At 38.6% G+C, this 72,089-nt stretch overlaps 2 pseudogenes; one reads left to right on the top strand and one right to left on the bottom strand.

Moving 5' to 3' along the window:
- Window positions 1-3,252: 3,252 nt before the first annotated feature.
- LOC149163250 (protein POLLENLESS 3-LIKE 2 pseudogene) lies at window positions 3,253-5,116 on the bottom strand (annotated as a pseudogene).
- A 14,078-nt stretch (window positions 5,117-19,194) lies between these two features.
- Window positions 19,195-52,791, top strand: LOC149163251 (pentatricopeptide repeat-containing protein At1g73710-like; annotated as a pseudogene).
- Window positions 52,792-72,089: the final 19,298 nt, after the last annotated feature.

Genomic DNA, 72,089 nt, shown 5'->3' on the forward strand with positions numbered 1-72,089 from the left:
GAAGAGAAACTTGCTGTCCTTGGTCCACATCTGCCAACAAGGTCATTCCATTCATATGTTTGATGGCAAGCTTGCGGTGAAAAAAACATCTAACCACTCATTTGTCATGAGGGGAATAGAAGAAGAAAGGCTTCTCAAGCTGCAAGGTACCTCTGCTCGTGCACAACATTTCTCATACAATTCTCCTTATGAAGAAGGTACACTTCCATCAAGTTTATTATGGCATGCTAGATTTGGACATTTGAACTATGACAACCTCCGCTTGTTGAAGAAAAATGGTGTTGTTGGTTTGCCTACAATTCCTAGGAAACTTAAGCAATGTGATGCTTGCATTCTAGGAAAGCATAACAAACAATGTTTTCATGATTCACATTCAAGAGCACATAGAAAACTTGAACTCATTCATTCAGATTTATGTGGTCCAATGCCTATTCCTTCTGCAAATGGAAATAAATATATGATGACATTTATTGATGACTACACCAGAATGTGTTGGGTTTATTTATTGAAGAACAAATCTGATGCTTTTCAAACATTCAAGAACTTTCGTACATGGATTGAAAATGATGCACAATCTCATATTGGCTCTATTCACACTGATAATGGAAAAGAATACACTTCAAATGAATTTGAAAACTATCTTTGCCAACATGGGATCAAACATCAAACAACTGTGCCTTATAATCTGTAACAGAACGGTGTAGCTGAAAGAATGAATAGGACAATCTTAAATATGGTGCGCTCCATGATGTTTTTCAAAAATGTAAAGTTGATGTTTTGGGCTGATGCAGTTCTATGTGCTGTATATATAAAGAATAGATGTCCATCTAATGCTATTAGAAACAAGACTCCATATGAAATGTGGTATGGGCACGTTCCTTCGGTAAAGCATCTCAGGGTCTTTGGTTCCACCTGTTATGCCTTGATACCAAAGGTACATAGAAACAAACTTGGTGCAAGAAGTCATAAGTGTATGTTCCTGGGGTATTCAAACACCTCCAAAGCATATCGTCTCTATGCTGAAGTCAATAAAAAGTTTGTTGTATCTAGAGATGCAATCTTTCTTGAATTATCCTTTAAGTGATGTGATTGATAGAACTGGGAGACTCAATCTTGATTCGGTCCCAACTCATCTGAGAAAGGTCCCCCAAAGTGGCTGATAAAGACACTTGAAAGTGTTCATCCTAATGAGGTTGGAAAGACAAGAATTAGAAATTAAAACCGGCAAAGTGGAGGTGATGTAGATGACTTTGATTCACCTGTTGATATGGATGTTTCTTATGATTGTGAATTGAATTTGTCTACAAATTTCGAACCAACTTCCTTCAAAGAAGCTGATTCTCATGATGAATGGAAAGAAGCGATGCAAAAGGAGTATGATGCCCTGATAAAGAATGGCACTTGGAAGCTGGTTGATCCTCCATTAGGAACCAAACCAATTGGCTGCAAGTGGGTCTACAAGAACAAGTATAAAGCTGATGGCTCACTTGACAAGCACAAAGCCAGGCTTGTGGCAAAAGGTTTTGCACATAAGGGGTCGATTATGAGGAGACTTTTTCCCCCACAACAAAATGGGCTACCATCCAGACACTCTTTTCCCTAGCAGCTCAGAACGATTGGAAAGTCCATCAAATGGATGTAAAAACTACTTTCTTGAATGGAGATCTAAAAGAGAATGTTTTTATGTCCCATCCTAAAGGATTTGTTGTGAAAGGACATGAACATAAAGTATGCAAACTTGTGAAATCCTTGTATGGCCTCAAACAAGCACCGCGAGCCTAGTATGAAAAACTAACTGAGCATCTTTTGAAACTCAATTTCAAACATTATGATCTTGATGATGCAACTTTATTTGTCAAGAAAGTTAGCAAAACAATTGTATATCTTGTGGTATATGTAGATGATCTTTTGATGACAGGGAACAATGAAAGCTACATTGCATCCATAAAGAAGGAATTGAGGAAAGGTTTTGAAATGACTGATTTGGGCTATGTTCATTACTATCTTGGTATTGAAGTAACTCAACATCCGAAGTCCATATTTCTTTCTCAAAAGAAGTACATTGGAGATTTGTTGAACAGGTTTGGCATGACAGAATGCAATCCTCTTACTACTCTAATGGAACAAAACTTAAAGCTCACATCCATTGAAGGAAAAGAATTTGAGGATGCAACAAAGTATAGACAACTTGTAGGGAGTCCTAACTACCTAACTACTACCAGACCAAACATTTCGTTTGCTATTGGAATCCTCTCCAGGTTTATGCAAAAGCGTTGTGAGGGACATTGGTCTGACGCAAAAAGAGTTCTAAGGTACTTGAAGGGAACTCAAGACTTTGGAATCAAGTTTACACAGGTGGACGACTTCAGCTTGATTGGATACTCTGATTCAGACTTCGATGGAGACAAAGAAACTGGGGTATCTACTTCTGGATATGCTATGAGTCTTGGATCAGGAGTTGTCTCTTGGAGATCATGTAAACAATCAGTTCTAGTAGATTCCACAACAGAAGCAGAATATGTGGTAGCAGCTGAGGCAACAAAAGAAATTGTGTGGCTCAGGAAAATTCTTGAATATTTGCAGGTAAAACAAGTACAATCGACTCCACTCATGATTGACAATACCTCGGAAATAAATTTGGTTAAGAACCCAAAATTCCATGATCGAACGAAGCACATCAATACTAAATATCATTTGATTCAACATCATGTTGAGGCCAAAACAATCCATCTCTGTCATTGTTCCAGTAATGAGCAAATTGTAGACATCTTCACCAAAGCGCTTGGAAGAGAAAAGCTTGAATGATTCAGAACGATGCTTGGACTCACCAACATCCCTTCAAATTAAGGGGGGTAATGTTGACACCTAATCATCAGGATTGGGTGAATAAGTGTAACTGATGTAGATAAATAATAAGAAATATGAATAGTCACCGGGAGATGAAGTGAATAGTCTCTCCCTCATGTATATAATAAAGACCAACCTGAATGAATATGAATAAGTTGTTTTTGAGGAGTTACTGCCTGGTCTGACAAGGAGGAATTCAAAGTAAGAAACCTAAATGCTTCACACCGACATTTTCCTTCAAGCAAAGTTTCTAGAGCCTCTGCCGCAAGACTTCTACTTTTTCATGTTGAGTTTGAGGATTTTGAGGAAACACAAATGCCATATCCTGAGAGGATGCTAGTACAATGCTGATAATATTTGTATTAATATTTTCGTCCCCAAAACCATCTTCCTCTGTCTTGTCTTCTATTGAAGCATTGTCAAACAATGAGGATTGGAACCTTGTATCAGAGATAAACAAGAACTCCTGCTATGAGATTGCAAATCCAGTGTTGCATGGAATTTTGTCATCTCGCAATCCCCAAAATCAGAATTAAGCATCTCATGTTCACTTCGGTTAGGTGCAACATGCCTCCATGAGCATTGCATGGATTGATCCGTAAATGAATTTTCCTTGAAGAAATCATAGTTCATTGCTTTAGCTTCAACTTCTATAAGAATCTCATGGGCTCTTTCATAGGACCTCAAGTGAGAGTCAACTCCCCGTGGACTAGTTGAAGATGCAGGCGCTACAGTTTGTAGAATTAATTTTGCTTCGACAACCCTTCCTTGATGCATAAAAAATATAGCAAAAATGCACGATTTGTTGTTGTCTGGATCAATTAATAAATATTTCCCACATTCATATAATGACATAAATTTCAGCCATGACCAATATTTTGTAAAGAAAATAAGAAATACATTAGAGATTATGGCATTGTTGTTTTAGTTTTTATACCTGTAGACTGCTTCCACAACTACATAGTTAGATTGTGGCATATAAGACCAACCCAAGTTTCTGAGCAATCTCATGACCTCATGTTCTAGAGTCACTCAGAATTTCTTTCCCTAAGACCTAGTTGTTTTAGTTCTCTTTCCATTGAATGCCAAGCCCTAATGAATCTGATTGAGCTCGTGTTTCAGTAGTTTAATTTGGTCCTCTAGTCTACCACACCTCTGCAATAACATTATTGTGGAAATTATATACACAAGTCAAAATGAAAGGACTATAGAGAATGCAAAATCCATTTGAAGTGAATGCCATGATGGCAATATGTTTACAATTACTTAATCTTTTTGTGGGGGTCTGCTTCTCGTGTAACACCCTTATCTAACCCTAGTCACTTTTGCTTCATATCTAGTATCTACGTCTTACAAGCACCCCTTCTCCTAATTTAATTTTGAGTCCTTACTAAATCAATGTCAGTGACCTAATTTCCTACACAACAATGCCTCCTCTCACATTCAATAACAAAAAATTACCTAGAAAACACAACCCACAAGAGAGAGTGCATCTCTTATATCCTTTATGAGAAAACCTATTCACAGTTTGTAGACACCTTGCTTGGATTTGACAATATTGTACTCTAAGGGTTTATAATCTATTGGATAGTTTTACCTCAGAAAAGGCCAAAAACCCATACAATAAGGACATTTCCTATATTTTAGAATGACAGTAAGTGGAAACTGGACCTAAGAAAGGTGTCAAATCCTTATTAGTATGAATGACATTCTAGTTTCCTGTGAAATTTTAGGGTACAAATTTGTTTACACTTGATATGCATCGACAAAACATTTGCCGCAGTCTGTCATATGGGAAACTTGATCTTGACAATTTATGTTTGAAAATAATATAAGTGGTAAATGGACCCAACAAAGTCGTCAAACCCCTTTCGAGTATGAATGGAATTCTAGTTTCCTTGGGAAATTTCAAAGTACAATTTTGTTTACACTTGCTATGCATCTGATAAAACATTTACCATGATCTGTCATGGGAAAATTGATCTTGACAATTTCATTCTAAAATAATTTAGCCCATGCAATTTACCTTGTATAAATCCAACAATATATTGTCTAGAATTTCTTGAGCATGAACAAAACATCAATTCCTTAATGATATGATGGCTTCACTGGCTTCTTCGACTCTGTTTTTCTACTTCACGACAATGGCCATGTCTTTTAGAGCATTGCCGACTTTATCACTAACATTGATTGCAACCCAAAATAATGTATTTCCCTTTCTAGATCCTTGTTCATCAATTGCAATACACATAACAACACGAATGCACATTTCAATTCTCTTTGAGATAATATCAATGCTAACCAACCAGGCCAAATCCCAACAATTTCAAATAATATTTTTGAAAATAAAGAAAACTTCTTTAATCATAAAAGTTATTTTCTCAGGTTATCAACTAGATCCTAATCACTTGTATGTTTAAAAAAATAATCTTCAAAAAGAAATATTAAAGCCAAGAGTTTCCAAACAACTTAAAATCTTGGCCATATTCAAGTAGAAGGCCCAAAACCTAGCAGGGAAAACAAAGAAATTTCTTTTCTAAAGTTCCTTTCAAAAAAAAAGGGAGCAAACTTCTAGGAAATTCCATCGTTATCACCGTGATACTATTCGATGACAAGGCATGCTATTATTATTTTGCACCATATTACTATTTCTCCCCTCGTTATGGTTGACCTCCTCAATATCAAGGATGTTCATGCTACATTTTAACGTTTCTCCTAAATTTACATAAACATTATTTTATTTGATAATTATTTTAGAGAATTCATTTGTTCGTACATGAATGACCGTCAAGTTTGATATTTATTTAAATTTTATTAAAAGTAAAAAGTTAGAGATAACTTAAAGGGCTTTTAGTAATATTATTTTCTTCTTTTTGGAAATGCAAAGAATACTTTTCTCATGCACAATTATTTATTAAGGAATTTTAGTATTATTTTTATTCTCTTTTGGATAAGGTAAAGTTTAAGTTTCTTATTTATATTTATTTATTTATTAGGAAATAAAAAATTTATATAGTAGAAGAAGGATATTATATTTTATGTAATATTATATATAGATATAAATTAGTTTTATGTATTAGTTTGAGTAGTTGAGTGTTGTAAATTACAAGTAAAAAATTATGGAGTCAAGGTTACAGATTGAATTCATTTGTGAATTATTGAAATTTTTTTGTTGTCTTAAGTAGATTAAATTTATGTTACATATTTATTATTATTTAAAATGAATAGAGTTCATGGGACAAGCGAAGTCAAAGTAAATATTATTTACAATGTAATATCTATGCTTTAACATAGTGTAAATGTAAATATCAAAATCATTATGGTTTTTTAAAAATACTTGAATTATGACATTGTGTAAAGCTATTATATTATTAAGGGCAGGGTAAAATAAAAGAATATTAATGAATTGATTGTCTTCTTTTATGTTCCAATAGTTTCAAGGCTTATAAGTTTTAGCTCAACATCTTTTAAATATATGGTGACTACCATTCATACTAAAAGCAATAACAAAGACTCATTTTTACTCAAATTAAACTATCTATGCTTATAATCCAAATAAGTATTCATGGTTTTGGACTTCATATAAATACATACAACAAATACTTATTCATGGTTTTGGACTTCATAGAAATACATGCGACTTCAATTAAGAGAATAAAGTAAGGAGTGTCACATTTAATTTTAAAATTATGGATTATGAAGTGTGGTTGGATTTCCATAATTTGATTCTCACAAGTCTCATGAGAGATATTGTGGCACCAAACTTCATATGCATAAATAATTTCTCTCAATATTTTTTGATTTGAACTAAGGTGTCCAAGGTAGATAGGTGATGTGTCATGTTCAATAATCAACCCTTATTGCCTCATAGAAAAGTATTGAATGACTTATATAGAAGATGAAAGCCCTTACAAATTAGTTGTTTATTGATTTGAATGTGGGTATAAACTTTTTAAATGTGGCAATTTTTGCAACAAAATCATACATAACATGATGGAAAATATCCATTGATAGGTTAACCTTCGGTATAGTCCAAACTTGATAAACATGACAATATATATCTAATTTCAAGGATTGGTATTCTCATGATAAGTATAAGCTTCATTGAATAGTGAAGGAATATCATTAGGCATGGAAGTACTAATAATTATTTTAGTCTTAGGGGTATGGAGAGTCATGGGAGTAACTATTAGAGGATTAGAGGCCCTAGCTTGGGTTGAAAATCACATTAATTTTTTATAATGAAAAATATTTTTCTCATCATCGAAAATCAATGTAGTGTAGCATGTGTTTGAATGTTATTCTTGTGCATTCCAACATGAGAACATTTGTTAAGACGTTTTCCCAATTGCATTGATTTGTAAACTGCCATTATTATTCCACTAGGGCAGTTCATCACAATAGATCGTGTAATATTCCATCATTCCATCACAATATATATTTATTTTTCATCATTCTCCCATAATCTAAGGCATTTGCAAAAAATAAATATATTATTCATTTTATTGAATTTGTTTTTTACAGGGATCAGAAAACCCATTAAACATGGTTGAAAAATGGACATTATGCATAGAAGTTTCTTGTTATCCCAATCTAGGACAAGCCATGATTACTTATGTGTTATACAATATTGCGATGAAAAAAGTCCTCCAAAGGAAAAGGAATGTACCTGGAAGGACAACAAACAATGAAGCATATTATATTGCACTGATAGAAGGCTTAGGAATAACTAGGGAGTATGGATCCAATGGAATTGTAGTTTTCACCAATTCTGAACTTATGTGCAACTAGATGAAAGGCGTGTACCAAGTCAAAAAGGAGAAGTTAAAGCAATTGCATGGAGAAGCAAAAAATATTTCTTGTCAATTTAAATCATTTAGCATAAGTCATTGTGCCAATGTTAATATGATGTCTAGTGATCTATTGTATGGGGCAATGCCAATTCGAGATTTATGTGTGAAAGATGAATTGGTGTCAAGAAGCTCTCCATCAAAATTTATTTATGGACATTATAAGATATCTTTGATATGTGTGTGGTTTTTAGATATAAATGTGGTGTTTTTAATGACCACGTGTTTCTTTCAATACTATACTAAGTGTGCCCCCACTATGTAAGCACAACTTGGTGAACTTGACATGTTTTAGAAAATTTTGTGTTTAGTTCTCAAAATGTGCACTTTAGCATTTGTATTTTTAGTCTCGAGTATAATTGAAATGAAGAATTTACACCAAATAATTTTGAAGAAACCCTTGGATAGTTACATTTATTTGTCTTATTAATTATTTTGATTTTTTTCATCTTTTTAAATAGTCATTTGAAAGATTTTTAAATGCATGAGATAACTTGGGGTTTTTATAAAGATTATATATATATATATATATATATATATATGGATCGAGGGCCTGAATCATTACATGAGCAATTACCACTTGATTCTTTGAGGAGTAAACAAGATAGAGCATCAACTGAGTCTCATGCATCAGCTAGAGGGTGACTTTCTATGCATGCCGATGAGATCGGTCATGGATCAAGGAGAGTATCAGATGAATCAAGGGAGGGCCATCGCTCGTTACATCATCATCATGGTATATATATGTTTATGTGCAAGTTCTTCAATGACATTCATAGAGTCATATGTACATACATATTGAATTGATTTTTTTTCAATTTAGCTTTATTAATTTATAATAAATTCCATTTTTTTAGGAGAAACTCTCATTAAGTCAAAAAGAGTATCAGATCAATCAATGGAGGGCCATTTTTCCATCATTGTGGTATGGTATATATATATATGTTTATGTACATTTACTTAAAATATAAATAGGTCGAATCATATGTGCATACACATATTGAATAGATTTTTGTCAATTTAAGTTAATTAATTTATTATAATTTCTATTTTTTTTAGAAGCATCTCTCACTAGGTTGTTGCGTGAGGGTGGGCAACGAGCTCAATAAACTCATGTACTTGGGCGTGATATATAGATATAATTTCTATTTTTTTTAGAAGCATCTCTCACTAGGTCGTTGAGTGAGGGTGGTCAACAAGCTCAATAAACTCATGTACTTGGGCGTGATATATATATATATATATATATATATATATATATATATATATATATATATATATATATATATATATATATATATATATATATATATATATATATATATATATATATATATATATAGATATCTATATATATATATATATATATATATATATATATATATATCTCTCTCTCTATATGTAAATGAATTGTATCTACATATTGTTTTCGGGAAAACTAGTGTCCATTCAGAGCTGCTAGTCCCACTAAGACGGGTAGCTATCATAGAAACAAATAATTCAAAGTAACTTGTGTTTTACTTTATGAGAGATATATGAGAGAGAAGCAGAGAGTACCAACCTCAGTCTTTCACTTGGCTCCTTGCTTGTTTCCTCTCCCCTTTGATAGAGCTTTGCCACTCACTTCTCACTTGTCCCACTTCAAAGAACACCTGTAGAGTCAAAGCAGCAAAATACCATCAAAGCATAGATATCTATAACCATAAACAATGTAGAATCAGATGTACATTAACTATACAAATGCATACATAAACACAAGATTCAGAAATATACAAGTATATGGAGGAAAACTCAAATAGATTTATTGATAGAAGTAGTAGAAGAGAGGATTACAACCTAGCTGTCTGATCCAGCATCATCCTCCCAGCATGAAAGCCCTCTTCACCTCATAAAAAGCAAGATCACCCAACAATACAATGTCTCAAAGAGAAACCAACAACACTTCCTTACAAATTACAAAATTCCAGCCTCTTGGATCTCTAGGATGAGGGATCCATATATAGATGTTTGTAGGGGAGTGAGTCAGCTTTTGGAATTTTGATTAGTGTCATTTCACTGATAATTCTTGGTTCCACTTGGAGATTTCATGATCTCTTACTCATCCCTGGGTGAATTTAGAGAGGCAAGTGTCACATGAGCAGTTTCTAGAAGATTCTCTGAGTTTCCACCTAGAAAACTGCCTCTGCCATTTGTCTACTCTCGCTCATCGCACCCTATAGAAGGGATTTTCAGTATGCATCGCACCCTTTGTGTGCTGCAGGTGAGATGCATCGCACCCTCAACATGGAGCAGTCTGTATGGTCCAGTTTTGACCAGTTCTGAGCAGTTTTTTCAGGGAGAACTTCTAGGAAATGATGTAATCAATTGACCTTGATCCTTTAGGGTATGAAACAACACTTTTAGGGGTTTGAGAGCCCTTGGTTTATTGACATATGTGATTGGGGTTGCAGTGCCCAAATATGTCTATAACAGTTGCCCCCTAAAGCATGAGGTCGTAAATCTTCTGATGTCGGGTGAAATGCTTTATCATGAGGATCCGAGGTTTTTCGAACTGGAAGGTGATCTGTAATAAGATACAATACAATACATTATCTTCATAATAGATTCATGATCTAGCTGAGGTGGGCATTCCCATGCTCAGCTTTATAAATTCATTTTCATGTACATAGGACAGACAACCGTCTGTGTGGCAGATTGATGATTCCAGTAGAGCCATCATCCCTTAGCTTGGATGATTATCTATGCAGCTATGGTGTACATTTGATGTCTTTATTTTCTTGAATATATCACAGCTCGGATGGATGAAACTAGATCTGGGGTCTTCAAACTCGTTCAATCTTCGCCTGAAGTACAAGTCGATCCATGTGAAAAGATGTTCTGATGTCGAACATGGAAAGACATCACCTGATTACCAGCCAATGATGTAAGCTGTTAACAGGCGTGAGAGGAATCACCGATAATGATAATGACCCTCAAGGTACTGCAGTACAATTCACGTGGTGTGAATACATGAGTCGATGTCAAACACCACGCAAAATCTTTCGGTCGAAGGCCATTAATGTAAACCTGTTGCCGGAAGTGAGAAACTTGCCATTGAGCCATGAAAGATTCAAAGTACTGAAAGGGTTGTTCCTAAGTCAACTTCTTAGATAATGAGCTGATGTCGACAAGAAGTGACCCGTCATAGGAGGACCTTAATGAATCCCACATCTACAACACAGAATGGAGCAAATGATTTCGTGGAGGTGAAAACGGTCTAATGATACAAGGTTCAAGGTGGCGTTCATGAAAGAATGGAGCGTGAAGGTATTGCAACGGATGAGGCATTAGCTGGGTTGGTGAATTCTCTGATCGACTTCTCTTGAACATATCGGCGACACTGGAATGGATTGGTAGCGTTAACCCCAAGATGGATGGTACGGAGGGCCAATGGTGATATGACCGGTGAACGGAATAACCCAACCCGACTCAATCATGGTGATGGAGTGAAAGTGTCATGTTCAAGAGTGACCTGCTACCAATGAAGTTCTTCAAGTTATCTTCCCTTTTTCCCTAGTCATTTCTGACCAGTACCTCTTTATTTTTGTCAAGCTTGAGGAGGATAACATATGCTTGTTCTATAATTTGTCCTTCGGGCAAACCTATCGCTATTTTTTAGCGAGCCTAGCGAGAGTCAAACTCGCTCTTGTCCGTATGGACAAGTTTGTCGCTATTGTTTTAATGAGTTTAACGACAAAGATAACTCGGTCCTTTTTAGTTTTAGAGAGTCTGAAAAGAGACGGAAAGGAAACTCCAGTAGTCCTTTTTCGTAGTATAATCCCTTAAGTCTGAAAAAGTATAAAATAATACGAAAGGGATGACTTTTCCGATCACTTTAGCAAGCTGAAAAAGACAAGCGCTCGATATTTTTGTGTAATGATCCCTCAGGTCCAAAAAGATTAAAATATAGAGGAGGGATGGCACTTCCAATCACTTTAACGAGCTGGAGAGGCCAATTGCTCGGCAATCTTTTCATATTTTACGAGTCTAAAAAGAGCTTAAAGGAGACTCGTTTTTGAGGAACAAGTGATGTTTTCGGATAGCAACTGGTTCCAGGTAAGTTTGGAACTTTTCAATCATAGCAGTGTAAAGAAGGTGGCTAATAGAATCACTCGTCGCAGCTATTCCTCAAAGGGGTAAACAATCAAGTGGAGGCATATGATCGGCTAAAAAAGAGTGGAGGTGATGGTAAGAACACGACCAAGGCTCAAAAGTTGATAGCTATGCAATTGCAAAGGTCAAGGATAATTTTAGGGGCGAATGTTCGCCCTTTGGCGAAATTAAGGGGTTTTAAATTTTTAGTGGGCGAATATTTTGTATCATAGTACATTTTTACAAATCACCTCAAATAGCCCACCTTATTTTAAGGGAGAGGGTAAAAAAGGTAAATTTAGCCCTTGAAATTAGGACTTACAACCTTCCATTCGCCCATTTTCAAGAATAGGTTTTATTTAAGTGAATCCATTCGCCCATTTTCAAGAATAGGTTTTATTTAAGTGAATCCTATGGGCCAAATACCATATTTATAAAAGAGGTATGGTAAATTAATAAAAATATAAATAAATGAGAGGTATGGTAAATAAATAAAACATTTTTATATTTACTCCATAAGTCACCTTATATACATGTAAGAGTGTAAACAAATAAAAATATAAGTAAAGTGGAGGTATGGTAAATAAATAAAACGTCTTTTATACTTACTCAAAAGGTATGGTAAATAAATAAAAATATAAATACTCAAAAGGTATGGTAAATAAATAAAATATAAATAAACTAGACGTATCGTAAATAAATAAAACCTCTTTTTATATTTAGTCCATAACCCTCGTTCTATTTATGAAGGCTCACGAAAGAGGTTTTGTTTAAGTGAATCCTATGGGCCAAATACCATATTTGTAAAAGAGGTATGGTAAATTAATAAAAATATAAATAAACGAGAGGTATGGTAAACAAATAAAATATTTTTTTATATTTACTCCATAAGTCACCTTATATTTACGAACACTCAAAAAATGGGTTATATTTAGGTGAAACTTATGGCCAAAATACTATGGGACAAATACCATGGACTAGATTGTTATTAATACCATGCAAAAAACCATTATTAACCCTAATATTAGAATTAATAAAAATAAAAATGGCACATGGTATTGACCCATGGTATTCACCAAAATGGCACATGGTATTGACCCATGGTATTCACCTGGAATGTAGCCTATTTAAATGGGGGAATTAAATCAACATGTAGCCTATGCTAAGATTCACGAGGACTTTACAAAGTTTTATTATTTAGTGAAAGACTCGCCAAGATCTTACAAGATTTTATAATTGAGTAAAATATTCGCCATGCCTGGTGAGAGATTCGCCAAAAAATTATATATACATATTATATTATTGATAAAATCGCCTTCCATTTTTCCTATATACCATGGAGATTCGCCCATTTATTATATTTATAAATTTAGGGGGGGTTCTTAAAATTTTCCCTGGCAAAGGTTATTTACTGAAGGTGGGTTCATTTTTTAATGAGCTTGAACTCTGGGGGAACATATGCTCATTGCTAGGTTTATTTTTTAACGAGCTTGAACTTCGCGTAAACCTGCTCGTGCTAGTCGTATATTAAGGATGTCTCTCATCAGTAGGTTCATTTTTTAGGGAGCTTGCCCCATGTGAAACTTTGCTCCGAGCCTTTTGTATGCAAGCTAGGAACGACCAACTACTGTCCTAAGGGTTAATGAACTACTAAGGTTAGGTAGGATAGTTTCTCACCGAGAAACATTTCCTTTACTTTGCCATTGTCGTTGGTCCCGAAAAAGGTGAATGGTGGATCAGACCAATCACCTAACTTAAGCAGCTGAAGTTAGTAAAAAATACGGGGTTAGAGTTACGCTGGTCGCTTTTCACTTGCGTAAAAAAGGTTTGCATGCCCCCAGGTATAAAGAGAAGTAGAGTTTCCAGGTTACCATATGGAAGTTCTTGCATTAAAGCAAGGTTGTTTCGTCCACGTAGCAGCCAAAACACTTCCTTGGCTTTGTCCATCGAAATAGACAAAGGTGAATGGTGGGAGCTTCCAATCACATAACCTTTGATGAGGAAATCTTATTCCAGACTGATCCCATTTTCCTAAACGGACGGGTGTGTCAGACTAGTCATATATCCTACGAGGAAACCTACCTTATATCTGGGGTTTTCCTGCCGAAGTAGACCAGGGCGCATGCCCCCTGGGTTTAGTCACATTCACCGAATCACTCGCAATCATCAGGTGGATGGATTAGAGGTTGATGAGACATTCCTTGTGCAAAAAGACCATTTAGGGATGGCATTTGACTAGTAGCCATGTTTGAACTGGGGAATGAAAGCTGGTCAACGAGCTGGACCATTTTGCCTTCATACAGGAAACACATCACCCGAAAGAGTGAGGAAACAATAGCTCCCATGTTGTAAATGTAGTCACGTCCAAGGAGTAGATTGTAATCTAGAGGCCCTTGGACTACCATCACGTTCAGATGAATGGTTTTCCTTCTCAAAGTTATAGGCAAATTTGGAAGGATCCCTAACGGTCGACTGGTTCCTTTATTGAAGCCTGACAGATTTCGAATCTCAGGCAGAAGCGATGGCGAACCAAGCGCTTTCCAAGTAGTTGAGGAAAGGATACTCACAGAAGCCCCTTCATCTATGATAGTACCAACCATGATCATTCTGTAAGCTTGTACTATGATTCGGAATGGTACATTAAATGGTAGGCGGGGTCTTGCTAGTAGATTCCAATCAAAGGAAACGACTAGATTGCTTGGAGGAGGGACTGAATAAACGGCTGGATGAATCTCTTGAACTGAGGAACTTCCCTCTTGTGGTAGAGGAATGGGGATTGCCCACCTGTTCATCAAATTCTGTGTTAACAAAAAGAATTTGAATGGTGTCGTTCTCATTCTCTTTGGAGACTGTATCATCTAAAGATGGACTTTCTGAAGACAAAACTGGGTCGACTGCCGTCTTGACCTGTTGAATTTGGTCCGGTGTGGACTTGGAGGGTTCATCTTCAATGATAGGCATTTCGACCGACAACAGAGGTGTGTTAGTTAGATTTTCAACTAGCGATGGATTTGGCAAGAGTTTCTTGTATCCAGGAGGAAGTCGCTGCGGTGAAGCAGGACAGTTATCCAAGACTCTTTTAGCTTCGTCCAGGAAAGGGCAACAGTGGAGGGCATGATCACCTTCACACAACCTACAAGGAAACTTAGATCTTCCTTTTTTCCCATTGACTTCATTTTCACTAGTTGACGGTGTACTCTCAACATGATCGACAGAGGTTGAAGACACCAGATTGTGCAAGTGGGGAGACCAGTCTCTCAAGATCCACGGGATGTAGGGACAATCTCAATGATAGTGGTCTCCTTTGCAAATGACACACAGAGATTTGGGTTTGGATGGTGCAGTGTGTGGATTTTCACCAGACGATGCATGGTTTCCCCCTTTCACTATTGGCTTCTTCTTCTTCTTCTCCTTCCCTTTCTTCTTCTTCTCAGTTACTTGGTTTTTAGTGTTACTAGTTTCACCAAGTGAAGAAGAAGAAGGAGAGGGAGAAACAAATGAAGTGGAAGGTGGGGGAGAAACTTCAGTATCATCTAGTTGCTGATTTGATTGTTGAGGGTTTATGGTGTTTTGAATGACAGAGGTCGAGAAAAGCCATACCGGCAGGCCAATTGCGAGTCCTGGAAGGGACAATGTAGCCATGTGTGGAGCACCAACATCTCCCCAAGAGGAGAAAGGGCTAGGATTCCCCCCAAGGGGAAATCCTTGATTGGTAGACTCCATTTTCTCACCCTAGGACCAATGAGGTAACAATGATGTTATTCCGAATTAAAATAAAATTTATGACGCTTTGACACAACTTGCTTTCTCAATTTTTACGAGTCCAGAAAAAGCTAAAGATGATTCTAGTTGCCTTCGATTTTTAATGAGCCTGAAGTGACAAGTGCTCAGATGGACCTTTTCTTTTAAGGAGTCTGAAAAGGAACGAAAGTGACTACTCTGGAAATCTAGACAGAGGGATTACCAAACCAATCACAAAACTGCAATATACACCTCGGTGGTAAATTATAGAGAAATTACCGAGGACTTTACGTACGGCAGTCAATCTTCCTGAATGCTGTGTTCAGTGCATTGTGATCGATAGGGCGACAGACACGACTTCCTAAGGATAAAGGATATCAACCTATTATGGTCTCCCAATATATACTCGACGGTACGTGGGAGCACAAGTCTGTACTGGCACTTGTCGTATCAAAGAGGAGGAATCACCCAACCTACGATGAAAACGATAGTTACCAGGCTTTACGACGCCGGAATACGTCTCTAGCCTAGACTTCTAGATGTTGTGCATTAGGTTCCAAAGCATTTTTATGTTCATTGAGGTTTATTTTATAGTTGATATTTCTTAAGAAGTTTTCCTTTCAAGTTCACTGTGTGATGTGGATGTGCAACTCCTAAATATCCAATATAAAATGATAAACAGTCATTTATTTTCTGTTAGCAATGAAAATCCTAGCTACTAAGGAAAGAAAAATATGATTCTTTCAACATAGAGCAGAGAGCACACACTAGATGCACTTTTCCTAAATCAATTTCCACATGCAGTCTAAATGCAAATGCACATGCATGTATTTGTTTTTCAGTTCCCTTAATGTGAGAATGACAAAAAGAAAACTAAGTACAAATCTAAACTACTTTTCTTCGAAGTGACACTTTAACAATTTCTTTTCAAAAAAAATGAAAGGAAGACTAAGATGACACTTTCTCTTTCGAATGGAAAACTATTTTCGACACTTCAAAGAATTGATAATTCAAATCAAATACAATGGCAAAAGTGTAATCAACTATCTAAAAGAGGAAGACTTTACGACACTCTTTTTCTTGACTAAAAACGACAGTTGCAATACTTTCAAATCAAAAGACGTCAATTCGATTAAGCTACTGTTTGCAAAGGAGGACTGTAAATGATGAAAAATACATAAAAAACATTCACAATTCCTTATCATTGGAGGCTGAATAATGTGAAGGAAGAAGTTTTCAACAGTGATATACTGATCATAGACAACAAAACTACTGAATAGAGTTGAAAAGAATGAAGAAAAAAACCAAAATTTGGAGGCAGAAATAGTCTCATTCAATCATTGCACTTGTCCTTAAGGGAATAGGGATGCATCTCACTTGCAGCACACGGGAGGTGCGATTCATCTAGATTGCCAATGAGAGATAGTGCGATGGTCCAGGGACGAGATTGAGTTTGGTTTCACCCACAATTTGCAGCTAAGTTCAGGGATTTAGGCTGAGCTTATGATAGACAATAAACACAAAGTATAGGGGCTGATCTAATGATGTTATTGAGCTACCACTAGGGCACTTAGGATGTTTGCAAGTCAGATGTTTAGTTCATAAACCAACCTGGAGATTGACTGAAGCAGCATTGATCTACTTTGCAGTTGCATAGCAAAAGCAGTTCGAAGGCTAGCCGGCTTAACTTCAGGCTCCGTTTGTAGTTTTTAAAGAAAACAACTGTAATAAACAAACAACTATTCACTCCCCAGCGGAGTCACTATTTTGTTTCCGGGAAAACTAGTGTCCATTCAGAGCTACTAGTCCCACTAAGACGGGTAGCTATCATAGAAACAAACAATTCAAAGTAACTTGTGTTTTCCTTTATGAGAGATAGATGAGAGAGAAGCAGAGAGTACCAACCTCAGTCTTTCACTTGGCTCCTTGCTTGTTTCCTCTCCCCTTTAATAGAGCTTCGCCACTCACTTCTCACTTGTCCCACTTCAAAGAACACTTGTAGAGTCAAAGCAGCAAAATACCATCAAAGCATAGAGATCTATAACCATAAACAATGTAGAATCAGATGTACATTAACCATACAAATGCATACACAAATACAAGATTCAGAAATACACAAGTATATGGAGGAAAACTCAAATAGTTTTATTGATAGAAGTAGTAGAAGAGAGGATTACAACCCAGCTGTCTGATCCAGCATCATCCTCCCAGCATAAAGCCCTCTTCACCTCATAAAAAGCAAGATCACCTAACAATACAATGTCTCAAAGAGAAACCAACAGCACTTCCTTACAAATTACAAAATTCCAGCCTCTTGGATCTCTAGGATGAGGGATCCATATATAGATGTTTGCAGGGGAGTGAGTCAGCTTCTGGGATTTTAATTAGTGTCATTTCACTGATAATTCTTGGTTCCACTTGGAAATTTCATGATCTCTTACTCATCCTTGGGCGAATTTAGAGAGGCAAGTGTCACATGAGTAGTTTCTAGAAGATTCTCTGAGTTTCCACCTAGAAAACTGCCTCTGCCATTTGCCTGCTATCGCTCATTGCACCCTACAGAAGGGCTTTTCAGTATGCATCGCACCCTTTGTGTACTGCAGGTGAGATGCATTACACCCTCAACATGGAGCAGTCTGTATGGTCTAGTTTTGACCAGTTTTTCAGGGAGAATTTCTAGGAAATGATGTAATCAGTTGACCTTGATCCTTTAGGGTATGAAACAACACTTTTAGGGGTTTGAGAGCCCTTGGTTTATTGACATATGTGATTGAGGTTGCAGTGCCCAAATATGTCTATAACAGTTTCCCCCTAAAGCATGAGGTCGTAAATCTTCTGATGTCGGGTGAAATGCTTTATCATGAGGATCCGAGGTTTTTCGAACTAGAAGGTGACCTGTAATAAGATACAATACAATACATTATCTTCATAATATTTTCATGATCTAGCAGAGGTGGGCATTCCCATGCTCAGCTTTATAAATTCATTTTCATGTACATAGGACAGACAACCGTTCGTGTGGCAGACTGATGATTCTGGTAGAGCCATCATCCCTTAGCTTGGATGAATATCTGTGCAGCTATGGTGTACAGTTGACGTCTTTATTTTCCTGAATATATCGCAGCCCGAATGGATGAAACTACATCCGGGGTCCTCAAAATCGTTCAATCTTCGCCCGAAGTACAAGTCGATCCATGTGAAAAGATGTTTTGATGTCGAACATGGAAAGACATCACCTGATTACCAGCCAATGATGTAAGCTATTAATAGGAGCGAGAGGATTCACCGATAATGATAATGACCCTCAAGGTACTGCAATACAATTCACGTGGCGTGAATACATGAGTCGATGTCGAACACCACGCAAAATCTTTCTGTCGAAGGCCATTAATGTAAACATGTCGCCGAAAGTGAGAAACTTGCCATTGAGGCATGCAAGCTTCAAAGTATTGAAAGGGTTGTTCCTAAGTCAACTTCTTGGATAATGAGCTGATGTCGACAAGAAGTGACCCGTCGTAGGAGGGCCTTAATGAATCCCACATCTACGACACAAAATGGAGCAAATGATTTTGTGGAGGTGAAAACGATCTGATGATACAAGGTTTAGGGTGGCGGTCATGAAAGAATGGAGCGTGAAGGTATTGCATTGGATGAGGCATTAATTAGGTTGGTGAATTCTCTGAGCAACTTCTCTTGAACATATCAGTGACACTGGAATGGATTGGTAGCATTAACCCCAAAATGGATGGTATAGAGGACCAATGGTGATATGACCAGTGAACGGAATAACCCAACCCGACTCAATCATGGTGATGGAGTGAAAGTGTCATGTTCAAGAGCGACCTACTACCAATGAAGTTCTTCAAATTTTCTTCCCTTTTTCCCCAGTAATTTCTGACAAGTACCTCTTTATTTTTGTCAAACTTGAGGAGGATAACATATGCTTGTTCTATAATTTTCCCTTCGGGCAAACCTGTCGCTATGTTTTAGTGAGCCTAATGACAGTGAAACTCGCTTTTGTCCATATGGACAAGTTTGTCGCTATTGTTTTAACGAGTTTAACGACAAAGATAACTTGGTCCTTTTCAGTTTTAGAGAGTTTGAAAAGAGACGGAAAGGAAACTCCAGTAGTCCTTGTTACACAGTAATTTGTCACCGTCCCTGTTACCCCTTCTCCTGCACATTGGAGGACTTATTCCGGGACCTGTGAGAAGTGACATAACCTGAAAACACTTTCATTGTATCCCCTTGAGTATGTACTTCATATGACCTGAAGACGCCTTCTGCAAAATACCCATAAAATAGCCCTTTTTACATTGGCGCGGTTACACTGTGTATCACTCGTGCCAATGGGGGAAATCCTCCAAAGAGGGTGCGCCAGCTGGCGCTCTGTCTCAGAGTCGCACTCGCGCCAGCCCAGTTGGGTAAAGTTTTTAACAAACAAACTTACGAAGGTTCTTCCTAACCTATTCATGAACTGATTCCATCTTGAGTTAGTTTGGTTGGGCTTCGAATCTCCATAAAAGGGAAGTAGTTCTCCACCTCTCATGGAAGCTTCTTAGTGATAAAGCCAATCCCATGAATCTTGTGGATGACCCTAACTCCTTCTCCTCTATCTATAAAAGCTTGTCCTTTTTCCTTTGACAAGTTAGTCTCCAAGTTCCAAATTCTAAGTCCCAAATTCTGAGAATTGCTAAGCTCATGCTACAAGAAGCCTTCTTCATTCCCATGAAGCTAAATCTAAAGCGAGGAGATTCTTGTCCAAGTAACCAAGGAGAGAGAGGCTTGTTCCCCATTCCCAACAAGCTTTGCAAGGCATGTGCTGCTGATCACCTAGCCAAAGGAGGATTTGACGTCAGAACTATGGTTGTATTCTTCTTTGTTTATCAATAATAGACGACTATCATTATGGTTCTACTCTTATTGTCTTTTGTAATGATGATGAGTTATATCCTTTCTGACTGATATATAGTTGCATCTATTGGATTTTATTCTTGTGTTTGTGTCGTTCTTTGCATGTGCAGGTGTCTGTTCACGAGGATCGTGGGGATTGTGACCAGCCGGAGCAAAGGAACGGGAGCGACGACTCTTCTACAAGTACTAGCGTTGGAATCCAGGTAGGCCCTCATCATCGGTCTTTGATTTGCAATTAGGAACCTGCGTGTTAGCATTGTTTGATTGTTGCTAGACCCCATTTGGGCTAGTAGGGATTGCCTCTGTCCGCAGAGGGGATTTACCTTCACAACAGTCCTTTTTCGTAGTATAATCCCTTAAGTCTGAAAAAGTATAAAATAATATGAAAGGGATGACTTCTCCGATCACTTCAGTGAGCCGAAAAAGACAAGCGCTCGCTATTTTTGTGTAATGATCCCTTAGGTCCAAAAGGATTAAAATATAGAGGAGGGATGGCACTTCCAATCACTTTAACGAGCTGGAGAGGCCAATTTCTCGGCAATCCTTTCATATTTTACAATTCTAAAAAGAGCTTAAAGGAGACTATTTTTTGAGGAATGAGTGATGTTTTTGGATAGCAATTGGTTCCAGTTAAGTTTGGAACTTTTCAATAATGACAATGTAAAGAAGGTGGCTAATAGAATCACTCGTCGCAGTTGTTCCTCAAAAGGGTAAACAATCAAGTGGAGGTGTATGATCAGCTAAAAAAGAGTGGAGGTGATGGTAAGAACACGACCAAGGCTCAAAAGCTGATAGCTATGCAATCACAAAGGTTATTTACCGAAGGTGGGTTCATTTTTTAATGAGCTTGAACTCTGGGGGAACATATGCTCATTGTTAGGTTTATTTTTTAACGAGTTTGAATTTCGCGTAAACCTGCTCATGCTAGTCGTATATTAAGGATGTCTCTCATCAGTAGGTCCACTTTTTAGGGAGCTTGCCCCATGCGAAACTTTGCTCCGAGCCTTTTGTATGCAAGCTAGGAACGACCAACTACTGTCTTAAGGGTTAATGAACTAAAAAGGTTAGGTAGGATAGTTTCTCACTGAGAAACATTTCCTTTACTTTGCCATCTCCATTGGTCCCGGCAAAGGTGAATGGTGGATCAGACCAATCACCTAACTTAAGCAGCTGAAGTTAGTAAAAACTACGGGGTTAGAGTTATGCTGGTTGCTTTTCACTTGCGTAAAAAAGGTTTACATGCCCCCCGATATAAAGAGAAGTAGAGTTTCCAAGTTACCATATGGAAGTTCTTGCATTAAAGCAAGGTTGTTTCATCCACGTAGCAGCCAAAACACTTCCTTGGCTTTGTCCATCGAAATAGACAAAGGTGAATGGTGGGAGCTTCCAATCACATAACCTTCGATGAGGAAATATTATTCTAGATTGATCCCATTTTCCTAAACGGACGGGTGTGTCAGACTAGTCATATATCCTACGAGGAAACCTACCTTATATCTAGGGTTTTCCTGCCGAAGCAAACCAGGGCGCATGCCCCCTGGGTTTAGTCACATTCATCGAATCACTCGCGATCATTAGGTGGACGGATAGGAGGTTGATGAGACATTCCTTGTGCAAAAAGACCATTTAGGGATGGCATTTGACTGGTAGCCGTGTTTGAACTGGGGAATGAAAGTTGGTCAACGAGCTGGACCATTCTGCCTTTATACGGGAAACACATCACTTGAAAGAGTGAGGAAACAATAGCTACCATGTTGTAAATGTAGTCATGTCCGAGGAGTAGATTGTAATCTAGAGGCCCTTGGATTACCATCACGTTCAGATGAACAATTTTCCTTCTCAAAGTTATAGGCAAATTTGGAAGGATCCCTAACGGTCGACTGGTTCCTTTATTGAAGCCTGACAGATTTCGAATCTTAGGCAGAAGTGATGGCGAACCAAGCACTTTCCAAGCAGTTGAGGAAAGGATACTCACAAAAGCCCCTTCATCTATGATAGTGCCAGCCATGATCATTCTGTAAGCTTGTACTATGATTCGGAATGGTACATTAAATGGTAGGCGGGGTCTCGCTAGTAGATTCCAATCAAAGGAAACAAATAGATTGCTTTGAGGAGGAACCAAATAAGCGGCCGGATGAATCTCTTGAACTGAGGAACTTCCCTCCTGTGGTAGAGGAACAGGTAGATTTCCCCCCTTGTTCATCGGATTCTGTGTTAACAAAAAGAATTTGAACGGTGTCGTTCTCATTCTCTTTGGAGACTGTATCATCTGAAGATGGACTTTCTGAAGAAAAAACTAGGTCGGTTGCCATCTCGACCTGTTAACTTCGGTCCTGTGTGGACTCAGAGGGTTCATCTTCAATGATAGGCGTTTCGACTGACAACAGAGGTGTGTCAGTCGGATTTTCAACTAGCAATGGACTTGGCAAGAGTTTCTTGTATCCAGGAGGAAGTTGCTGCGGTGAAGCAAGACGGTTATCCAAGACTCTTTTAGCTTCATCCAGGAAAGGGCAATGGTGGAGTGTTGAAAATGCAACAAGATGATGGAGCTTAGTGGAAAGGAGTTGCCTTCACTAAGTGGGCCCGCAGGCTATTTTTGGCGCAAAGTCTATTTTTAGACATATGGATCATGGTCTATGTGTTGTAGGATGCTATTTGTGGATGATTGGTCATGTTGGTAAAAATAGATGGACTTCTATTTTTAGACATATGGGCAGAGTCTATTTTTAGACTGCCAGGCTAAAAATGGAACAGTCGAATATTATTAGCTCTTAATAATATTTGGACTATAAACATTATCTTATCCTCTTGGAGCACTTCAGTTTGAGCTATAGATGTGGCGCATGTATATGTCAGAAGGAAATACGCTTTTCTTATGGGTCAGTTGAGCGATTGCATGATGGACTTCAGTTAGAACTCAAGTGATTGAGTTTGGTGGAGTTGATTGAGGAGTTGATGGAGTTGTGTTCAGTTTGACTTGGTTGAACTAGTTGTATTTAGTTTAACTGCAAATACACTAGTGATGAGTGATGTGAATTAATTACTAATTAATTAACTAGTTATTAACTCATAAATCAACTAAAGAATACATCAGTTAACTCAGTGCATGGATAGTTCAGTGGAGACAGGTGTTAGAGGTGAGTGAAAGGGCAAGACAACTGTCAGTTGTGACTATAGTTGTGCATGATATTTGCACAATCAACGGATTGAGTTTTGCCAATGAGGATTGCGTGGTTCAGCCAAGGAAATATGAGTTTGGATCAGCCATTCTCATCCATTCTCATGCAGGATTGTGTAGTGGAGGCAGGCAAGCAGCAGAGGAGATTTGAACCTGTGATTGATTCAGATCTGAGCTAGTTTGTGTGTAACAGGTGGAGATAGTACTGAGTACTTGTGAGGAGTATTGCACTATGTATTGTTACATGTTCTCAATCAATATAATATACAGATAGTTGGGGGTTTTCAGCTGTATGCTTTCCCCGTGATATACCGTGTTGATATGTGTGATTGATGCTTCAATGTGTGCATGCGATTGTTTCTGAATACTGCAAATTGATGATCAATAGTAGAGGAGGTTATGTATTATGCATGCATTTCGCAAATAGTGTATAATCAGGATAATCTCTGTGAATAAGTGTTATATTATTCAAAATTTCTACATGGAGGGCATGATCGCCTTCACACAACCTACAAGGAAACTTAGATCTTCCTTTTTGCCCATTGACTTCATTTTCACTAGTTGACAATGTACTCTCAACATGATCGACAGAGGTTGAAGACACCGGATTGTGCAAGCGGGGAGACCAGTCTCTCAAGATCCGCAGGATGCAGGGACAATCTCGATGATAGTGGTCTCCTTTGCAAATGACACACGGAGATTTGGGTTTGGATGGTGCAGTGTGTGGATTTTCGCCAAACGATGCATGGTTGCCCCCTTTCGCTGTTGGCTTCTTCTTCTTCTTCTCCTTCCCTTTCTTCTTCTTCTCAATTACTTGGTTTTTAGTGTTACTAGTTTCACCAAGCGAAGAAGAAGAAGGAGAGGGAGAAACAAATGAAGTGGAAGGTGGGGGAGCAACTTCAGTATCATCTGGTTGCTGATTTGATTGTTGAGGGTTTACGGTGTTTTGAACGACAGAGGTCAAGAAAAGCCATACTGGCAGGCCAATTGTGAGTCTTGGAAGGGACAATGTAGCCATGTGTGGAGCACCAACATCTCCCCAAGAGGAGAAAGGACTAGGATTCCCCCCAAGGGGAAATCCTTGATTGGTAGACTCCATTTTCTCAACCTAAGACCAACGAGGGAACAATGATGTTATTCCGAATTAAAATAAATTTTATGACGCTTTGACACAACTTGCTTTCTCAATTTTTAAGAGTCGAGAAAAAGCTAAAGATGATTCTAGTCGCCTTCGATTTTTAATGAGCCTGAAGTGACAAGTGCTCAGATGGACCTTTTCTTTTAAGGAGTTTGAAAAGGAACGAAAGTGACTACTCTGGAAATCTAGACAGAGGGATTACCAAACCAATCGTAAAACTGCAATATACACCTCAATGGTAAATTATAGAGAAATTACCGAGGACTTTACGTACGACAGTCAATCTTCCCGAATGCTGTGTTCAGTGCATTGCGATCGATAGGGCGGAAGACACGACTTCCTAAGGATAAAGGATATCAGCCTATTATGGTCTCCCAATATATACTCGATGGTATGTGGGAGCACAAGTCCGTATTGGCATTTGTCGTATCAAAGAGGAGGAATCACCCAACCTACGATGAAAACGATAGTTACTAGGCTTTACGACACTGGATTACGTCTCTAGCCTAGACTTCTAGGTGTTGTGCGTTAGGTTCCAAAGCATTTTTATGTTCATTGAGGTTTATTTTATAGTTGATCTTTCTTAAGAAGTTTTCCTTTTAAGGTTCACCACGTGATGTGGATGTGCAACTCCTAAATATCCAATCTAAAATGATAAACAGTTGTTTATTTTCTTTTAGCAATGAAAGTCCTAGCTACTAAGGAAAGAAAAATATGATTCTTTCAACATAGAGCAGAGAGCACACACTAGATGCACTTTTCCTAAATCAATTTCCGCATGCAGTCTAAATACAAATGCACATGCATGTATTTTTTTTCAGTTCCCTTAATGTGAGAATGAAATAAAAGAAAACTAAGTACAAATCTAAACTACTTTTCTTCGAAGCGACACTTTAACAATTTCTTTTCAAAAAAAACGAAAGGAAGAATAAGATGACACTTTCTCTTTTGAATGGAAAACTATTTTCAACACTTCAAAGAGTTGATAATTCAAATCAAATGCAATGGCAAAAGTGTAATCGACTATCCAAAAGAGGAAGACTTTACGACACTCTTTTTCTTGATTGAAAACGACAGTTGCGACACTTTCAAATCAAAAGACGTCAGTTCGATTAAGCTACTGTTTGCAAAGGAGGACTATAAATGATGAAAAATACATAAAAAACATTCACAATTCCTTATCAATCGAGGCTGAATAATGTGAAGGAAGAAGGTTTCAACGGTGATATACTAATCATAGACAACAAAACTACTGAATAGAGCTGAAAAGAATGAAGAAAAAACCAAAATCTGGAGGCAGAAACAGTCTCATTCAATCATCGCACCTGTCCTTAAGGGAAATAGGGATGCATCTCACCTGCAGCACACGGGAGGTGTGATGCATCTAGATTGCCAATGAGAGACAGTGCGATGGTCCAGGGATGAGATTGAGTTTTGTTTTCACCCACAGTTTGCAGCTAAGTTCAGGGATTTAGGCCGAGCTTATGATAGATAGTAAACACAAAGTATAGGGGCTGATCTAATGAGGTTATTGAGCTACCACTAGGGCACTTAGGATGTTTGCAAGTCAGATGTTCAGTTCATAAACCAACCCAGAGATTGACTGAAGCAGCGTTGATCTACTTTGCAGTTGCATAGCAAAAGCAGTTTGAAGGCTAGCTGGCTTAACTTCAGGCTCCGTCTATAGTTTATAAAGCAAACAACAGTAACAAACAAACAAACTATTCGCTCCCCAGTGGAGTCGCCATTTTGTTTCCAGGAAAACTAGTGTCCATTCAGAGTTGCTAGTCCCACTAAGACAGGTAGCTATCTTAGAAACAAACAATTCAAAGTAACTTGTGTTTTCCTTTATGAGAGATAGATGAGAGAGAAGCGGAGAGTACCAACCTCAGTCTTTTGCTTGGCTCCTTGCTTGTTTCCTCTCCCCTTTGATAGATATTCGCCACTCGCTTCTCACTTGTCCCGCTTCAAAGAACACTTGTAGAGTCAAAGAAGCAAAATACCATCAAAGCATAGAGATCTATAACCATAAACAATGTAGAATCAGATGTACATTAACCATACAAATGCATACACAAATACAAGATTCAGAAATATACAAGTATATGGAGGAAAACTCAAATAGTTTTATTGATAGAAGTAGTAGAAGAGAGGATTACAACCCAGCTGTCTCATCCAGCATCATAGTCCCAGCATGAAAGCCCTCTTCACCTCATAAAAAACAAGATCACCCAACAATACAATGTCTCAAAGAAAAACCAACAATACTTCCTTACAAATTACAAAATTCCAACCTCTTGGATCTCTAGGATGAGGGATCCATATATAGATGTTTGCAAGGGAGTGAGTCAGCTTCTGGGATTTTGATCAATGTCATTTCACTGATATTTCTTGGTTCCACTTGGAGATTTCATGATCTCTTACTCATCCCTTGGCAAATTCAGAGAGGCAAGTGTCACATGATCAGTTTCCACCTAGCAAAATGCCTCTGCCATTTGTCTGCTCTCGCTCATCGCACCCTACAAAAGGGATTTTCAGTATGCATCACACCCTTTATGTGCTACAGGTGAGATGCATTGCACCCTCAGCATGGAGTAGTCTGTATGGTCCATTTTTGACCAGTTCTGAGCAGTTTTTCAGGGAGAATTTCTGGGAAATGATGTAATTAGTTGACCTTGATCCTTTAGGGTATGAAACAACACTTTTAGGGGTTTGAGAGCCCTTGGTTTATTGACATATGTGATTGGGGTTGCAGTGCCCAAATATGTCCATAACACATATACGTGTACATGTATATCTTGCATGTGTATAAATTCATTGACATGTTTTAATATTTATGTAATTATATTGAAGCAGGGGGTGAAAATGTTGATAAAAGTCAATGTAGGCGAAGTAGGGAAATTCAAGAAGAAGACCATATGCCAACTACCACCTATCCATATGATATTCTTGATGAGCTTCCTTGGCAAATAAACGTCCAACAATGTACGTTACAAAGGTGCATAACTCATTATTCAAAATTGAAGAAATATCTTGTGAGTTTTGTTGCAATGAAATTTACATGCAAGGAGTTATTGCTCCGTGATATCATGCTCGATTCAAATAACTAGACAACAAAAAATAATGGCTAAGACAATCTAATAACAATCCCCAATCTAGATGGCCATGCATGCAATTTCGATGCAATTTCTAATGCTACAAAGTGTGAGCAAGTACCTTTCCTCCTCGCAAGTTGGTGAAGGTTTTTAGGCCTGATGCATAATCCTTGCACTCCAATCAAGCGATCCCTTTCATCCACTCCTGATCCAAAGCCTGCACACAAACACAACCAAACAAAGACAACAAGTGATCTTCCGCAGAAGATCGTCAACTCAAAACATCTAGAAATCACACATATAAATTACTGAAAAATTGATATAAGGGGAAGGAAAATGAAAGTACATCAATATACCTTCTATCAAAGGAGATCCTCTTCTCAAGCTTATAGTATGGTCTCCTCTCCCAATACAGTAGAGCTCTCGAACTATAGCGTGGATACTTTTTCTTACCCCCTTTCCTCTTGGTGAGATTATATAGGCTCATTATGTCCTCCAGGAGAATGTATCTAGAAACCTATTGGCTTGAGAAGTTATGATACTTCTACAATAATGGACTCCTAGCCAACTCATACACAAGTGGGTCAAGTTGATCTCCTTGGGAATGGAAAACTCTAGAAACCTTTTTCACAATTATGATATTTTTCTCAATTATCTCAATTATGAAATAAATATTATCTCATAATTATAATATTTTGGAAAATTAATTATGAGGAATAACTCAATCATGTAATTCCACCCTTTTATCATGGGATAAATCTCACATAAGAAAAAGAAAAGGTGAAAGGGGATGCATTTAGCCAAATAACCGAGGTAAGTTGATATTGGGTTTCTCTCACTATAATGGAGTGGAAAATAGGGTTATAATAGATGCCCCCTATTACATGAGGTCAGAAGAGAAACTGATGGCCAAAATGCATTACAATAATAATCAAAGCTCAAAAAGGGAGGAAGGAGCTAAGACTACGACATTGGATTGAAGGAACTCAAGTGTTGAAGTATCAACTCTACTGATAACATCCTTGAGGCAAGCATACCCATGCTCGGTCATAAGAAGATACTGAACATGGCCACCATAAAATACATTGTGGATCCATGAATTGAAATGCTAGAACATGGCCATGAATAAATACACAGTGGATCCATGTGACTCAATAGACAAAGCATAGTCACCAACAAATACAATGTGGATCTATGTCACAGTATACATCAATAAGACTATGGATACATGATACACAAAGAAGTGTCACAGATAACCCTCAAAATACATAAATGATACATAAATCTAACATAGCCTAGGAAGGATAACATATAATATTGAGATGTCCCTAACCCAGGGTCTTCTACATAACCCTGATGGTACAAATATACATCATGCGAATAGATGAGTTGATGTCGAACATGGTAGAAACCACCTGATTACTAGCCAATGAGGTATTCCAATAACAGATGTGAGGGAATCCACCAATGAGGAAAATGGAACCCAAGATACCTAGCACAATCCATGAAGTGTGAATAAATGAGATGATGTCAAACTCTAGTGGATTTGACCAATCAGGAGCCAATGATGTAAACCCACTGTTGATCACGAGGAAGCCTGCCACTGAGGTATGCAAGCTCCAAGGTACTACTCGTTCCTAGATCAAGCTCCTGGATAATGAGTTGAAGTCGACAAGAGAAGATTCATTCTAAGGAGGGCCTTGATGTATCCCCCATCAATCAACATAGAACAAACAAAGATGATGTGATGTATGGATGAAGTCATGAAGCGATGAAGTACGACTAACACAGGGATAACCAACCTAAAATATCAATAGGCGACTGTAGATCACTGACAAAGGTTGAGACTTCCCTTGAATACATAGCGACATGACACATGAGTGACTCAACTGCACAAATAATGAGCACCATGTGATATCATTCAATGATGCAGGAGGCATCGAGGCATGCTCCATATGACTGGAAGAGTAACCAGTCGGAGGAGTAAAGACACTCATATGGATGGTATGACTCCAAGGAAAGATAAAGCCCAATTGTGAGATAATGAAGCAGACATGTGTCATGTTCAAGGGTGACACAAAGGATGCTTCCATTTAATGATTAATGGAAATAAATGTTCTGTCCCTTCTCTTTTTATAAGTTCCTTTTTATTAAAGTTGTCTCCCAAGCCTAAAAAAGAGATAAACATATACAAGGGAGAACATACTAGCCATCAAGAACTAGGGTATTCCTTTTTCTTAACTAGTCTCTCCCAGTTCGGGAAAGGGTTAAACTTATACTGGGTAGATGACGCTTCAGGTACTTTTACGAGTGTGAAGGAGAAAATTTCACTCAACAATCTTTTCTAAATTTAGGAGTCTGAAAAGAGCTTAAAGAAAACTCCTCCTGGAGGAATGAGTGGTATAAAGGATAGAAAATTGTTCCGGTGATGATGGAACTACTCATGACATAATGAGGAAAATAGGATGGCTAATAAGACCACTCATCGTAGTGGTTCCTACAAGAAAGAGAAAAAGACCAAGTGAAAGAAGATGATAGGCTAAGCAAATGATGATGATGGAAGAGAGAAACCAAGGGGCAAACTGCAAAAGGTAGGCTAATAAAGAGTGGCAATCAAAAGTGACAAAATGGTTGAATACTCCCAAGGTAAAGCCAGAAATATGATGGAGAAGAGGACAAGAGGCTCATATTCTAGGTCATGACGGGTCATGTTGTCACTTCCAGAGACAACCTTGGATTGCTGACAAGACCAGTGCCTGGAACATCTAGATTTTGCGTGTTTCATATGATTATCAGGAAGCTGGAGACATCACATATATTTTTGTACACACACACACACACACATATTAAACAACATGGGTTGGTTCATTCATCAAAAGGCATAAGCCATGTATTCATAAGATTTGGAAGAGAAATGAGAGAAGATAAGGAGATAGAATAATTCATCACAGAGAGCTTGAAGCGTCGAGAATTCTACACTCATCACATAGAGCTTGAAGCATCAAGAATCCTACACTTATCTGAGTTATAGGTAGACATAATGGATGAAAGAGGACTGGGTGCGATGATTCATGGAGTTTTAAAGATATAATCTCAAAGATCCATACAGGCACATGCATTAACAAGTCAATACAAATGAATCTATAAGAACGTATGAAACATTTATAACAGCTACGATTACCTAAAATCAGAGAGAAAACATGAACATAATGGAATTTAAACAAAGGGGTAACATACTATAGTACTCAAAGGAGGAATCACCACCATTTCCTTAATATTTTGAAAGACGCATATCATAAAGTCATACAGCCTTGAAAATAAAATGTAGTTCTTTCTTTAGGATTCTGAACCTTTGTGAAGTGTTGGTTCCCACTATTTGTCCGTAGAGGGGAGCATTGAACAATAATTACAACAAAATATCTTCATCCGAGCTTCAGCTGTTAGATCGACTAGCTGTCTCGACCTGGGATGGCTTTGTGGCCCAAAAATGACTAAAAATGATTAATTGCTTCATTAAATGGTTGACACATTACATGATTACAAAACAGGTCAACAATTAGATGGAAACGCCAACAAAATCTGTCCGTGCCCATCCCTGGGATTGCCTTTGCTTAGGTTGTTGGTTGCCTTCGATTTGGCCTTCTGTGCCACCCAGCTGGGTCCCGCCGCTTCTGCCTTTACTGCTTGAATAATTCATTCTCCAGAACTGGGAGTGGTCGACTATCAATTTAATGCCATAGTACAGAAGCAGAGGTCACCTAGGTGGTACTTCATCTTCCCTCTACATAGAGCATCATGCTGGATCATCAAGTCCTCCCGAGCTTCCATGTTTTCATTTACTCTGTTAGTTTCGACCCTAGTTTCATGTCATAAGGGGCCTTACTAGGTCAACCCATGCTGATTTTGAATGCTGCATCTCCTTTCTTAAATGCCTTAGCTGCCAGCCCACCACGCCTTTAAAGTTTTGCATTACTTTATCGCAGAGTTATCACATCGGGATTTCCCATTAAAGGTCCTTATGGGACAAGACATTCTGATCCACTTTAGCCTCTTTTTCTTCATGTGACCAGGGGCTATGATCAGGATTTTAGTCCTTGGGTGCTAGGACCTTTGGGCTCACGTCTGTGAGGCTCATCTCTTTTTTAAACAAAATCTCACATATTGGTGATTTTCGATACTTGCCTTCAGTGCCTCCTCCCCAACATTGCGATCTTCCATGTCCGATGTGGTCTTAGTCTACACCCTCTATTTCTTGCAACCACCGAATACCGATTGGGCTCACTTGAGATATCTCAATCGAAATTTCATAATATCGAATTTTATTTCTCCCTTTGACACTTGCGATCATCGATATGTGGGATCTTCTGTCCTACTTAACTCTTGGCTCTTCGCTCTCCCTATGACCACTAGCTAGCCCCCTTATCAGAGGTTTGCAATTGACAATTTCCTTTTGATGAACAACACACCACAATCGCCAATCGCTGATTGCCGATCACCCTCCGTGCTTATCCCCTGGTTCTTTTAGCTCTTTATGTGACAACGTGCCAACCCCCTTATGAGAGCCCCTTCCTCGGTGGATCACAATCGGGGTTTTAACCTTGGTGTAATAACATGCCTCAACCTGCAAACAATGATTTGCTATCTCTAATGTGACGTCATCATCCGCCACGTGTCACCTTGTGAGTGGTGATACATGTCACTTGGATATGCCCCCATAGGACCCCTGAAAATGTAAGATCAGCATGCCACATGCCCTCCATACTGCCATGTCATGATGACATCAGCTGCCACATGGCCCCATTGAGACCAATAGTATTCTGCCACATGGCCCCCTGGAGGAGAGAGAAAAGGTCCGCCTGCCCCTGGTTTTTCATTGATTTCCTTTGTTAAAATGTTTTCAGCCCACCTGGTGATTTTACACTATATCAGAACTTTTCCATTTCGCAACATTTTTAGAGTTGTTACCTTACCGACATGCCGATTCGCCGATCACCGATGTGCGAAGCCCTGGACCCTTTAGATATGAGATTTATGATATCGGTGATCACTCCATTGCAAGTTGGCTCAGACCTCATCAATATCAGTGATTGATGATATACACTGTACCTCGAACCTCTGACATTGGGGATCGTCGATATGCAGGATCGTTGGAATCTCTAATATCTGATATGAGTGATCGATGGTTTTCTCTTTGCTCCACTTGCCTCATTTCTGCCAGGGACCTCTGATATGTGATCTGCGATATGCGACCAGACCTCCAATCACCGATAAGACGATATCAATGATTGCTGATTTCTAATTGCCTATGCGCTCCCCTGCTTCTACTTTAGAAAACTTTGATTTGCGAGATCTGAGATTAAACTTAAACATTTTCCTTTGCTTTTTGGTTTTCAAGGGTAATTTTCAACCTGCTCTAACTTTTGATTCTGGAGTCCATTTGGAGAGTTCCATATACCATTGGAAATCTAATTCCGAGCACTATCCATTGGATGGTGTCTGATTTAGCTTTGAGTGCTTCTATGGCTTGGAGGCTAGCTCCAAATATCTCTATTCTTTTTCCCTCTTTGTACAACTGGAACTCTCTTTTCAGAAGGTGACAACATTGGCTCCACTTGGGGACAGGGCATTGGATTGAAATGCATCGAGAACCTGCAGACTGTGAACTTCTCTTTTGGGCATGGAGTCTTTTCTAAACAAATGATAATTTTGTGAAAGTGGAATTTTCAACAGAAACTAGAAATTTCATATAATAATTACAATACACACACTGGTATTTACAATGGGTGCAAGATAGGTACCTCTAATTTTGGAAATAGAGTTTGAGGAACTGACCATTTACTGGTAGCTCCAATGATTCACCATCCAGATTTTCAAGCAGGTACATATTATTTCCTTTCTCTTCTGAAATTTTGAAAGGGCCAAACCAAAGTGGATCGAATTTTATGTGTTTTCCTTTTTCTTCTCGTCGTACATCCCATCGGAGAACTAAATATCCTGGTTGAAGAGGTCGATCTTTGGCCTTCTTGTCAAACAAGGATTTCATCTTCTGTTGGTAATTTTCCGATTTATCCCCCACCTATTCTCTATTTTCATGAAGTTCAACCAATTGGTTTATCCTTCATGTCAAGGCACTTGGCTCTTCCTCAGCTTCTTGTATTAAATTTTCCACTCGCATTTCCAATAGGATTGGTAAGATTGCAGCCTTTCCATACACTAGGTCAAAAGGCGATTTTCCAGTGAATCGTTTAGGAGTCACTCGGTTAGCCCAGAGGGAAAACTTCAATTTGGTGTCCCAGTTTCTCTGATTCTCATTGATGGTCTTCTTCAACACTCTCACCACAATTTTGTTTGAGGACTCGGCTAAGCCATTACCTTGAGGATAATAGGTAGTGGAGTGCCCGATGATGATATTGAATTTATGACAAAAGTTGATGAATTTTGCAGATTTGAAGACTTGAGCATTATCAGTGATGATTTTGATAGGGCAACCAAAACACGATAATATATTTTCCTCCATAAACTTAACTACCACTGAGTCAATAGCGTTTTTGGCTGGGATGGCCTCTACCCACTTGGTGAAATAATCCGTGGCTGTTAGTATCCACTTATGTTAGCCACTGGAAGGTGGGTTTATCTCTCCTATGAAGTCTAGTCTGCACTGTCTGAACGGTTCTTCCACATGAAATGGGATCAGGGGAAGAGGAGAAAGTTTTTGTCTCTCAGTAAAGACTTGGCACTTTTGACATGACCTGACTTGGGAATAAACATCTCCAAACAGTGTAGGCTAGTAGAATCCTGCCTTGTGGATTTTTTGAGCTATGGTCTTCCAGCTGTAATGACCTCCACAAACTCCTCCATGAAATTCCTCAATCACTTTATAAGTTTCGCCTTCTACCAAACATAACATCAAAACTCCCATCGGGTCCTTCCAGTAGAGTTGACCACTAGATATGTTATACTTTTGAGCTTGCAGTCTCAGGCTTCTATACTTAGATTTATCCATCCCTAGTGGGAACCTCAGGAATAAGAGATAATGGATGATATTCTTATACCCGGATGATCCCTCATATTTAACATAGATATTTTTCTCTGATGTTTTAATTCCGTTCTGCTGAACTTCTATTCTGCCTTCCTTTGTTATCAGGTTTATCCCCAAAGCTTGGCAATTAGATTCTGATAAAATCTTGGCCAACCCCTAGCCTTTTATGAGCTTAGTAGGCTTTATGTCTAACTCATATTTCTGTATCTTTGCTATCCACCTACCCCTTTTTCCTTCACTGTATCCTTGCACAAGGATGTCCTTGACCACTGTTGTTGGGACAAATTCTATGATTTATGATTGTAGCACATACACTCGAAATGCCTTCAAAGCCTTGACTAGTGCATAGGCTTGTTTCTCCAAGATGTTATATTTTAGCTCATCATCCCTCAGGACTTGGTTGAAGAAGGTGATGGGCTATTCATAACCATATTTATTCTTCTGTAGTAGAATTGAGGCAATTGTATGCGGAGAAGCAAAAGAAAAGATATAGAAAGGCGTTGAGTAGTCAAGGTTGACTAGTACCAGTGCTTTAGCCAAATATTTTTTAATTTTAGTAAAAGAATCTTGGGGGTCAAGGCTTCACTTGACTTCGTTTTCATTTTTTAGCATATCTGTAAACCCTTCACTATTTCTGCATAGTTGGGTATGAACCTCCTCAAGAAACTGGTTCTCCCCAAAAAGGATTGGACCTCTTTTTTATTTCTGGGTAGAGGAATATGGCTGATAGCTTCGACACGCTTAGGATTGATTTTCAATCCTTCTTACACTACTATGTGTCCTAGTAGCTTCCCCTCACTAGGATGCACTGATATTTCTTGGGATTCAAAGAAAGACCATACCTCCTACATTTCTCAAAGGTGAGCTTCAAGTGGAGGATGTGTTCTTCATCGGTCTTAGAGAAGACTGTGATATCATCCAAATATACCACTACAAACTTGTCTTGCTCCCCTACAAAAGCTATATCCATAGCTCTCTGAAATGTGGCCCCTGCATTAATAAGACCGAAAGGCATGCGAGCATACATGAAAGTTCCCCAAGGGGTGGTGAAAGCAGTCTTCTTCTGATCATCAAGGTGGACTGCCACTTGGTTGTAACCAGAGAACCCATCCATCATGGACATTTTGACTGATCCAATCACCTTCTATAATATGTAATCCATCTTAGGAAGTGGGTAGTTGTCTTTCAATTATGCCCTGTTAAGGTTCCGAAAATCTACACATAACCTTATTTCTCCATTCTTTTTTCGGACTGGGACTAAGTTGGCCACCCACTCCGAGTACCTTAAAGGCACTATGATTTTATCTTGTAGAAGTTTCCTCACTTCTTTTTCAATGGAGGGGAGTAAGAGTGGATTAATCTTCCTGAGCTTCTGCTTTCATGGTTTTATTCCACTCTTTAAAGGAATATTATGCTGTATGATGTTAGTATCAAATGATTTTAAGTCCTCATAAGACCAAGCGAAAACATCCTTATAGATTTGAAGAGATTTAAATACCTTCATTTATATTGCGAGGGGATTCCTTTTGATAGTCTAACCATCTGGAGTTCATCCTTTGAGCCCATATTGCAATTTTCTACTTGTGTGTCCATCTCTGAAGCCATTGGTTTTGAGGTTACATTATCCTTGTTAAATAATCTTTCCAGTGGGACTAGCCCACGAGGAATGGTATTCCCTTTTAGTTGTAGAATTTTATTTCCAGCCACTGTGTCTTCCCACAAAGTGGGTTCTTGATCTGCCTCTTTTTTCCATCCTTAATCAATGATTGAGTTAGCGAACTCCCGAACTAATTCTATAAATCATTTGATCTGATCATCGTCCTCGAATAATTTCCAGTGCTTGACATTATTAGGTATAGAAGGTCTATATCCGACCTCCACCTCATCCTTGAGAAGCGTATTTTGATGGGGTTTGAAATTACTTGCTGCTACAACAAGGGAATCGGCCATTCCGTTTCCTTCTTTGGGTAGAAATTGTATATTAAAGGCCATGAAGAAGTTATCAATCAAATCCCATATTTCATTCCGATAAGTCCTCTATCTGGGGTGTTCAGCCTGGCACTGATTTCTAATCTGATTTACAATCAACTCGGAGTCTCCATGGACGATTAAGCATTCAATATTAATATTTCTTGCTGTTTGTAGCCCAAGGAGCAATGCTTCATACTCTGCCACATTGTTGGTTGCCTCAAACTCTAGCTTGAATGAGAGGGGTATCAAGCCGCCCTGAGGAGATACCAACAATACTCCTGCTCCATTTTCCTCTTTGGAATTCACTCCATCAAAGTATAATTTCCACACTTTGTTTTCATCCGTGTGCTAGTGTTCTAACTGCATCATTAGGTGTATTGGTGTTTCTTCTAATATGGTCTTATCTTCTTCTAGGAACAGGTAGGAGAGGTCTGTTTATTTTCCATGCACTGGAGAATTTTTAGAACCTTTGGCTGGGGTCACTATTTTTACAAATCTGGACTCTCTGTAAAACCTCCTTTCTTCGCCTCCAAAAGTGGGGATAGTGGCATAAGTTAGATCTAATTTGATAAAGCCCCCCACCGTGGAACCCCAAGACCTAGATAGGAGAATGCCAAATCAAGGGGGATATCTACCACTACGATGTCCATCACTGCGCTCTTCACAGGGATCTGAGCCAGGTTTACCACTAGATATTTTATCATTCCCAAGCATTTGACCCTTTTAGAGTCAAAGGAGTATAGGTCCTTATAGGGCCTGGTGATCTGCAGGGAAAGTTTTTCCATAACGGCTAAGGGCATGAGGTTATGCGAGGCTCCGGAGTCCAACATGCAGTTATTCAATAAGAGGTCATGAATTACTAGGGTCACATGCAAGGGTGCAATGGAAGGACCAAGTTCTTCAACATGAGGCCCAAAAACAACCATTGGTCTTTCTTCTTGAAGGTTTAAACAATCATGGGTCGGTGCTGAGGTGGATGGAAGCATGAACTGAGAGACTTGAGCTTTATAAGTGGGCTGCTTTAGAAGTTAAATTAGAGGAACATGAATCTTTACCTTTTTGAGTTCCTTCTGAAGATTGAAAGCAGGTTGGCCTTTTTCTACACCTCCTAGTTTTCCTTCTCTTTCCTTAACACTGGTAGTTTTTATCAGAACAAGTGCCTTCTTTTCTGTGTGTTTCTTGGAGCTATTGCATTCCTTATTTGAGGATACCTTTACCTTGGATGCGTCAAGATTAAACTTACCTTTCCCTTTATCTGGCACTGGGGGAATATCTTGGGGAGCAATTCCCTCTTGTGGTTCCAGTTCCCTTGACCTATTTCTTTAAGATCTTAGATCATACTTTTGGTGTAGTTGTGCTTGCATGAAATCCAAAAACTGTTTACAGTAATCACCTATGTCTTCCTCATTTGCTGTTGCTTCTCTATAATGGCTTGTCTCCTGGTGAGCCATATTTTCATGTTCTTCTTTAGAGAAAGAGGAATACAAGTTTCCTTGCATCTCATGTGTATCCGACGATTGTTCATCGGGATCATCTTCTAAATATAGAGGATGAGGGATCTGATCGAGTTGGTCCTTTATTTCCTTTTGAAGTATCTGCAATGGAGGCCTTCTGTACTGTGGGTTATAACCTCAGTTGTTACCTTGAGCATTTGATTTCAGGAGACTCTTGTTCTCCAACTCAAGTTTCACCCCCTTATGCGATAAAATCTTGATGAGTTTATCCATTTCTTGCCACTTTAGATCTGGTGATTCTTTAGCTTGACTAGAGGAGGATGTTTCTTCTTTCCCCCTTCTCTTCTCAGTAGGTTCATCCTTACCTCTTAACTTCCTTGCCGAGGTGAAATTTGCTTCTACCTCAAGAGCATCAACTTGGAGTTGATCCAAAGTGCGAGACTTCCTTTCTCTTAGGGTAAAACCAAAGTCAGATTCAAAGGCTCCCACAAAAACTACGCAAGCAACAACTTGAGGAGGCTTTATCTCACCAGGAAGGTTATTATACTGCTTATTGAACCTTTTTATGAATTCTAAAATATCCTCTTCTGGCTTCTTCCTTATAACATTGAACTCTGTGAGGACATACTCATGATTTCTCTTTTCACCCCACTTTTGTGTGAAAGAGTTTTCGAGTTCCTCCCAAGTAGTGATGGAGGCATTAGGTAGGGCTTTAAACCATTTTCTGGCTTCTCCATCAAGGGATTGTACAAAGAGTCTCAGGACCACATCCAGTTGTTCTACATTTAGATTCTCAGCAAAAGCACAAAAGGTTTCAATGTGTCTCTGTGCAGTGTTTTCATCCTCCCCATTGAACCTAGGCAAAAGATTTAGGTAGTCCTGAGGCATAACACTTAGGGGTTGAGGTAAATCAAGAGGGGCATATTTATTTAGTAAAAAACCTGGAACAACCATCTGAATTAATGGAGGGGGGTTGATATTTTCCGGAGGAACTTGGGCCAAAACCACAGTGGTTGGAGTGGCTAGACTGAGAGCATGGTATGTAAGGATTTTAGGAGTAAATTTTGAGAAGTGAATGAAAATGGGTTGGGAGAAGGATGAGGAAGCTTCAAAGAAAGGTGAGACAGTAGCATAGGTAGTAGAAGTTTTCTCCTTTCAGACTCTCCTGAAAATTAATTTCTCTGGGTTAGATACAGATGGGGTTTTCTGCTGAGAGTAATCTAAGCGAGTGTGAGGATTTCTAAAAGCCAGGATGATAAATGATAATGGGATTTGTGGAGTCACCAAGGTGATGAGGATGCAATCAGAACATCTTTGCTCACCTATACAAAGAGTACTTAATTTGTCATATCCCAGGGAAAAAAATCCTTCAATAAGTCCCTTGGCAACAACGCCAAAAAATGTTGTCGCTTCTAGAAACAGCCTCAGATTTCTTACAAGACCATTGCCTGGAACATCTAGATTTTTTGTGTCTCATATGATTCTTAGGAAGCTGGAGACATCACATATATATATATATATATATATATATATATATTAAACAACATGGGTTGGTTCATTCATCTAAAGGCATAAGCCATGTATTTATGGTACTTATTCACATATACAATTCACAGAAATATATGTATAAACTAGTGGAGGCCGAGTAGTTCAAGGACCTACAGTTTAATAAGATTTGGAAGAGAAATTAGAAAATATAAGGAGATAGAATAACTCATCACAGAGAGCTTGTAGCGCCAATAATTCTACACTCATCGCATATAGCTTGAAGCATCAAGAATTCTACACTTATCTGAGTTATAGGTAGACATAATGGATGAAAGAGGATTGGGTGCGATGATTCATGGAGTGCAATTTTAAAGATATAATCTCAAAGATCCATACATGCACATGCATTAACAAGTCAATACAAATGAATATGTAAGAACGTATGAAACATTTCTAACATCTACGATTACCTGAAATCAGAGAGGAAACATGAACACAATGGGATTTAAACAAGGGGGTAACATATTGTAGTATTTGAAGGAGGAATCACCACCATTTCCTTAATATTCTGAATGACACATATCATAAAGTCATACATTCTTGAAAATAACATGTAGTTCTTTCTTTAGGATTTTGAACCTTTGTGAAGTGTTGGTTCCCACTATTTATCCGGAGAGGGGAGCATTGAATAGTAATTACAACAAAATATCTTCAACCAAGCCTGAGCTTTCAGATCGACTAGATGTCTTCGCCTAGGATGGATCTATGGCCCAAAAATGACTACAAAAGATTAATTGCTTCATTAAATGGTCGACACATTACATGATTACAAAACAGGTCAACAATTAGATGGAAACGCCAACAAAATCTCTCCATGCCCATCCCTGGGATTGCCTTTACTTAGGTTGTTGCTTGCATTCAGTCTGGCCTTCTGTGCTACCCAGATGAGTCCTATCGCTTCTGCCTTTACTGCTCGAATCATTCATTCTCCAGAACTGGGAGTTGTCAACTATCATTTTAATACCACAATACAAAAGAAAAGGTCACCTAGGTAGTACTTCGTCTTCCCTTTGCATGGAGCACCATGCTGGATCATCAAGTCCTCCCGAGATTCCATGTTTTCATTTACTCTGTCAGTGTCAACCCTTGTTTCATGTCACAAGGGGCCTTACTGGGTCAGCCCATGCCGATTTTGAATGCTGCATCTCCTTTCTTAAATGCCTCAGCTGCCAACCCACCATGCCTTTAAATTTTTGCATTACTTTATCGCAGAGTTATCGCATCAGGATTTCCCATTAAAGGTCCTTACGGGATGGGACATTTTGATCCACTTTAGCCTCTTTTACTTCATGTGACTGGGGGCTATGACCAGGCTTTTAGTCCTTGGGTGCTAGGACCTTTGGGCTTGCGTCTGTGAGGCTCGTCCCTTTGTTAAACAAAATCCCACATATCGGTGATTTTTGATGCTTGCCTTCGGTGCCTCCTCCCCAACATTGCGATCTTCGATGTGCGATGTGGTCTAGCCCACTTGGAAAAAGTATGAGGGAGAGTCTGTGCCCTCTATTTCTTTCGACCGTTGAATGCTGATTGGGCCCACTCGGGATATCGCAATCGACAATTTCATAATATCGCCTTTGTTTTCTACCTTTGACACTTGTGATCATCGATATGTGGGATCGCTTGTCCTACTTAGCTCTTGGCTCTTCACTCTCCCTGTGATCACTGGCTAGCCCCCTTATCAGAGGTTTGCAATCGACAATTTCCTTTTGATGCAAAACAAACCACAACTGCCGATCGCCCTCCATGCTTAGCCCTTGGTTCTTTTAGCTCTTTATGTGACCGCATGCCAACCCCCTTATTGGAGCCCCTTTCTTGGCAGATTGCAATCAAGGTTTTAACCGTGGTGTAATAACATGCCTCAACCTACAAACGCCGATTTGTAATCTCCAATGTGATGTCATCCTTTGCCATGTGTCACCTTGTGAGTGGTGACATGTGTCACTCAGATATGCCCCCATATGACCCCTGAAAATGTCAGATCAACATGCCACGTGTCCTCTGTACTGCCACATCATGATGACCTCAGCTGCCACATGGCCCCTTTGGGACCAATAGTATTCCGCCACATGGCCCCCTGGAGGAGAGAGAAAAGGTCTGCCTACCCCTGGTTTTTCACTGATTTCCTTTGTTAAAATGTTTTCGGCCCTCCTAGTGATTTTACACTACATCAGAACTTTTCCATTTCGCAACATTTTTAGAGTTGTTACCTTATCAGCACATCAATTCTCCGATCACTGATGTGCGAAGCCCTGGACCCTTCTGATATGAGATTTGTGATATCAGCGATCACTCCATCGCAAGTTGGCTCTGACCTCGTTGATAGCTAATATACACTATACCCCGGACCTCTGACATTGGCGATCGTCGATATGCAGGATTGCTGGAACCTCTGATCTCTGATATTGGTGATTGGTGATCGGTGATCGCTAGTTTTGTCTTTGCTTCGCTTGCCTCATTATTGCCAGGGACCTCCGATATGTGATTTGCGATATGCTCTCAGACCTCCGGTCACCGACAAGAAAATATCAATGATTGCTGATTTCTGATTGCTGATGTGCTCCCCTACTTCTGCTTTAGAAAACTCTGATTTGTGAGATCCGAGATTAAACTTAAACATTTTCCTTTTCTTTCTGGTTTTCAAGGGTAACCTTCAAACTCCTCTAACTTTTGATTCTGGAGTCCATTTGGGGAGTTCCATATACCGTTGGAAAGCTAATAGCGAGAAATATCCACTAGATGCTATCTAGTTTAGCTTTGAGTGCTTCTATGGCTTGGAGTACAGCTCCAAGCATCTCTCTTCTTTTTCCCTCTTTGTACAACTTGAAATCTCTTTTTAGAAGGTGACAATAGGTTAGAAGGAGGAATTTTGAAAGACAGATAAAAATGACTGCGTGGATACCAAGAAGACAATAAGGTGCTAAAATAGGGCATCCATGAATAGGTAATATCTACTGCCAAGCTATGACCTGTATAGAAAAGAGCGGCTAATTCCATAACTTGATAGGGTCAAACCTAAGGCATAATGATGGCACTGACAGCCAAGAATGAATTTTGTAACAATGATATATGACCTACCCCTATATGTCAGTAAGAGGAAACACACCTTAGCCTCATTGGATGTCGCAATAAAAAGCGCCACCCTATCCTGTAAAAGCCATCTTGAAAGACTAGACCCATGGTTAAATCACATAATGAAAGAAATAAAAATGGATGAGGTAAATGCAAGACCATATATTTTTTGGTTTTTTGAGTTTGATCATTTTTTGGAATTTTTGGTATAAATAAGGCATGAAAAATACTCACATCACAGACCAAACCAAAAATAGATAAAGCATCACCTTCCTATGTACAATATATACAAACACAACACAATCTAATAGGTCACGCTAAAGTGTGCCCACTATGGGGCACTGGAAAATGATTTCTATATGCGAACTCATGGAGGGGAAGGGGAACATATGGCTCACCAATGTGGCCCATGCCAAAGGAAATCGAACTACCAAATCTGGAGAGTTTGACCATGCCAGGGACATTCTAACATAGTCATGCTCTCAAAATTAACTTGAGGACATAAGAGAGGATCAAGACATAAAGGGGGTATTAGACACTCATTGATAGGTGGAGAGGAGTTGGAAAATTCATTGGAAAGTTCAGCATTAGAAACCCAAGACTTGACTCAGTCTAGGGGTGGCACTTCCAAGGAAGGCCAAGGTTGTGCCCCTTGAATCGATTCGAGATTTATGTTGCAAAGCTCTACTTGTTCCACATTGGGGAGAATATAGGAAGAAAGAGGCATAAACTCCCTTATATGATCAATATCTAGATCCATGACCTCCAATTTGACTAACTGGGGAGGCTCGTCATTGAGGGAGTCATGTGGAAAAAGCGGAGGGGAAGACTATGTGGGAAAAGGAACCTAGTCATATTCCATATTGGGATGGATTTTTTGACCAGCATCGAGAGGTACTGAGGAGACTGTGAAGGAGGCAATATATTCCACTAAAGGTGGCAGTGGATGCTCACTAGCTTGATCTTCTTCCATAAGATCATGAGACACCCCCCAAGGATCATGAGGTATATGGGATCCACAGGTGTCAGAAGAGATCACATGCATAGGAAATTTAGAAGATGTATAAGGAGTGTTGGGTGGGGGTAATTGAGGAAATAACCCAATAAGAGATGAGATTTTAAATAAGCCTACACCAAAACTTGTATATTGACAAAGGCGATTTCCTAGAAGTGGGACTGAGTTCCCTGTAGTGGTAGATTGGGCTAATGGTACACAATAGTCCAGTTGGTCAATGGTCACAATATTTCCTTCATAAGGAAAGAAAAGGACATGAAATACATATAAGACCACTGCGGTCATGGTATAGAACCAACTACAGCCAATGAGCAGGTTATAGTCTAAAGGAGCATTGACGACTTCAACATCGACATAGACAATATGTCCTCCTAAATCAATGGTGAAATTTGGAAGAACCCCCTTAGGTACAAATCTGTGTCCATCAAAGGGTTGAAGAGTAGTGTTGGATGTAGCAAGTGCTAGAGATCCAAGGGACTTCCGGCATGATGCTGACATGATACAAGTGGAAGATCCTACATCCACCAAAGTGCGATGAATATTCCTATGGAAGACACATATGATAATCTAAAAATAAATATGGTGGAAAATTCATGGAGAAGCCTTGTCAACATTGAATGCAATGATGTTTGTGTCAAATGGATCTACTCCACCAATGGTAGACAACAAGGCCTTGGGCTATTGAGGAAAAACTTTGAAAACCTCCAGGGAAGAGATGGAACAAGGAGTCTAGGTAAGATATTTAACAATACTGTAATGCTAAGTAGACTGGGTAGATGGATTGTGTGTTTCCTTACAGAAGATACCCTTAGGGGGGTGAAAAATTAGTTCCAAAGGCTTATCTAACGTGAGAGGTCCAGTGGAAGGAGGTGGAGCGAGTGAGTCCTTAGGAGAAGAACTCGACTTAGGAACATCATAGGACTTAGTTCACATGGTCACATTCACATCTTCTTTACACATAAAGATGGATGAACTATGGGTAGAATGGGAAAATGACCCCTCATTTCCCCATTGCAGATGTGGAGGAGGCTGGACAACCATTTTTTGTTGTGGTAGTACAGGAAATGGATGAGTTAAAACAACATGTTGTGAGGTAGATTGCAGTGGAGAAAGGAGCCTATGAACTTCGTTCATTTGAGGGAATTCGTGAGTGAGATGTTCACCTTAACAAATTTTGAAAGGGAATTTAATATTACGATGACGCTCTCTGGTTCCCCCTCCTTGACTTAGAGGATTTGGCTGAGTTTCTTGAGTAGTTTTATTTCTTTCTTTGTTCTTCTTCTTATTATTTTTATGACCATACTATTAGTTGTTATTAGGTTGAGTGGACTTCAACGTAAGAACATCGGTGGAAAACTCAGAAGAAGGTGCTTTAGTAGAGCCAAATGCACTTGCTGGGGCTTGCAATGTAATGATCAAGTGCCCAAGTTGAGAAACAAATTGGCTCATAGAATCAGAAATAGACCCAATCACACCATCAATGTGTCGGCCAGGAGCAGGTTTGGGTGGGTCAATGGAAGGCTTGGGAGTATTTGGTAGTACTTCATAAAGCACAACCGACTGCGAATAAATCAAATCGAGTTGTTGGGCAACTAGAATAGCTTACTCCTTGGTAACATCTTGGAACATAGACACATCCTTGGAAATATGAAGTCTTAGAGATTGAATGAACCATTTGCGTAATATCTCATCAGGTAGCTTGGTTCTCACCAACCTCTTGCGACGATGCCACTCATGGATATGATAAAAAATCAATATGGCATGATCTTGTTCAAAGTTAGACAAGAGGTCAGAATTGATATCGTACCTCATGGGAAACTATAAGTGTGTCAAGAAGGTTTGAGTTAAAGAGGAAAAATCACTATAGGATGTTGTGTCCAATTCGATGTACCATTTGGAAACATCCCTAGTGAAAGTCTCATGGAACAAGCGAAGTTTAATTGAATTGTATACCAAAAAATTAGATGAACACCATAGGTGATAAGTGGTAATATGAGTAGACAGATTATCTCTAGGCTTTCCTTCAAACTGGGTATATCAGAAGGAAATTTTGCGGGCATAGGTGGCCACTAGGGATCATTTCTGATGGGGTCATTAGTCAACTTAGCTAAATCCAATAGATCAAGGGAAGATAAAAACATATTATGGAGTTGTATAAATTGATCATAGGCATGAGGAGCCCCTGACAAAACTTGTGGTCCCGCCAAATTAGGATTGTGATGCATGGATTGCTGGTGAAGGAATGGGTTTGCCTTGACATATGACTCCTGCGGGCCAGAATGAGTGGTGTAAGGATTCTTCACCCCAGGGTATGTGCCCCTAGAGAGCAAAGGACCCCCAAGAGCATGACTGCTCACAAGGTTGTAACTAGGAGGATAAGGCATACCAACCTATGTGGTAGGACTGACATAAGGAGAATAACATGTATGGGTGACAACACTAACAATAAGGTTGCATCTAGGTAAACTAGCCCCTCTAGGAAAAGTATTGGTAGGTGGCCCCCCTCCAAACAACAAACTATACTAGGCTTGTAACATGTTAGAAGCAACATTCCCCCAAGATGACTAGGAATAATTGATGATACCCCCCATACATTTCCAGAAGTAACCAAACCTAACCGAGGAACAAGAATCATTGGTTGAGCAAATTTCTGTGAAAAGGCTCCTGAACTTACTGGATGACTAGGAGGAATAACCATGGTCGGTATTGTTAGCACTCCGTAATTTCCCTAAGCTAAAAAGAGAAACTCAGAGGTAACCACAAACCACTTAGAAGTTGGAATCTAGCCTTCTAACTTCAGAGATGGATCTCTCTGTCTGAAGTGTTCAATCAATTGGATATTAGGCTAGGTATGGTGCTCAGTGGGATATATACTTTAGAGGTTTGCTGGAAGAGGAGAATATGAATCCATTAGGCAATATGGTCATAAAAATTGATTATTTTCTAGTGAAAAAATGAAGAGAAAGAGGGATCTTCTACAGGGGCAAGGTAGGTAGTATTTTTTGAGTTTTTAGTCAAATTCATTGTAAGAGGGTGAGTAGAAGATAAGTGGAAAATGAAATATAGAGCATCAAAAAATAAGATGAATTCTAAATGCCATTCTAGCAAAAAACATAAATGTTTAGCAAACTGAAACATAACACTTTTTTGAACCAAATTCCAAGTCAATATCTTTGTTCAACTAAACAAGAAGACACATTTTAAAGCATTATTGATAACAAAAGATAACTTACAAAACTAAGAATCACATGTCCAAATAAACTAACACAGGAATCCATATAAAATTTGTCCTCTGCCCTTTCATTCACTAGAAAATCAAGAAAATACAACACACACATTGTTCTTTCTTCTCAAACCTGACCAAACCTTTTCTCAATTACAATTAAATCATAAATAGATGAAAAAGAATCAGTTCCCACATCTAGGAATTGAATTCCGTAATAGGATTTCTATTTCTACCTAATCCAGTGAAAATAGAACTGTTTTGTTTTGTTTTTTGTTTTTTGTTTTTTTGTTTTTTTTTTTTTTTTTTTTTTTTGTTTTTTGTTTTTTGTTTTTTGTTTTTGTTTTTGTTTTTTGTTTTGTTTTTTTGTTTTTGTTTTTTTGTTTTTTGTTTTTGTTTTTTTGTTTTTTGTTTTTGTTTTTTTGTTTTTTGTTTTTGTTTTGTTTTTGTTTTTGTTTTTTTGTTTTTGTTTGTTTGTTTGTTTTGTTTTGTTTTGTTTTTTGTTTTGGTTTTGTTTTGTTTTTTGTTTTTTGTTTTGTTTGTTTGTTTGTTTTTTTTGTTTTTGTTTGTTTGTTTGTTTGTTTTTGTTTTTGTTTTTGTTTTTTGTTTTGTTTGTTTGTTTGTTTTTTTTTGTTTTTTGTTTTTTGTTTTTTTGTTTTTTTTTTTCTTCAGAAAAATAGGAATTGTTTGACCAAAGTTTTTTCAAGCATATTTACATTAAATACTAAGTCTAATTCGAGCTTATAATTCCTTAGATTCCTCATAACATTTACCATGAGCATAAAAACAAATTACATAAAGTTTTGGCATGAAAATCTTGGTGAAAAGGATGACTGTGTGGAAGCGCAACGCCTAGTTGAGCTGAAACACAAATATCTAGCAGAAAGTGTAACACTCTATTGTTGAAGTAGATCTGGTCACTCCCTGAGTTTCTTAATGACTTTTTCAAATTTGATAAGGCCTAGACATCGTCATCTTCCTCCTTAGAAACTTTCTTTCATCACACAAAACTCCCAATTCTCAAAATTTGTCCTACAACAAAAATGCAGTTCCAGTGAGAAAGCACAACACTACATGCTCTTCATGGGTTTTGACCAACACTGAAGTATTTGAACAAGATGCACATCTTGGTGATGATGCTGACATGATGCTCATAATGTTCCAAACCCCATTCACACTACTTTTCACCAAAAAATGACAAAACTTCCACCTTTACATCAAAACCCTAACCCTAATGCTTGGTTAGGATACAAAGCTTATCCGTAAACCACCATGGATATTCCATTTCACAATTTTTCACAATAGATCTAACAATATTATATTAAAAATCTGCAATTCTACACTATTACAGTTTTATTTAATTTCTAGATTTGTAAAATTAACTGTAATTAGTGCATGCATGTGAAAGTAACTCAAGCAGAAAAGTAGAGAATGAAAAAATAAGCTTACACACACATAATACACAATATATGTTCTCTAAGAAACCCTTTCGGGAGAAAACCCAGCTGGAAGTTCAGGCCACTTTGCTTTCTCTATTTGGAAATATGACTACAGATACAAAGAAGTAATGTCTATGGCATGTGGGCTGCTACATTGCATAGATCCTCTTTGTGTGCTCTACCTCCTATCTCTCCTGTCTATCTTTGCTCAACTATGGAACAAAATTCTCTCGAAAGAATGGAGTACCTCTAGCTCCTAGTGGCCCGGTTATAACACAACCCGATAACCTACTAGTGGTTAAGTTTGACTACATCAAATCTTAACTATAGTTACAAAATAGACTCTTGTAGAGTATTTTACATCAAAAATACTGGAAACTAAAAGAAAAGGCTCACACAAATCGTATGGTGGGTGTATCCCAACCATTTTGCAAGCTTTGGATTCTACAGAGAACATTGACAAAGCGCTTGAACCTTGGGAAGCAAACCTCAGTGCAAAAGAGCACTATCCTAAAAGAGCAGTGGCACTAGGAAAGAGCAGTTCAGATTTTTAAGTGGTTTCAGAAGAAAGAGTGCTATGAAGTTAATGTAATTCACTATAATATCCTGCTTAGAATTCTAGGAAGAGCACAGAAATGGGATCAACTGAAATTTTTTTGGGAAGAAATGGTTAAAGACAAGGTCTTGCCTACCGCCACTACCTATGGTACTCTTATAGATGTGTATGGGAAAGCTGGTCTCAAAGAAGAGGCTCTTCTCTGGCTGGATCGCATGATATCACAAGGTCTCTGGCCAGATGAGGTCATCGTGAACACGGTAGTCCATATTTTGAAGAAGGCAAGGGAATTTGAGAAAGCTGAACAGTTCTTCAGGGACTGGTCTTCTGGGAAAATCTTTCTAGGAAATACTACAAATGTTTGTTCATCTAAATCAGAGCCTGATCGACAACAACCGAAGGATTTCTTCTATATTAGTCGTCGGTGTGAAGTAAAAAATCATTTTGAGGACCCACTGGGTAAAAGGGACTGCTCTCCAAATAATTTTCCTGAAGGAGTGCTCATTAAAGGGTTATTAGATGATAAGTGCATGGATCCTTGCAGAGAGAATGATCAAGTTCAGAGGCCACACAGTTCTTACATGTATAATACATTAATTGATACTTATGGGAAGGCAGGCCGCCTAAAAGAAGCTTCCAAGTTATTTTCTGAGATGTTAAAAGAAGGAATAGGCCCAAATGTTGTAACATTCAATACCATGATTCACATATGTGGATCTTATGGATATCTTGACGAAGCAGATGCCCTTATGGTGAAAATGGAAGAGCTTCATTGCTTGCCTGACACAAGGACGTATAACACTCTTATAGCATTACATGCTCAAAATGACAATATTGATAAAGCATTTTGTTACTTCACAAAGATGAAGGAAGCAGGACTCGTTCCTGATACTGTGGGTTGTCGAACTATTTTATATGCATTTTGTATTAAACACATGGTCAGTGAAGTAGAAGCTGTTGTCAGGGAGATGGATGGATTGGGCATTCATGTGGATGAGTACTCCGAATCAGCTGTTACTAGGATGTATATAGATCTGGGGATGCTTGAGAAAGCATGGGAATGGTTTGAAAGGTTCCATCTTGCTGTAGGAATGAGCTGTGAATGCTATGCTGCCAATATTGATGCATATGGGGAACAAGGTTATTGGTTAGAAGCTGAAAAGGTGTTTAAGTGCAGTCAAGAAAGAGGCGAGGGTCAAACTGTATTAGAATTTAATGTCATGATTAAGGCCTATGGGATTGCAAAAGTCCATAACAAGGTTCTGAAGTTGTTTGAAAGAATGGAAGTTCAAGGGGTTTTGCCTGACAGATGTACATATGCTTCTGTCATTCAGACATTTGCAAGTTCAGGACTTCTAGATGAATCAAAACACTTTATTACCAAAATGCAGGGAGTAGGGTTTGTGCCTAGCTGTTCATCATTTTGTGCTGTTATTGCCGCCTATGGAAGATTGGGTCGAGCTGCAGAGGCAGAGAAGACGTTTGAAAAGATGGTTAAAGCAGGTGTGGAGCCAGATGTTTTTGTTTATGGTGCCTTGATAAATTCATTTGCTGAAGCTGGATGTGTGGAAGAAGCTGTAAGTTACTTTCAAATAATGCAAAATGCTGGTTTTGCAGGGAACTCTGTGGTGTATAGTTCTTTGATTAAGGTTTATAGTAAACGTGGTCTTTTGAAGGAAGGACAAGAAACGTACAAACGCATACAGGAATTGGGTGTTGAGCCAGATGCCTTTTTATAAGGCTGTATGCTTGACCTTATGCTCGCACTGATATGGTGACTGAAGCACAAGAACTGTTCAAAGTCTTGAAGGGAAAGCAGCAGGCAAATGAATTTTCTTTTTCCATGATGTTGTCCTTATACAAAAAGAATGGAAGGCTTAATGAAGCCACTGAAATTGCAAAGGAAATGTTAGAATCGGGATTTCTTACTAACATTCTTTCTTTTAATAGTGTCATTAGCCTGTTCATTGCAGATGGAAGATTGAGAGAGGCTGCTGAAGTTTTTCATCAAATGTTAAAACTAAAGGCTTCACCCAATGAGAATACATACAAAACACTGGGCATTCTTCTGAAGAGAGGAGGCATTCCAAGAGAGGTAGTAGAGCAACTCGATGTTGCACGTAAAAGTGGGCTTCCACATGGTATTCAGGCCTTGAGAATGACAATCTTTTCTGCAGTGGGGATGCATGCTGAAGCTTTGGAAGCTTGTGATGAACTGAGAGCTTCTGGGTTGGATTTTGATGTGTCTTCTTACAATGCTGTTATATATGCACTTGGTAGTGTTGGGAGGATTAATGAAGCTTACAAGATGTTCATGATCATGCACGCCAAAGGTCTTGAACCAGATACAATTACTTATGCAAGTATGATAATTAGCTATGGGAAGCTAGGATTGGTAGACGGTGTTAGGAGAATGTTTTACAAAATGAAACAGAAGGGTTTTCAGCCAAACGAATTCACGTTCAAGGCAGTGATAGATGCCTATAAAAGTGTTGGGAAGTTTGCTCTAGCCAAATTTGTTACCCAGGAGAGGGAGTTCATGCATCAGTTGCAAGATCATGGTCACGTTACACAAGATTATGCAGATCGGATTTCGAGCTCCATTTCATGTGCAAAGCTTTTAAAAGGAAGCTGGCATATCCTGTATTCATGCTGTTGTGTCTTTTAACATTTTGTAAAATTGTAACAGGTTATTTTTTTGGGAAATTTAAATCTATGCTCCTTGTATAGAGAAATTGTGGATAAAAGGGTACTAGTAGTTCTTTTAGTTTATAACAAAAATGCAAATAAAAAGGCATTGGTCATTCCCTCCTCCAATATAAATTAAGGCTTTGAAAACAGACTGCAAGCTTTGGGTTTTTGAAGTGGGAAGTTTTGATATTTCTGCTTCACAATAATAAGAGTAATTAGGGTTTTGATATTTTATTTTGTATGACAAGAGAAAAGATGGGCATTATGGATGCTACTATTATTGTTTCACCAGATATATAGGCACTTGTATTCCACAGATACTGAATCTGTCAATTTTTCTCTTCATATTCTGGTCAGAGATTAGTTACATCTTATTTAGCATAAAGCATTTTCCACTAATGGCTTCGTTCAGTATAGATTAAGGCTTTGAAGGCAGTCTGCAAGCTATGGGGTTTTGAAGTGGGAAGTTTTGATGTTTCTGCTTCACAACAGGAAGGGTATTCAGGGTTTTGATTTTTTAATTTGTATGACAAAAGCAGAGGAGCGCATTATGGATGCTATTATTGTTGTTTCAGAAGATCAATCAGGGTCATCAGGTAACTTGCTCTGTCTCTGGACAACTTTTATTTATTTATTTTTTTCAGTTTTAACAACATTGCTACATGTTAGAGTATATAACTCCTTTTTATTTTAGATGTGTTCATGTTATTGATTATGTTAGTTTTGTGATAAATGTGTAGACTGTAATGTCTTGTTTGGCACAAGAAAAGCAGCAAAATGGTTCCGAGGATTGACTAAGATGAGAAATGATCAACTTCCTTTCCAGGAAAAAGTCTTACCACAGAATTTGGATACCCGCCTAAAGGCTAAAACTTGGCAGAGTAGGAGATAATTTTTTAGTGATGTTCAAGGTATCAAGTACAAAAACTAAGTTACTTTTTGTTTGGTTGCATTTTGAATGCTAAAGATTTGGATAAAGTTTTAAAATCGAGTCATCTCTCAGTCCTTGTGAGTTGAAAAAGTCTTTTTATTTGATTACAAAATCATGTACTGGGAACAAATTATTTATTTCTCCTCTGTTATTTGTTTCCTGCTTCTGATGTCTTTTAAAAAAATCTCACTCCCTTTGTTGTTAGAACAACCGATCATAATCAGTATTTTCTGTTTGAGGATACCAATTTGTTGGAAGATTATGGAAAGGGATGCAACATAAGGTGAATTACTAGTTTATCACTGCTTTTATTCAGTGATATTTCCCAAGTTGAATCTTGGTAAATATGTGATAGTCCCTTGCTTTTAATCACTGAATCCAGTGTTTGAACTTGAGTGGGTTTCTGTTCATCTGACTCTAGATCATAATTGCATCATGTTTAATATGTTGGAGATCGAGGGAGACCCTCGTACCTTGTGAAGAGTTTAACTATTTGCAATCATTGATTTAGAAGCAGTCCGTTGATATTTTTTTTACAGGCTTCTGTTAGAAAGGAATCAAGATAAGATGAATTGAAAAGTAATTCAATCTAAACATTGTAGGTTATGCATTTTAGGTTGCAGGCTGAATTAGCCCAGTTTTGAGGGTAATATCCAAGGACAAATAGTTTATCGTGTGGAAATATTTAAGCATGTATGTTACAACTAGAGTATTTTAAAAGTACTGCTTGAATTGAAACTTCAACCCAATTTTTGCATTATGAGCAGTTTAGCAAGCTGAAACACTAACAACTTGTTTCTGTTTAACAAAGTTGAAGTTTTCTATGAAGCATACATGACTTGACATGCTTTATTAGTCTCTTTTTTCTTAGATTCCTTTCATTTTTGTTTGAATGGTCAATTATCTGGTGCCACTTTTATATTACTTTGGGCCTGATTCCTATCTTATATATGGCTTTGAATTAGAAATCTCTATGTCTGATGGAGGCGTTTTCTTGATTTGGGCAGGCGATGTGCTATCTGGAACATCATCAAATGGCATGCATCACGCAGGTATACTTGAAGAATGGTTTGGATTTCATTGGTGGAATGGACGTGTTCCGATCCTAGTTCTCACCATAGTCCTTATTTTAGCTCCATTGGTGTCTTTCAAGAGAGTGGGTAAGTCTGCTTTGCTCATCTTGATAAGCATTTTTTACCACTGATTTTCAAATATATCATATTTCGATGCAATGAAATTATATTGAGATCCATGTTTGATATCCAGCACTCATATCGCCTCATTTTTGGTGAGTTTTGTTTTTCCACGAGTCAAAAGTTCCACTCTTTATTATTGTTTATTTGAAAAGAGATAATCAGCCAGAACTCCAAAAATAAATTCCACAGGGAAAGTTCACCTTCAATAAACAGAACTCTGCCTTCCGTCATAATTCAAACTAGATTTAAGGCCAAATTTACTCAGGAAAATACGGCAGTTTGAATACTATTTATCCTGAGCTCAACACACTTTTCCTTGACTTATAACTACCCACTCAATCTATTTAAATATATAGAGGTGCCTTGTGTGTGGTAAGAAATATGAAGAAACATGACGTTGGATTGTCTAGAAAAGATCTGTAAGGCAATCTAGGAAGAAACATGACATCAGATTTGTCTAAAGAAGATATGTTCGACACTTATTTAAGACTGAAGAGGTGGCTTGTCTGTAGGGAAATCTGATTAGATTCAAAGCATTGTGATCAGACTGGATCTTATTAGCCATCCACAGTTTTAGAGTTTGAAAGTCTGAATTGATTAATATGTAGATGTGCATGGATTAATCTTCCAGACAAGCATATGACTATTCACAGATTTAGAGAGATAAAATTCTGAGATTTATGAAAAGAAAACCCATGAAATCATTTGCCAAAGATGTTTCCATTAATCAAGAACATGATATTGGAAGGCTCGAAGACGCTACTAGAATACAATTTAGCAAAAAAAACATGACATTGATTATATCCAGAGAAGATCTGTCCAACAATGTGGGAAGAAACATGAGATTGGATTCGTTTGGAAAAGATCTGTCCAACAATTCAAGCCCTAGGGGAAAAACAAGATAACTAAGATGTTTCAAGAAGATAAAACGCCAATAGAGGAAGATTTCATCAGACATAGGTTCGAGTCAAGTAGAAAGGAGAGTAGATGTGGTGAACAACATCAACGAATGTGCCCCCACACAACGTAAAAGCCGAAGAATCAACCAAGAGGCAAGAAACGATACCAAGGTACGTGAACAGATTAATTATGCTACTTTGCTATTTGAAGTTAGAATATAGACACTATTTGAATAGAGTTTATAGAGTTTTAATACCTTTTTATTTATACACTCTTTAGTAGTCCTTTTCTTCTTAGCTATCTGAATTTTGTTATTTATATTTTTATTAAGTTGAAGGTTGAGTTTAGGTTGGGCTAGTTTCATGTCCGGTTCAGCTTTATGTTGGATGGAAGAATAATCTATTCAATTGTGTGATGTTGTCATTAAAAGTATCTAATGTTTGATCGAGTTTGGATGTTCCATAGGAGAGTTTCAATCCTCAACCCTTCACCAAGAAATTTAAACCTAGAGCCTGATAAAGATTAAACCCTACAAACAAACAAAAATAATTTTCACATTTAAATATGTCCTGTGCTTTAAATTTACATAAACATGGTGAAGTTTTCCTTCTATTTGTATATTTTTCAACATCACTTGATAGTCCCGTAATGCTAGGCAAAATAGAAAACCATTAATCAACATTTGTAAAAGTCAGTCTCCAATAAAAGAACAGGGTGGTTCCATGAAGATAATGAATGAGAGAACTAAACAATTGCCTAGACAAGTCAGTGCAGCTTGACAAAATGACTCTCCATGCCCTTGAATGTGGCAGAAGATTGTATGGAAAATAGAGTACCATTAATCAACATTTATAAAAGTCAAAGTCTGCAATAAAAGAACAGGGTGATTCCACGAAAACAACGAATGAGGGAATTAAAAATTTGTCTAGACAATTGAATGCAGCTTGAAAAAATGACTTTTGTTGTCCTTGATTGTGGAAGAAGACACCATAATCAAATTCACCATGAAGTCATTGTCCTCTTCAAATACACTTAAAAATGCCTATTATCTGCCGAAACTGGTGATGTGGATGGATTAGAGTACATGCATCACTTCAGAGTAACAATGTAGCAATCCTCATTTCATACTTCAGAAGATAACTGCTCTCTATCATCTCTTTCAGTGTCCTGCCACAAGATTAATCTTGTGAATAAACATCTCTATATAACATGAGAGGATTAATCTTCTGAACAATAAACATCTCTGTATAATACAAGATATCACATAGTAAATTATAAAGGGTTTGCTTTATCTGCCTTCCTTAAACTGTCTTTAATTGAATCTACTGAACCTCCCCAAAGTTTAATCTGATCTTTAGCTTGTGAAGCCTGCAATTTATGGGTAAAACCAACAATATACTAAAGTGGTTCCAGTTAATGAGGCATTGATTTCAATGTTTAATATATTTTTATTCTTTATCAAAGTATTTTTTGCTCTATTTGCTTTTGTCAATTTATGCCTTACGGTGTTTCCTTTGCAACATCTGGTGCAAATGCTAGTAGAGTATTTTTACATCAAAAATACATGGCTAGCCCCTTTTCCATGAATAATGGGGTCTGACGCGACATCCTCCCGAACTATAGGTGTGAAAACAGGAAGGTCAACTTCTTAGTGGCATAAAGTTTGCATACGAACTCCAATTGATGCAATTCTTACATTGTTGGAAAGATTTATGTGTGTAGAATAGCATAAAAAGGTGCAACAGATAAGCGACAGAGTTTTACCCCCAAAAAACGTCATTTGATGCCTCAAAATGCTCCTGGAAGGTTTCGGACCCCGTTTTGCCAAACTGGGTCCCGCCAATAAAAATGGTCCCGTGAGCTGATTCCTCCACTTTTTCCACTCCAAATGCATCGATATGGATGAAAAACAATATAATGATCCAATTTGGATCACACCTCCCCATTTTGGGAGGCTTTTGGTCCCCAAAATATTTTACTGAATGAGGTGAGGAAATTTTTCCTCCACCTTCTCTCTAGTGTACCATTTATCTTTTCCTGGAAGTTGTCCCTTCAACCCAATCTGCCAAAGGTCTTATTGCCCTTGTCTTGTAGTTCTGGACCTCTTTTGCAAAACTATATCTTCTGTCAACTTTGCCTGAGCGTTTGGTTCCAAATCATCCACAAAAGGTAGGACTCGTTCCTCTTCTTGATCTAGCATGAAAGACTCATAGAGTTTCAAATTCTCTAAATTTACAATTGAGTAAATGCGCATATATGGTGGTAAACTGAGTTGATAGGAATTATCACCCACCTTTTCTAGTATCTCAAAGGGACCATACCTTAGAGCCTTTATTTTCTTACTAGGCCCCTGTAGCCTCTCCTTGTTCAACTGTAGCCATACTCTGTCTCCCACCTTGAATGTTTTATATGTTCTGTGATGATCATGCCTGGCCGTATACTTCATTTGCGACTTTTTTGCAGTGTTTCTTATACATATAGATGGATCTGCCTAATATTTTCTATAAAATTTTCAGCCCTCAAATCATCTCCTGCAATGTCTTCCCTCACTCCTCCTTGTTGTCCATATGAAACATCCAAATGTGAGGGTGGCATATATCCAAAACAAGTCTCAAATGGGGACTTTCCTGTAGAAGTGTGGACTACTCTATTATAAGAATGTTGTATATATACCATATTTTCATCCCAGGTCTTCGGATGCTTCTAGTTGTAACCCCTTAGAAGCTGCACCAAAGTCCTGTTGACTACTTCTGTCTACCCATCTGTCTGTGGATGGAATGTTATAGATCTCTTCAACTTCGTGTCCATCTTCTCCCAAAATGTAGTTAGAATGCACTAAGAAATCTTGTATCCCTATCTGAAATGATGCTCTTTGGTATCCCAAAGTGTACCCACACCTATCCAAATAAAAGTTTGTTGCTTTTTGTCTATTGATGGTCTTTTTACAGGGAATTAGAACACACATCTTTCTGAACCTATCAAGTACCATGAATAGGTAGTCATGTCCCTTCCTAGTTGTCGATAAACCTCTCACAAAGTCCATGGAAATTCTTTCCCAAGGCCACCCACTCAGTTTCGGCTTCATAGCGGACAGGTAACTGAAAATGGTTCAAGAAAATATTAGCCAAATCAGCGAAAGAAGTATAGGTGCCCCCTGGCAACTCTATATACCATTTGGATGCATTTTCAGTTAGGGTTCGCTCAAATAAGCTCAACCTGATTGAATCATCTATCAGGGAGTTGGATGAGCACCATAAGTGAAATGTGGTCACATGGTCTCCCAGGTCTTCACCACTCTTCCCTTCGAACTTTGGAATATTCAAGGGAAATTTAGTTGGAACCGGAGGCCAAGCCAGATTGTACCTAATTGGATCATTCGTCGATTTCGTTAAGTCTGGAAAATCAAGTGGGGCCAGAAAAGGAAGTCGTGGGGGACCTTGGGAATTCCATCCAGAGCGGGCGGGGTTCCCAAAGGTCTGAAAAGAATGACTTGGATTTTGAAAGGCACCACGTTGCATGAAGTAACTCGTAGAGCCTACTGAACCAAAAGGTGATCCTTGCGGTCCAACAAAATTTGGAGTTTGACCAACTCCTGCGGAAAATCCTTCGTAACCAGTGAAGTTACCCCTTAATGAAGAATTGAAAGGGGCTGAAAGCCCCTGATAAGGGTTCCATGCGTTAGCAAAGGGTGGACAAATTTGAAATGAATTAACTGAAGAATATGGCACATTTGCTTGTTTGCTAAAAAATTGATTCCCAGCTCCTATCCCACTAATTGCAGGGTTTTTCCAACCCTGGAAGGGGTTACTATCTTGAGTTGTAAAAGGAAAATGCATTGACCCTACTGTCAGATTAGAATATAGTATATGACCACTTCCAAATGGGAAACCCTGAAAAGAAGCCGATCCACTCATCATGGATGTAGAGGCGGTCGATGGTATGTTCAAAGGAACTGAAGGAATACCTTGAGACAACATTCCAAAAGGGAAGAATCCAAAACTGGATGTAGTAGCTTGAGAACTTCCACTCGTTGACAGAATGGAAGTGGACCCAAATATAGTCGTGCTAGGAGTATTAGAAGGGATGGAAATAGTTCCTCCCCCTTGTACAGATATGGGAGTCTGCATGCTCGCAACACTCGTTGTAGATGCCATGCTTCCAGCAGTGGTCATCGAAGGGATAGATGTATGTAAACTTGGGCTCGAAGGTCTGTGAGTTATAGTTCCAACGTATAATAAAACGTCTGGATGGTCAAGAGGGAGAGGATAATTCAGAGCCGCAACCGACTCTGAAAGCTCTTCTACTTCAACACTATCTTTCGACTGGAAGAGTACTCGAGAAAGAACTGGTGTGTCCCTTTCTAACTCTATATTGGTACCAGGTCTATCTTGTGAACTAATGCCCCCAAGCGGAGGATCAATCTCCGATGCACCTACTACCACTGGCAGAATCACTCCTATGCCTTTTATGAGAAGGCTCCAGACTCGTAGGTGATAGCCCATGAAATCTCCGGGACCGTTGAGATGGTCGGTCATCCACTTTGAATTATTTAAAAGATCTACTTAAAGATTGAAAAACTATAAAGCTAGGCCGACTAGGAGCACAGAACACTCACTAAAAGGTCCCTAAAGATATCAGCAATCAAACAACTCTCCAGTATTTCCACTCCGGGTGATTAGGACCGGACACCAAAATACAATAAATTTAATAAAAAGGGCCTTCCAAAAATAGACTGGGGTAATTACGCCCCAAGACTACTAGTGAAGGTATCAAAGGTAGTTACGCTAACCTCCAGACAACAACCTTTGCCGGTGCAATCTCCCAAGCTTCACAAGGGTGCCCTCTAGAAGTACTGTTGAACGTGATACAACGTCAACCTCAGGTGCCACGGGATTCCCCTCCACAGCCACCTGTGTGGTTCCTAGGATAGGAAACTATGGTCACCAACTCGTATCAGAAGCCGAGCGGAACAGTCGTGAGGTAGGATCTGACAAGTAAGAGAGGGAGTATCTCTCATCCTTATCTTCACTAACCCTCGCACTTTACTCCCAGTCACAGATCTTTCTCGGTCTCCCTAACGCTATTGGATTTCACTCATTAATCAAACTTCTATGTTTTGTAATTTAGAGCAGCCTTGGAGATTTAACTCTCTTCTCACCTAATCCAAGGCCCTAATAAACCTAAACTTGTTGGTGTATTCTGATGCCCATGCAAAAGTTCTAATTTATTTTAATTAAGCGCTTGATTTTAATGGCTGTTCTTTTAAGTCAAGGGTATATATGGAAGTGAAACCAATGGTGTTTGTATGACACAAAAGAAATCAATAAAAAACTAACTACATGAATGAAATCATTTGTTCTTCGATGAAAAGAGATCTCTATGTGGGTTCTATGAAACTTCTATAAAGCAAAATACCTTTTTTCTTTTCTTTTCTTGAAACACACTTCACACATGCAAAAACTAAAAAGACTATTGATGCTTTAACAATGCAAACTACCCTAATGCAAGGTGTAATGAAGATGCAAGATCCTAAATCACTCTAAAAAAAGAAAGCAATTGTTTATAACTATTAATGAGCCAACTTAAGTATTGAAGAGGATACAAACTTTGAATACAAAATTCTCTCCAAACAAGAAGGAAAAATCACAAAAGATCACAATTCACTTTCAAAAATCAAAAGAAACCAAAATCAAACTTGGCAAAAGAAAACGAAAAAATATTTTTTGAGATCTTTTCTTTTTCAAGAAACAACCAAAACAACTTTTTGAAATCACTCTAAATGCCACTAAAACTCAAAGATTGAAAGAAGAGCACAAGGAGTCTTTGCAAGTTACAAACTTGAAAATGAACGAAAACTTGAGCAAAAAAGTTTCAACTTGTACTAAACGATCCAAACAGCAGCAAAGAGCTTGACAAACTGACCAAGAAGCCAGGAAAGAAATACTTTCAAATTCGTCAAAGCTTGACACTGATATTGAAAACAATCTCCTGTTTTGGAGGACCAGAACAATCAAGAACACTTGTACAAAGTCTTGTGTGCCAAAAAACCAATTACAAACTTGCTCAAAAAGCAAACCTAGGCCAAATCTTTTCAATGAGGAAGAGACTTCGAAGCAGTAAGCTTGCAAAATAATGAAATTCTTCAGACAGAAATTGACCACTTAGAGACTAAGCAGACTAGCCAACGAATCTTTCTGGGGACAGAGATTTGAAAAAACAATGCAAAAAATGGTATACGCAACTGTGTTCAAGCATAGATGCATGTACACACACTTTTGATAAAGGAAACTCGCATATATGTGGGTTCACTTCACAGAAATAGGCATGTGTATGCTACTGTAAACAAAGTAAAGTGTGTATACAAAGCTTTGCAAGAAAAGTAAAAAAAAAAAAGATCAAAAAGATCAGACTTAAGGTCTGAGACTCTAGTAGACCAAATAAGACTGTAATAGCAAGCAAACCAAAAACTGAGCCCTGATTGACACTGAACAACCCAAACTAGGAATAACAAGATTGTTATCCCTAATGGAGTCGCCAATTCTGTTACGGGAATAAGTACCCTAGGGCTTTGGGTTAGAACCCCAACAAAGCAGAAGCAGACTACAACAAGAAACACTCATACAACTCAGGCAAAATGCTTATATAAACAAACTACGTAAGAGCGACCATACCCGGATTTCCTTCATTCGAGTAGGTCCCGCAAGGTTCAGACCCTCTGCAACTCTTGATGTTCTTTAGACCTGAAAATCATTCAATTCGAACATACATAGTAGTATAGAGGTAAAGCATATTCACGAAATTTAACTTTATATCATATAAGCTAATGATCAGTTATACATCAAAACAACATTCATACATGAATTACAACACAATTTGATGCATAAACAAAGTTATTTTCGGAAACAAGACAACATTTCTTTTATTGCAGTCAGCTATAAATAACATGGAGAGAATTCACCTAAGTCTTCTTCTTTCGGCTCCAAGCAGCACCGTCCTCCAGATTCGTCCTATCCCAGCCTTCAACAATCTTCTTCCATAACCAACACCATGATATCTCAAGCAAGAGGGAGAATATCTATAATCAAGGAAACAAGGGTTTCCTGAAGCTTGGGGAAGTGCATGAGGCATAGGGATTCATCAGACTCAGTCAGGGATAATCTCAGTATAATATCTCTATCTCTTCTTCTCCTTAAGGCCTTCCCATAGAAGTCTATTTATACTTCTCTCAATTAGTTTTTTAGTTGGGAAATAGTTGGGCCATGGGCAATAGGAGGTAATCAACAGGTAAAAAATGTGAACTCCGCCCATAATTAAGGAAATTTATTTTTTTTAAGTGTTTTAACAAATATACGCGGATTAGGTATTGACTAACCCGTGTGTACACACTTTTATCTCAGGGAAAAGTAGCGTACAGGGAATAAAACACTGTTTTTAATATATTAGGACCAAGTCTGGAAGGAGGGGTTTCCCTAGGCCATAAACCAAGCATCACAAATGGTGCTATAACACCAAGGACGAGTAGGTATAGGTAAGGGATGATACAGACCCTGTTTCCTATTGCTAGGCTTGTTGGTATAACAAAGAATGCATCCTCTTATGAGCCTAACTACTTGTTCTTACATCTTTGGCCAATACACATACCTCTGCAAGTTAGCCACGGTCTTCCCTACACCGAAGTGCCCTGCAACTTGGAGGTGTGAGCCTCTCTAATCAGCTGCAAATGCTTATCTTTAGGAACACATAACTTATCCAACCTGTAGAGTAACCCATCCTGGAGATGGTAATCAACGGTGTTGTCGCCATCGTGCACATGACTTTGACTCTGCAACTGTTGATACACCTCCTTGAAGTCCTCATCTTCTGAATATGGTTCTATGTATGCATCATGGGTGAATGGTTCCATGTGCATAAAAGTACCCAAATTTGTAATCTTTGATGTGGGTGGACTTGAAAGCATATTCGCCAACTTGTGTGTGATGCCCTTCTTATACTTGATCGCCAAATGAAACTGCTGTAAAAGCCCCATCCACTTGTAGTGCCTAGTCTGTTGTAGCTTATTTTGGGCCTGCAAGTACTGTAACGACTGGTGATCTATGTAGATTATTGTCTCCTTTCCCATAAGATAGTGCTTCCACTTATTCACAACTTTTGCCATGGTGTAGAGCTCCTTATCATAGGTAGGGTAGTTAAGCACTGCCCCATGAAAAAATTCAGAATGGTAACATACACACCTTCCTCCCTGCATCAAGACAAATCCCATAACATACCCACTCACGTCTGTCTCCACTTCAAAGGGTCGCTGCAAGTTTGGTAATCCTAGTACTGGTGCTTCACTAATCTTCTTATTTAACACATTGAAAGCCTTATGTTGACCTTTTCTCCACTGGAAACTCTTGCCACTTGCTGTTATGGCATGGAGCGGTGCTGCTACCACTGAGAATGAGGCTATGAATTTCCTCAAGTACTATGCTGCTCCAATGAAACTCCTAACCTCAGTAATAATAGTAGGCACTGACCATTTCATGATGGCCTCCATCTTATAAGGATCTATCTTCAATTCTCCTCCACCAATCACATATCCCAAATACACCAAGGACTGCTGTGCAAAATCACACTTCTTGAGATTTTCTAGCAGCTAGTGCTTCTTTAATGTTTCCAGCACTTGTGCCAAATGTGAAATATGCTCCTCCCATCTAGCACTATATACCAGTATATCATCCAAATAGACAATAACAAATGAATCTATAAAAGTGCGCAGTACATCGTTCATTAATCTCATAAATGTAGCTGGTGCATTACATAGGCCAAATGGAATAACTAACCACTCATACAAACCTTGCTTGGTTTTGAAGGCAATCTTCCATGTATCTTTATCTTTGACTCAGACCTGGTGATATCCAGACTTCAAGTCCAGCTTGGTGAAATACTTTGCTTGCTGCAACTAATCTAGCAGATCGTCTATCCTGGGCAAGGGGTATTTATTCTTGAGCGTGATTTTATTCAATTCCCTGTAATCTATACACATTTGCCAAGTCCCATCCTTTTTTGGCACAATGATGATGGGTGTCCGACATGGTGATGTACTTGGTTGAATGACACCCTGTTCCAATAGCTGTTGCAACTGTTTCTTCACCTCACTTGCTTCTATAACAGACTGCCTGTACAACCTAATATTTGGCAATGAGGATTCTGGCAATAACTGGATCTCATGCTCCACTTCTCTCTTAGGGGTAACCCTTTAGGCTCTTGGAACACATCCTTGTATGCCTGTAACAACTCCTCAAATTGCTGTTTTTGTTTCTTAGTACACCCCTCTAGGGATGCTTTGCCTCTTATTGACTCCTCTATAGATTGTTTTTCTCTTAAAAATAATAAAACATACTTTTTGCTGGAACTGATCAATTTCTTGTCTTTGTTGGCACTTACGAATGAAATTTTCGACCTACCTTTGTGCACGTTGATGATGAATGATTTTCCATCCTTGATGAGCCAGTAATAGTTATCTCTCCTCATGAATATTGCATCACATATGTACATGTATGGAATCCCAAACACAACTCCACATACATCAAGGGGAATGACATCCATATATACTTCATCAATAAAATCAGCACTAATGGAAAATCTAATTTTACATTGTTTTTTTACCTTCAACTTTGCATCCTTATGTGCCCATCCTAGTGGATATGGGTTTGGATGATCATGAAATTCCAGCCCCAACTTCTTGACTAGATCTTCTGCAATGAGATTCGCTTGCGATCCTGAGTCAAAAAGAGCATCAATATTTGTCTTCTTGACCGCTATCTTTACATGGAAAAGTTTGGTCATTTCTTTCTCTTCCTGTTACTGAAGGCTACTCAGATTCACCTCCTTCTGCATTGATGTATAAACGATCTTCTCATCCACGTTTGAGCTACTTTCAACTTGGTTGCTCGAATTAGTGGCCATGATATTATTCTTCTTATTATCTTTCTTCTTGTTCTTAAGGTTTGTATATGGATGCAACTTCCAACACTTCTCCTCTGTATGGCCATCAATGATGTAGTGGTTGTAGTGGTTTCTAGGATCTTTGCACTGGTGTGTTGTGGCTACCATCTTTTTATCTTTTCCCCCTTTTGTCTTCTTCTTCCCATCCTTAGAAGCGTCCTGTTGCTCCTTTTTCTTCGATCCACTTGATTGCGCTCTTTTTAGGTCTATGTTCTCGAGGCATTGTGCCTGTACACACGCCTCATCCATCGTTTTGGGCTTGAGAAACTTCACTTGCTCACATAGATGGCAGCGCAGACCCCCCAAATACTTGAGGAGTACATCTAGGTTATTTGGAGAGATACCCAACATTATAGCCATCTTTATGAATTCTGTGGTGTACTCCTGCATGCTTTGGCCTAACTATTGCATGAAGTAATGCTATCGAATCCATTGGTCTTCCACGTATCCAATGGGATAAAACTATAACTTAATGAGGGTTTTGAAATCCTCCCACTTAGTCACTATTTTTTCTCCCTCCAACCTAAGGGTTTCCGTGTGGCTCTCCCACCAAGTCAGTGCATGACCCTCCAATTTTAGCCGCACGAATGAGATCTTCTACCCTTCCTCGATTTGATGGACACTGAAATAAACTTCCATTTGTTGCAACCAGTGGTTCAACTTCAAATCATCGATCTCGTTGTGGTATGGATTGATATCGAATTTTTCTTCCACTTTAAACAGGGATTGGTTCATGGCACTCGAACTAGGTTGATCTTTTCTGGGTTCTTTCTTCGGCTGGTTATCTACATATTCTTGATCTCCCGATCCCCCTTCTGATTTTTCCTCTGCATTCAAACCCCCTTCTTCTCCAAATATCCCTAGCTTATTGCTTAGGGCCACCATGAGGAGGTTTACATTGCAGTTTATATCCGTGACTTGTTCTTCGAGCCGTGAAAACCTCACCTTTGTAGGATCACGAGGTTCGTTTACAGATTCGTCACCCATGATTAGGGTTTTACGATTTTCGGCCTCACTGATCTAGATCCCTGCAATCTCCACAAAATACCCAAAGAAGCCTCCTCTGATACCAAATGATCTATAAACCACCATGGATATTCCATTGGACAGTTCGTCACAACAGAAATGAAAATATTATATTAAAAATTTGCGATTCTACACTACTACAATTTTATTTAATTTCTATATATGTAAAATTAACTGTAATTAGTGCATGCATGTAAAAATAAATCAAGAAGAAAAGTAGAGAATGAAAAAATAAGTTCACACACACATAATACACAATATATGCTCTCTGGGAAACCCTTTTGGGAGAAAACCCAGCTGGAAGGTGAGGCCGCTTCACTCTCTTTCTCTGTCTAGAAATATGGTTGCAGATACAAAGAAGTAATGTGTGTGGCCCGTGGGCTACTAAAGTGCATAAATCCTCTCTGTGTGCTGCCAAAAAATGTTGTTTTATGCCACAAAACGTCCCGGAAGGTTTCAGACCCTGTTTTTCCAAACTGGGTCCCGCCAATAAAAATAGTCCCGTGAGCTGATGCCTCCATTTTTTCCACTCCAAATGCATCGAGATGGATGAAAAACAATATAATGATCCAATTCAGATCAAAAAATTCTATGTGAGATGCTTCTTTTGGAAAGTCACTTGTGAATTCTGTCTAACTATATTTGCAAGAGAGACTTCGTGCAAAATATGACCTCCTAACCTCAACCCCATTTAACAAGCATACTTAGGCAAAAACCCAAAAATCAAAACTCCTTTGTTTTATTTGCTCCAGTATTCAAACTTTGGCTGCTTCAGCCAACAGGTCCAACTTACCTCTATCCTTCTCTTGTATCTCCTTCAACTACTGCTTGGAATCCCTCAACTCTCTCCTCATAGTAATATTTTGGTTGCATATGTTTTTGATGTTCCTATGTAGTGGGAGAGACCTCTTCAACATATATTTACCATTTTCCATTACTATTTTATACATGTCCAAAAGACCACTAATATTTTTCCTAGCCATTTCATCCTGTTCCTTGAGATCAACAATCTCATTATGGGCCTTCTTAAATTTCATCCTCAACCTGTTGAAATTATGTTGGCCCTCATTCATCTTTGTTTTCTTATCTTCTTGCATTGTATTCTCTGCTTGAATCTTCAATTTTCTAGCTGAAGATCTAGTGACTCTAGCTGCTGGAGCTTGTACGTCTTGAATGTCCTCTCCCACTATCTTCTCCTTGCCTTTGGATTTGGTGATAGTTGGTGTAGCCTTTGTCACTAGTTCTTCTTCATTAAGGATAACTATCCTTTCTAGAGCAACCTTCTTCAATTCCCTGTTGTCCTGTTGCAACTATGCAATAACCATATGTTCCTTCTTTAGCTACTCTTGTAACTGTGCAATTTTCTTGTCTTTGTCATCAGGAACATCATATTATGGTATAGTTTCCAAGGCTTTAAATATCTTCTCCAAGGGTAATTTTTTTGCAGCAGATCTAGTGAGTGGATTTTTGGGGACATCCACTACTTTAGGAGAAACATGCAACTTCTTACCTTTCTTCTTCTCTGATGAATGAATTGCAATTGAGGGCCTTTTCACAAAACTTCCAGATAGTGATTGTATATCTTTAACCATTGATGATGGTGTCCCCTTATTTCTCAAAGAACTAGTTGGTAAGTCAAATTCCAAGTTTGAAGAATGTATAAATGGCTTCCATGATTGATTTCTCTTATTTAGTTCCTCCAACACTAGCAATTTAGTTAAAGAGAAGTGGAAAAGGCTAGGTTCACCCTGGATTTGTTTTCTCTGCACTTTGTCTGCCATCTTGCTAAGACTTATGAACAAATAGAAGGGAAGATTCAAGGTGTTCTTCCTTGTAAAGTGCATCAAAATTCTAAAATGGTACTGATATATCCTCCCAAACCTATCCTCATAGGTAAAATAAATTTGAATTTCTTGTAAAAGCTTGTTGTGGTGCTCAAGTAAATAATCCTTAGGGACAATGGCTCCATACCCTTTATCTTTATACTCAGGCTTCAAAAAATATTTATAATTGAAAATGTCAAGAGGCATGCCCTTGAACCACTACTCTCCCTGAAGGGGAATCTCTTTTGTAGATGATATAGTGACATATGAAACTGGAAAGGTGAGCTCTCTAATCTTAACCTCCAGCCCATTGAAATTCATAGAAAATTCCTTAGTGAGTTGTTCATTGTATCCCTAGATTTTTTCACATAATCTGATACATCCAACTTTCTCAAAATCAACTCTATTTGTTATGTCTGAATTGATCAAGGTGAGGGCTTGGGGTTCGAACTTAACAATGACACCTCCCTTATGTCTCTTTCTTTCTTGGGTTAACATGATTTTTCACAACAGAGGTATGCTCTAGGTTTTCTTGAATACAATCTCAGTGTAGACTTATCTAGTTAAGAAAATTGGATGGTAGTGATGAAATGGAGCTATAAATTAGGGTTTTGTGACAATTGAGGATGAAAAAATCTATAAAACAAACTCAATCAACACAAATCACCTCTCAAAACTCAAAACAACAACTAGTGTCTGCTTGGTCTCAATGACAAAATTAGAAACACAGGCGCAATGCCAAAAGTGAAACACATGAAGGAAGAAGATGTTTCTTGACCTCTGAGGAAAACAATGACCAGGTGAGAAATTTTAAATCACTTGAATGAAATGGAAGACTTCAATATCAAGGTGGAAGATAATATTTTGCAATTTTGATGAGGGTAAAAACATATAAATCTAGGGTAGAGGGAAAACACATCAAAATTTCCAGGAAACACAATGAGCTAGAAATTTAGAGATTTAGAGGGTTTCAATGCATTTCCTCAACATATGGGAGTAATATCAATAAAATTAAAAACAAAAGGCTTCAATGAAGAAATTCGATTTGAATAGAAAATGGAATCAACCCATGGTATTCATCCACCCACGGAATTTACCCATGGTATTGTAAATGGCATCCACCCATGGTATTTATCCACCCATGGTATTTATTCACCCATGGTATTCATTCACCCATGTCATAATACCATGGGAATATACCATGGGTGAATGAATACCATGGGTGGATGCCACTTACAATACAATGGGTGAATGAATACCATGGGTGATGCCACTTACAATACCATGGGTAAATTCCATGGGTGGATGAATGCCATGGATTGATGCCATTTTCTATTCGAATCAAAATTGCACCTAGATAAACAATTTGGCCACTGGTTTAAAAAAACATAGCGCCTATGTGTGAGCACAACACTTGTCTATGAGCGTGGTGCTTCCCCTACCTCCTTTGTGCAGCAAACTCCAATCACCATATAGAAAGATTTTGATGGAGAAATGAAAGGGCTCTGAGGTATTTTTGAAGACTAACCATGCATTTGAACTCCCAAGGTAGTTGCATGCAAATTTGATGGGAGATGGTTACAATTTTGAGCTTGAATGATGAATGCGTAGCACTTGTCAGGGGCACAACACTATCCTCCTAACCATTGTACTAGAGTGATGTCATGGCTAATTCTGACTTGACACTCTAACTGACCCAAGGGACCCTACAAATATGTACCCATTATGATAAGACATGAAAACATGACCTTACTCATGATTTTGAATTAGATATGATCCTAGACCTATTTAACTCGACCTCTAAGGATATCAATTAATATTTTCATGAGCCTTCACACACTTTGACATAATTACATTCAATAATCAAAATTTATTCTATAATAAAACAAATAGCTTGATCTCTAGAAGATCAAAGCCTAACCTTTTACAAATTTTCCAAATAATTTGAAAGACAACCTTTTTTATGACTACTATGACTATAGGATACTAATAGGCATAAATGACAGAGTAGGCATGGAAACATTCGGGAAATTTATGGGAGCTATAGATGAAACTAGTGGGATTCCCCAAGAAGATGTGGTGTAGACAAAGGAGTAGGTATGGCCCCACTAAGAGGTTCCAATGATGACATGGTAGTTGAAACCACTGACGGACAAGGTAAAGAGGACTCATACTCCGCAATAGGATAGACAAATGACAATGGGAAAAACATATAAGGAGGTGCGAAACCGTCAGGGTTCAACCACAACAACTTAGGTCCTATTGGATGATCAAAGGTGGATTGGAAGGAGTAGCATAATTGTCTGCCAAAGTTTCGATAGAAATCAAGTCACTACCAAAAGGACCAGGTATAGAATCTAAAACTATGTGTTGATCTAAGTCTTGAGCACCGATAGGCACTCTCCGTGCAGGAGTGACAAGTCCACCTCGTTCAGGAGGTAAATCGTGAAGACAACGTGATTGACGCCACCTATTTTCATCAAGTGTGAAAATTATAAATTAACCCAATTATGTTAATGCAAACACCCTATGGCTAAAACTATTGACTTGGACCAAACAACATACACTAGAAACGTCGTAAAAGATAGTCACACACAAACCAAAGTACAAATAAGCTAGAGGTAGAACAATTATACTAGCAACCTGCTTCCCAACCCTTTTAGCTGAGAACTCGATCCAAGTTCTCTCACTAGCCATGGAACATAGCCCCGAGAGGACTGAGAGAGTATGACTAATATCTTTCCTAGGTACAGAGAAGGTGACCCCGACCCTACACTTGTGTGTGAGCCCTAAAAGATAGGCCACTATCGTCACCACCGACAATAATATGACTTGGGGGGACAGTCATAGGAAAAATTCACATGTAAGGGCATGACACTTAACTCAGAGAGCTAAGACCAAAACTCCCTTGAAATTTTCCTCCCAAGCGGCCCCCAAGTGCTACAACAAACACTAATAACACCGTTTGTATGTGTGCAAATTTCGCTATATCACACCACTCGAAACTAAGCGAAATGGCTCATATTGCTCTACGTAGCCCAAGTGTTACCTCATGCTTAACCCTCTTGTTAGAAGGGCTTCCCAGACTGCACTACTGCAAATGGATTTATCTCCCTACTGCAAGATGCTATGTTTTTTGTTGTTGTCTTGGAGCAGTTGATTCACACACCTATCTCCAAGACCCTAGCCTAAGCTAGTATTGGTGTACTACTAGTAAAAGAAAATGATCCAGGTGGATGTTGGCGGCCACCCACCTATCCCATTTGGACCCCCACAACTGTCTCTTTCAGTTTTTCAGTTCCCTAAATTATAGCATAGTTTACTATTTTTAGAAGTTTTTTGGGTCCTGAACTTCCGGAGCCGTTTTTAGGCCCTAAACGACGTTTTTTGGGAAATCTGGTGCAACATGGGTCCATGGACCGATGTTTCCTCCCAAAGTGGTAGTGATCGAATAGATATTTCTAATGAGCTATTGTACGCGTCAAACGAAGATCGTATGCCAAAGTTACGACCCCGGGAAATTGATGTACTAATTTACCCAAACGGGGCCCTCAATTTGGCGTTTCATCTTCTAGGGTTAGGTTTTGGAATGTTAAGGGTTTTCCATTGTTTCTCAACAATAAATAGGCTTTCAAGCCTCATTGTAACACAATTTTTAACAGTTCAGAGGCATGTAGCCACCACATCTCTTCTCAGAGATAAGCTACCATCGCCCTAGTTGGTTTATTTCCATTATTGTTTGTAAGCATATTTTAGTATTTTACATTAATGAAATGAAGTATTATTTCCGCTGCATATCTGTGTTTATGGTTATCTCTGTAATTTATTGCGTTCTTGTTTAAATCCAGATCAGTGGTATCAGAGCGGTCTTCTTTTTCTCTGTTTTTCTTTGCATGTCCCCAACGAGGTCGGGATATAAGGAGTTAGGGCTTGAACTGGTCGAACCCTTGCAAGACCAGCCTTGCAAATCCCAACGGCCTCCCATGGCGGATGAGAAGAAAGACGAGTGGGCAGGAGATCCTATCAAAATCTTACTCGAAGAAGCCCTCGAGCGACAATGGAACGCGATGATGGACAACTTTGCCCAGATCCTTCAGCGGCTACCCAGAAGTGACTCTGGAAATCCCCATATTCGAGGGTCAAATAGACGCAGATGCTGTAGAGAAATGGTTGAATCTGCTAGAAGGATATTTTTCTATTCATGAATTTTCGAGTCAGGAAAAGATTGTTTTCGCTCTTCTCAAAGCAGCCCCCCACGTCAAGGACTGGTGGGAAACCTACTGCGAGCAGAAGGATGAAAGCACAGGCTCACTATTTTCAGTCGCAC

Source organism: Pinus tabuliformis, chromosome 5_1 (genome assembly GCF_031772625.1).
Source record: "Pinus tabuliformis cultivar Carrire ecotype Pingquan chromosome 5_1, CPIR1, whole genome shotgun sequence".
Lineage (NCBI taxonomy): Eukaryota > Viridiplantae > Streptophyta > Pinopsida > Pinales > Pinaceae > Pinus > Pinus tabuliformis.